Here is a 72089-nt window from a genome sequence, read left to right on the forward strand (position 1 = left end):
CTGTCACAAATAAATGGCCTCTTCAGCAACTTGATGTCAAGAATGCTTTCCTCAATGGCACCCTTACTGAACATGTTTATATGGAACAACCTCCTGGGTATATTGATTCTCGTTTCCCACTCATGTATGCCTGTTAAAGAAAGCCCTCTATGGTTTAAAGCAAGCTCCTCGTGCCTGGTTTCAACGTTTCAGCTCATTTCTTCTTACACTCGGTTTTTCTTCTAGCCGCGCTGACACCTCTCTTTTTGTCTTTCATCAACAGTCTAGCCTTATTTATTTACTTCTTTATGTTGATGACATTATTGTTACTGGCAACAACCCATCACTTCTTAACAGTTTTACTCGCAAGCTTCATTCTGAGTTTGCTACCAAGGATTTGGGCTCCCTCAGTTACTTTCTTGGTCTTGAAGCTTCGCCCACTCCTGATGGTTTCTTTATCAGTCAGTTAAAATATGCTCGAGATATTCTTACTCGTGCTCAGATGCTCGACAGCAAACCTGTTCACACCCCCATGGTTGTTTCCCAACACCTGACTGTTGCTGGTTCTCCTTTCTCTAATCCTACTCTCTATCGATCTCTTGTTGGCACCCTTCAGTACTTGACCATTACGCGTCCAGATATTGCCCATGCTGTCAATTCTGTCAGCCAATTTTTGCACGCCCCTACTACAGATCATTTTCTTGCTGTCAAGCGTATTCTTCGCTATGTTAAGGCACACTCCACTTTGGCCTTACCTTTCGTCCATCCACTATTCCTAGTGAGCTAGTGGCTTATTCGGATGCTGATTGGGCTGGTTGTCCCGATACTCGTCGTTCTACATCCGGCTACTCTATTTATCTTGGTAACAATCTAGTATCTTGGAGTGCAAAGAAGCAACCTACTATCTCATGCTCTAGCTGTGAATCTGAGTATCGTGCCCTTGCTATGACTGCTGCTGAACTTCTTTGGCTTACGCATCTTTTGCATGACCTCAAGGTCCCCATTCCACAGCAGCCCCTACTCTTATGTGACAACAAAAGTGCTATCTTTTTGAGTTCCAATCCTGTTTCTCACAAGCGGGCCAAGCATGTTGAATTAGATTACCACTTCCTTCAGGAACTCGTTGTCGCTGGCAAACTTCGCACCCAGTATGTGCCCTCCCACCTCCAGGTTGCTGACATATTCACCAAAAGTGTCTCTCGACCTCTCTTTGAATTTTTCCGATCCAAGCTTCACATTCGTTCCAATCCGACGCTCAGCTTGCGGGGGGGGGGGTGTTAAGGATACTTAGCTTTTCCATTACAATTTACCATATGTATCATATTTGACCCTTGATTACATGCTATTCCTTTGTAATCAGTTTGATATTATTTCCTACTTTCTATTTCTTTTGTAATCAATTTGATATTATTTGATTTGCAATATTCTGTAAATGATTATAAATAGAAAACTCTCACCACCTTCTAAAGTGTGGTGGTTTTGGCAAATATTCTTAATAAGGACAGTGATGATGGTCCAAAGAAGAATTCCCAAGCAGGCAGAGATGCACAACTGCAAGTAATTACACACAGAATGAAGGCGGCTGGCCAGATTTAACATGAGAAAGTCATGATTAATACATGATTCTTCACCAATAATTGAGTTGAATGAGTCTACTATTCAAATCACATTGTTAAAAAGAAAAACAGATAATGAAGATTCAAATCACATTATTAATGAGTGGGCCGGTCTCATTTAAGAACACGATTTGACATGCAAAATTAATGGATCCATCCATATACAACATCTACCACAACTCATGAGAAGAAATTCTGGTTATTCTAATAATTCACCATTTTTCTTCATGGAATTAGTTTTGAAATAGTCCCAATTTAGTACTATTAAGAGAGAGTATTAAGGAAAATATTTGGTAGGTGGGCGGTGAATCAAGTTAATCAGATGGTGAAGAAAAACTAATGAGGGATGAACTTAATCAACAAGGTGTACCTCTTTTTTCTGTTGTTACCTCATATGCTATGTATAATATGCTAGTTAATCCAACTGTGTTAGACATTGCTGCTACTTATAATTGCCGAACAAAAGGTAATAACTCTTGCTTGAAATCAAATTAATTCCTGATATTCCTTTATTTTTTATATGTACACAAAATGGCCTTCATCATAAGTGTTCTGCAAACGAACTGCTGCTCCCACGAAGTTTCCATACCACATTTTGAAGTATAGCTAGTTCTCGTTCTGATATTAATCCACACTAATGCTGGCAGCTTCCAACACTGGTATAATACCATGTTTTCCATCTTTTTTTTTTCCCTGTATATACTCATAATATAAAGTCCATGAAAATGAATGCTCATGCTTACAAGATGATTATTTTGATCTCTTCTATAAATATAATTAGTACAACTAGCAGTCTGCTTTGTCATGCTGTTGCATCCTCCTATTCTAGTATTTGTGTACTGGGGACAAATCGTTCTTTGTATTTGTGTACAAGGGACAAATCAAACCATAAGGATTACATGACAACACGGCACCATGCTCATCACAAATGTTGTTCATTTGCTCTTGAAGCATATGGTGCGGGAACCAGGACAAATCGACTAATCATTACATGCACGGCATTATGTTCATTATAATATTGGTGATGACATAATATATGCTAAATAGGGTGTAATAAATAAATAAATAAAATTAGAGAAAGAGTGTACGTAAGGGAAACAAAAAAGAAAAAAAAAAGAAAAAAAGGAAATTAAAAACATGTTGAAGATGACAAGAGGGTAAAAGAGATTTTTCACCAAACATTTGATTATTAACTATAGAAATGAGTTTGGTTTACATATTCCTTACAAGTTATTTTACTTTATTATTCATTGAAAACGATGTTGTATTACTTGGCCAACAAAGATGGTGGTAAGTTTAGAATAATGCAATATATGATTTGCATGCTTTATTCCTTGGTAATATTATGATTTTTTACTACAATATTCTTTAATTGACTTGGGCAGTGTCGGGTCCAGAAAGGCTGCATCAGTGCCTAGTGATTCTCATTCAGATGTATATCTGGACCATTAGGGAACCAAGATAATATTTTTGTGTTTGCGTCGCTGTTGTCCTTTAAAATTATTTATCCTTGCATCTAAATTAATAATTTGTTTTCTCATGCTTGTAGTTTTTGAAATAAAGTTAATTCAGGTAGACCAGTTTTTAATCAGACCTCAATGCAACATATCTTCTCATCCTACCCAAGAGAAGCTACTGAAAGCTCCCATGACTGAAGAGAGACAACAAGGATTCTGGATCGACCTAGCACTCTCTTTTAGATTCTATCCATCTATTTGTTCTCATCTTATTTCTGGGAAGTTCTGTGTGGACAACAAGGATTCTATCCTTCTGGATCGACCTAGCACTCTCTTCTAGATTCTATCCATCTATTTGTTCTCATCTTATTTCTGGGAAGTTCTGTGTTACCCTAATTATCATATATATATATACACATATATATATATATATATGTTTCAACCCATCTCAGTGTCTCTTGAGTTACAAGCTAGCTAGAGACAGACAAAGGAAAAGGTCATGATAGTTCTTATAGATTTGTAAAGGATAAGTATTATTTATCCTTGCATCTAAATAATTTGTTTTCTCATGCTTGTAGTTTTTGAGATAAAGTTAATTCAGGTAGACCGATTTTTAATTAGGCCTCAATGCAACGTATCTTCCCATCCTACCCAAGAGAAGCTACTGAAAGCTCCCATGACTGCAGAGAGACAACAAGGATTCTATCCTCCTGGATCGACCTATAACATAATGTGTTTATGCTGTGTTTAGGTTATATATATGTAAAAATATCTTTTTTGTTTTATGTTTTGAGTGGTTGTCATTAGTCTACGTGTAGATATTTAGTCAAGTTAAATATCTTTGCATCTGGTTTGAAATCTAGTGACTGTACAACAAAAACTGCAGAACTGAGAATACAAAGTGAAAAAAAGAAAAAGGGTCCTCTGTTTTTTGGTGGACTGTTTTAAGTCCTCTGTTCCCAGGTCTGTTCCCAGGTGTTACTCTTCCATTTTTTCTTTGTATAGCCATTCTCTGTTTCAGGTTGAAACTACAGCCAACATGACCTAGCGCTCTCTTTTAGATTCTATCCACCTATTCGTTCTCATCTTATTTCTGGGAAGTTCTGTGTTACCCTAATTATCATGTATCTTAAAAATATATCCATCTATATATATATATATATATATTATATTTTTCAACCCATCTCAGTGTCACTTGAGTTACAAGCTAGCTAGAGACAGACAAAGGAAAAGGTCGTGATATTTCCAGTCCATTCTAATTAATTGCCATTCCCATAATGTAGGTTGATACAAAATTAGAACTTATTCAAGAAAATAATGGAAATAATTCAATCTTGTCATTAAAATGTTGTGAGAAATAGAGGTCACACTAAATCACAAGGATTTTGACTTGCACAGTCCTATCAGAACCATAGAAGAAATTAAGTGGAATCTATGGACTTACAATACCTTAATACTAGAAACGCTTAAATTGGTTATTAAAATATCCCATTTGGGATTTATTTTTACAATAATAATAGTGAATTAAAAGGCAGACAATCAGAAACGGGACTCCAACTTAACTAGAAATTCATTACAACAGTAGGAATCATTCATATCAGACAACGACCAATCCTTTAGAAGCGGCAGCATGTCCATGGGGTGACCTAGTATCTCTACGTTGCTTCTCTTGGGAGAGTAGTCTTGTAAAACTGAAAAATTAGAAGGATTTTTTATTATTATATGATTAGTTAATTAACTAAGAAAACTCTAGAATAAAACTCTAAAAATAGTTAGATACCTTGTGAGAGCCTCCTCATTGGTCTCGTGATTTGAAGGCTCAAAGATACCTGTATCCAGGTTAACCCTTGAGACCCTTTTCTTTAACAACTCCTCACCAATTTTCACAAGATCATCCAAATTTTCCTTTGTGGCTATGTCGACTGATGATGTTATACCACTCAATGTATCATCCTGTATTTACCCTTTGTGTCAGTATCAGTGGTAGACAAGGAACAGAAGAAGCAATTGACTTTCAGATATTTTTAGGACTGAGGAAATTATGAAGAAGAACAAAATTTAAATAAGAAATTTGACTTTGTAAGTGACTGTAAATTTATGAAACCACAAGCAGCAAAGCTGTACCTGTATCCGAAGATAGCTTTTTTCAGAGTGAAGGGCTTGAAAAGCCTCTGAAAGGTGTAAGTCGACCATATCTGCGCTTGCTTGGGTAAACACTTGCACTAAGGGGGTGGAACCACCACTGCTCAACCATCCCAACACACCCCACTTGGCTGCTTCATCAGCATTGTATTTTTCCTCGGCTTTTGATGACCCAGTTCCCAAGGATATTACTAGAAACCGGCCATAGTCCATTGGCTTTATAGGAAAGAAATCAGGACTACCCCGGATGATCTCCTTGGTCACTTCCCCAATAGCAACCAAAGTCTGAAGCAAGAATCAATAATTAATTGAATTGTGAAAAGAAAAATGAAACTGGGAAGTCTAAGATGCAACTTCAAAGTTAATGAGTACCGGATTATTTGCAGCTACACCACCATCAATGAGGTTGAATTCTCTAACTCTCCCGGCAGGGTCTTTGGTTTCGAAATAATGAGCTGGAAGATAAGTGGGTGCTGCTGAGGTTCCAATACATATATCTGACAGTAAGGCATCTAAACTTGGTCTGCTCTTCACCTAGAGCATGGAAATCAAGCATATAGTATTAATATGGAAGTTATTATAGCTCCCTTCATTCATTACAATCTCTTAATTTTCATAGTTTGGATTAGAAGGAAATGAAATTGTGGAAAGAAGATGAACCTGATAAGTCGAAAATATTGTTGAATGAAGGCGCTTGATGTCAAATGTTGGGATAACAACATTAGCAAGGGTCTGGTGTAATCGTGTTTCTCCTAGTTTTTCTTTAACAAGGTTGTGCAGATACTTCCCATCATATTTTGGTCCTGATAAGGCTGTAACCACCTTTGTAACACGAGGAATTGGATCATGACTGCATTTAAAAGAAAGATCATGTTAATAACTACAAAAAATATTGAAGTCTAGTTAATTTTATATACATATATACTAGCATCCTGTCATCTTAATCAAGATTTTCATCATGATATATTTGTTACCTGTGCTGTGGGAAGATCTTAGGGCAGTGCTCAAGGTAGAAGTCCTTGATATCTTTGGCAGAAAACAAGGGTCGGCCAGTGTTTTCATTGGGAGTAGTTAGCATGGCAGTCACGAGGCCACCGGTGCTTGTTCCTGCAATCACATCAAAATAATCTGAAATTCTCGCGTCTTCACCATCCAGCTTCTGCACCATGGCCAAACAATCTAGTGTTAGTACGTATAAAATATATCCACTATAGGATATAAGTTTCAGATTAGGTATGTACTAATTTTAAAAGGCAAATGGAAAAGCCATATTTTGTTATTATCATGTAAAACCTTATATTTCCTACCTGAAGCTCAGACTCGAGGAAGCCAAGGACTGTTCCTGGGATAATCCCTCTTATTCCACCTCCATCGATGCTGAGAATGGTGATTAGGTTTCCATAAGTTGGAGGCTGTAGGGGTGATTTTGGTCCTTCTCCCATTAGGGATGGAGTGATGGAGGTATGAACTTGAGTGATAGAGGAGAGAAAATGAGAGACTTAGAATAGAATTGAAGTTTCTGCAGGAGACTTAGAAATGTACAGAGACTTGGAGTTCTCTTTGATAACTAGGCAGGTGTATTTATAGACTCCTTAGCATATATCCCTCATTTTTCTTGCTCATACTTTTCTAAATGGACCTGGTTCAAGTTGGACTCGGATTCATCATTCGGGATAAGTTGAAAAGACCAGAAGCAAACAGTATCTTCTTGCTTTATAGAAGCTAGCCAAATGGTCATAGACATGACTCCTGGCAACTGTAGGTAAGACCAAAGAGAATAGCTGGTAAGAAGGATTAGGTGACTCAATAAAGGTTGAGATAGGATGAATTTTCCTAACTAATGGAGTTTGTGAACAGGTCATGGAAACACTAAGTCTTATGAGATGATTCTAGTTTCTAGATATGTCTGGTGCAAAGAATCATGATGGAGACAAGCCTAAATGTGCATACCAAACAAAAATTTATTATTCAATGCGCACAAATTTGTGTTCGTAAATGGATGCGCTTGACTGGGGATGGCGATGATTTTGAAAGAACACCAACTAGGGCAACGAAAAGTACTGGCCAACGCGGCACTTGCACCGTGAATGACAAGGAACAGATAATTCAATGTCAAGCAGCAAGGTTTTACATAATTTCCTGTTAGACATGATTTTTTTTGACCTATTAACCTCATGCTTTTCATACTTAATATCTGTAAAATTGTACACACCATCATTGGCTTCTATAGTTTGTAGAAAACTACATGGTTATTCAATATTTTTTATAATTACAGTTCTAAGTCCTGTGAATTTTAGATGATGTGCCGTGCAAAGACTTGGTTGACTGTTAGTTACTGAGGTTTTCCCACATCTCCCAAATGTTAAAATGATGAAATTATTGCCTAAGAAGCACCTGTTGCAGAATTACATTTGAAGGCAAGATAGCAAAATAGATAACTAAAAATAGGTTGTATTATATTAAACTACAAAAAGTTTTCAGTACTTTTGTCTTTATCAATCTGTGTTAGGCACTTATTTAGCAAGGTTGGAAGTATGAAGGGTGGGAGCGTACTTAATGGACTTCACTTTATGTCGACTTCACATCCATGAATTCAAGTGTTTGTTTATCATCCATGAATGAAAAAATCATGTTTGTTTATCATGGTTAGGCAAAGATGCAACGCATCCCTGAAGTGAAAAAAAAAAAGGACTGGTCAACTGAGAAAATCTGTTGGTTGCCCTAGTGAATTTGTGAACAATTCACTGGATGGTTCAAATTTCGGACACAGCATGGCCTATTCACTTTCATCTTGAGCTTAATCTAGAACAAAAATAATACTACTACAGCCTAATTAGAACAGCTCTAAAGAGTTGGGAATTGATGCTGTAAATGCTTTGTTCCTTATGGTCTTTGCATGTTAATCTTAGCTGTTGGGCTTAGCTGGGCATTAATATTCAGAAATTCTGAGAAATCTATTGCCTGTATTTCAAATCCCAAATTTGATCTAAGCCATATATAACTTAATTGAAAACAGTATAGATTTGATCTTTTCAGTCAGTGCCCTTGACCATTCCACCGTTCCAAAGCCAGCCCTTTGTTTTTATTTCATGGAAGCTAGCTATCTATGCTGTAATGCCATCAATCCATTCCTGACTCTTTGTGATGCTTAATTTATAACCTCCGGAGTCCATTTGCTTACATTTATTACTTACATAGAATTGATATGATCATGGAAATAAATAACGGAAGGATTCTAGGCAAAAGGATTCTAGGCAATTTACTTCAAGATTAATGAACCTACGTCTACTAAAAAGTTTTGTTTTATTATATGTAGCTTTGATCTCAACTTATATATCTGCTGCAATTCATATATGAGATAGGGTTTTCTTGTCCTCATAGTCTGCACAACTTTCTACCAAAGTTCACAATGTGGAGTATGATTTAAAGGCTGGGATGAACTGAGAAAATGAGCGAATGTTGAAAATCTGAAGGTATTTATTAGAATAGCAGGGCATTTTTGTATTGGTAATAAATCCGTTGTATTTTCTGTTTTGTGATCTGGTGAGTCAGTTACGGGTATAGTTCTCTAGGCTCTATATATAGGCATGCTTTTGGGTATTCTGAATTGATCTTCAGAAAACATGAATGAATAGCAGATTTTCTTTGTAAACCCTCTCCCTTTTTCTTCAAAAACAACTAACATGGTATCAGAGCTTTTCCTTCTACTCGCCTCTGTTCGTATTCATCTTTCTGTCTGATGGCTTGAGGTAATCAATCCAACGTGCGTGCTGTGGTTAGATTTTTTGAGTTGTCACCAATGGAGGATTCTGGTAGCCCATTTTATCTCCACAATTCCACTGTTACTCTTCCAGATGGACATTCTGTTGCTGTCACTAGAGTAGAGTCTGTTGAATTGTTTGATCGTTTCATAATCGAAAATGTTTTATATGTCCCACAGTTTCATTTCAATCTTCTTTCTGTTAGTGCCCTTACTCAATATCATCATTGCTCAGTGCATTTTGTATCTGAATCTTGTTTTATCCAGGACCGTATGCAAGGGAAGATGATTGAGATCCATGTAGATGCAGTGGCAATCTCTATGTTTTGGATCCTACCAAACTTTTTCCTATACCTTCTAGTTTCACAACTATTTGTATGCCTCAAAGACGGAACACGAGCTTTGGCATTACTGTCTGGGTCATCCCTTTTATAATAGACTCAATTCATTGAAAGATGTATTAAATCTCAAACAATTTGTTGGCCACCCTTCTCATTGTTCAAATTTTCATTTAGCTAAACAAAAGCGTTTGTCATTTCCAATTTTAGATACAGTTTCATCGTCTCCTTTTGAATTACTACACCTTGATATATGGGGTTCTTTTCATCACCCCACACATGAAGGTTTTCGTTACTTCCTTACCATTGTTGATGCTTTTTCTCGATTTACTTGGATATACTTGCTGCATGCTAAATTTGATGTCCTTGATGTCTTTCCGACATTTTATAATCTTGTTCATACTCCATTTGGTATTAAAATAAAATCAGTGCATAGTGACAATGCTCCTAAGCTTTCTTTTTCAAATTTCTTTCGAGAAAATGGGATTTTATCTTTTCATTCTTGCGTTGACACGCCTCAACAAAATTCAGTAGTTGAGCGTAAGCACCAACATATTTTAAATGTTGCAAGAACACTATTGTTTCAATCCAATGTCCCATTAGGATACTGGGGTGATTGTGTATTAATTGCCACATACCTTATTAATAAGACTCTAACACCTATCTTATCTAACAAAACTCCATTTGAAGTTCTACACAATAAAGTTTCCTTCTATACTCACTTTCGGGCTTTTGGTTACTTGTGTTATGGTTCTAGCCTTACCATCACACAAAATTCTCTCCACGAGCCATTCCTTCAGTGTTTCTTGGTTACCCACCTAGTTATAAAGGTTACAAGTTGTTGAATCTCTCCACCAATGCCATATGCATTAGCCGTGATGTAGTTTTCCATGAATTTCTATTTCATTTTCAGTCCACTGATTCAAACTTTTCCTCTTGTGATTTTTTTTGATCGAGTTATTCCTTCTTCCATTCCCAATACTTTTCACATTTTTTTTTTTGTTTCTAATGATCCAAACCTTATCTCACCCCTATAGTCTTTACCAAACCTGCTATCCCTTTCACTTCTCGTCCTATTCGCTTCCCTAAACCACCGTTATATCTCCAAGATTATCATTGTTATTCCACAGTTTCATCCACATCTTCTGTAACATATCCTCTTTCTAGTGTTCTTGGCTATGGTAAGCTCTCCTATTCTCATCATGTTCTTGTTCATGCCATTTCTTCCCACATTGAACCAACTTCTTTCTCTCAAGCTGTTGTGATTCCAGAGTGGCAGCAAGCTATGTAGGCCGAACTTCAAGCTCTTGAACAAAATGGTACTCGGTCTTTGACATCTCTTCCTCCCTTCAAACATCTCGTGGGATGTAAATAGGTCTACAAGCTCAAATTTTGAGCTGATGGTTCTCTTGAGCGTCACTGCAAAAGGATATACTCAACAAGAGGGTGTAGATTATCTTGACACCTTCTCTCCCATAGAAAAATTAGTCATTGTCAAGCTTTTTTTTTTTTGGCTCTTGCTGAGATTCATGGTTGGTTTCTCACTCAACTTGACGTTGACAATGCATGCCTTCATGGTGATATGACCTAAGGAGTTTACATGTCCCTTCCTCCAAGGTATCACCGTGAGGGGGAGTCTTTACCTTCCAATGCTATTTGCAAGCTCCAAAAGTCAATTTATGGGTTGAAACAAGCTTCTAGATAGTGGTTTGCAAAATTTTCTAGTGTTCTGTTAGCTAAAGGTTTCACACAATCAGATGTGGATCATTCATTGTTTACCAAAGATGATGGTGACTCCCTTATTGCCTTATTGGTGTATGTTGATGACATTGTCATTGTGAGCAACAATTCCAACCATATTGAATATCTCAAAAGGTTTCTTGACAACCAATTTAAGCTCAAAGACCTTGGATAGCTTAAATATTTCCTTGGTCTCGAAGTTCCTAGGATAAGTAAGGGGATTTCAGTTAGCTCAAAGACCTGTTGGCTGTAGTTTTAGCCTGAAATAGAGAATGGCTATAGAAAGAAAAAATGGAAGAGTAACACCTGGGAACAGACCTGGGAACAAAGGAGTTTAAATAGTCCACCAAAAAACAGAGGACCCTTTTTTTTTTCACTTTGTATTCTCGGTTTTGCTGGTTTTGTTGTACAGTATCTAGATTTCAAACAAGATGCAAAGAGATTTAACTTGAGCAAATCTCTCCACGTGGAAGCATGACAACCACTCAAAACATAAAACAAAAAAGTTATTTTTACATATATAACCTAACACAGCATAGGCACATTATGTTATATTCTCCCCCTTAATGTGATGTTCCTATACACCCAAAAGCTTTTGGAAGTGAGCAAGCTTCTCCAAAGGCAATGCTTTAGTGAAGATATCAACAACATGTTCCTTTAATTTACAGTACATCAATTGAACCTCACCATCTGAAATAGTTTCTTTAATAAAATGATACTTCACTGCGATATGCCTTGTCCTACTATGAAAAAAATAGTTTTTTGCAATGGCTATAGTAGATTTGTTGTCACAAAGTAGATATGTTGCTTCATTTTGATTCTCCTTGATGTCTTCTAAAATTCTTCTCAACCATATGGCTTGAGAAGTTTCCAATGAAGCTGAAATGTACTCTTCTTCAGTAGAGGATTGAGCCACTGAACCTTGCTTTTTTGAGACCCAAGATATAACACTTGAACCAAGGGAGAATGCATAGCCTGATGTGATTTTCATGTCATCAATACAACCACCCCAATCACTATCACAATGACCAATTAGCTTCACTTCAATATTCTTGAAATATTTTATTCCAAGTTTAACCGTGCCTTGCAAATATCTCAAGACTCTTTTTGCTGCTCTAAGATGTAAATGACTAGGATAGTGCATGAATCTTGAAAGCAAGCTTGCTGCAAACATGATGTTAGGTCTAGTTGCAGTGAGATACAACAGATTTCCAACAAGACTTCTAAAGTGAGTTTCATCAACCATCTTCCCTCCATCTTCTTTTTTCAACTTTTCATTCACAACTAAAGGAGTAGATACAGGATTACAACTAGCCATGCCAAACTTTTTGAGGATATGTTCAACATACCTCTTTTGGCAAATAAACACACCATCTTCTTCTTGATAGACTAAAATTCCCAAAAAATAATGCAACAATCCCATATCACTCATTTCATATTTTTTCATCATTTCATTTCTAAATTTTTCAACCATCTTCTCATCATTTCCAGTAAAAATCAAATCATCAACATAAAGAGCAACAATAAGGATTTGGGAATTATCTTTGCTCTTCACATAGAGGGTAGGCTCACTTTTGCTTCTAATGAAACCATTTTCAATGAAGTAGTTGTCAATTTGAGTGTACCAGGCATGGGGATCTTGTTTCAAACCATATAAGGCTTTCTTCAATTTGTAAAATTTGTTTTCTTCCCTATCAACAACAAAGCCTTGAGGTTGTTCAATATAGATCTCTTCTTCCAGTTTTCCATTCAAAAATGCAGATTTTATGTCAAGTTGGTACAACAACCAACCTTTTTGAGCAGCCATTGCAATAATAGTTCTAATTGTATCAAGGCGAGCCACTGGAGCAAAAGTCTCATGGAAATCAACACCTGACTGTTGTGAATAGCCTTTTGCAACCAACCTAGCTTTAAGCCTTTGAACTCTACCATCAGAATGGTATTTCACCCTATAAATCCATTTTACCCCAATGATTTCTTTGTCTTTTGACTTTTCAACCATCTGCCATGTTTCATTTTTCTCAATAACATCAATTTCTTTTTCCATTGCTGTCCTCAAATCTTCATCTTTTATTGCCTCTTTGAAACTTTGAGGTTCAACAATGCACAAATTGCATCTCTCGTAAACATCACTCAAACTTCTCATTTTTCTTGGAGTTGAGGATGGTGATGACAAGCTTGAAGTTGGAGACTCAATTGAGGAAGATAATGGAACTGATCTTGGGAAGTCTTGAGGTGATGAAGTTGAAGTGTTGCCATTTCTAGTTTCAACAAGTGTTTTTGTTTGAAATTCATCAACAATAATTGTTTTCTTCTGAATTTTACCTTCTTCCCAATTCCAAGCAACTTTTTCATCAAAAATAACATCTCTACTTATGATCAACTTGTTGGTTTTCAAATTATACAGCCTATAACCCTTTGACTGTGAACTATAACCCATGAAGATGCCCTTTTCCCTTGTTTCATCCAGTTTACTCCAATTCTTTCCTTTGGTACTTGTGAATAACATAAGCACCCAAACACTTTGAAGTGTCTAACAGATGGATTTCTTCCACTCCATGCTTCAATCGAAGTTTTGTTCAATAATGCTTTTGTTGGGCATCTATTCAAAAGATATACAACAGTGTTAACTGCTTCAGCCCAAAAAATTTTAGACAAACCCTTCTCATATAACATAGCTTTAGCCATTTCCATAACTGTTTGATTCTTCCTTTCAACTACTCCATTTTGTTGAGGAGTATATGCAACAGTAAGCTGTCTCTCAACCCCTTCATCTTCACAAAAATTACCAAATTGGCTTGAAGTATATTCCATTCCTCTGTCACTTCTCAAGGTCTTTATGTAGCAGCCACTTTGCTTTTCAACAAAACTCTTGATTTTTTTGAAGATAGAAAACACTTCTGATTTTGCTTTATGAAGAACACCGAAGTCATTCTTGTAAAATCATCAATAAACAATACAAAGTACTTGTTGTTGCCTTGAGAAGGTGTAGACATAGGCCCACATATATCAGTGTGAATTAACTCCAATACCTTCTTTGCTCTCCAAGTGACTCCCTTTGGAAATGATTGTCTATGATGCTTCCCAAGAGCATAACCATCACATACTTCATTCTTTTCTTTGATGGTTTTAGGCAATCCTTGTACCATCTTCCTTTGACAAAGCATCTTCAAGCTATTGAAGTTCAAGTGCCCAAATTTCTTCTCTGGTCCTTATCATAAATGATGCACTCATTATCTTCAAAGTGAAGTTTATACCCATGCTCTACTAGCTGTCCCACACTCAACAAATTTTGCTCCAAGACTGATACAAGAAGAACATCTCTGATGTACTTGGTTCCCACTTTAGTTTGGATGCCAACTGTGTTTTTCCCTTTAACATTCACTAAATCACCATTACCCATTTTGACTTGTGAGTTGATGGTTGTATCCATGTCAAGGAAAATATTTTTGTTACCAGTCATGTGGCTTGTGCAGCCACTATCAAGGAACCACTCATTATTCTTTTGCTCAGCAGCACTTTGACAAGCATAAAGCATGTTTTCATCAACCTCTTTCTCCCCAGCATAGCTTGCTTGTTGATTGTTCTTAAATTTGCAATCTTTTTGAACATGCTCAAATTTTTACAATTGAAGCATTGAGGCTTCCCTTTGAACCAACAATCTTTTTCAACATGACTACTTCTTTTACAAATATTACACTTTGAGAATGATGAGCCTTCTTTGTTAGTGAACTTTCTTCCATAGTTGAATCTTCCTCTACCTCTTCCATCTCTTCCTCTTGCTATTCCTCATCCAATTCTGCCATCTCTAGATGAATCACTTCTATTTTCATTGCTTATAGGTTTCCTTTCAACATTTCTAGAGTTAAGGCTTATTTTTTATTGGAATGCACTTTCTACTTGTGAAACCAAGGTTTGGTTAATCTTGATTTTTGATGATAACAAAACAAGGTTTAGAACTAATGATTATATTTCAAGTGTGATTAGGCAAGATGATTTCCAAAGTGGAAATCACAAAGACAAATCAAGCCAAGGAGAAATCATGAAGAAGAAGACCACCTCAAAGAGAAGTGTTTTTCAAGATCCAAGCTTCATAAGATCTCTTTGTAAGGTTGTTGGTGCACTAGGATTTTCATGCATTACATTATTTACTTATGCACCAAAATCATCCAAGAGTTATTTTGTTTTAAATATCTTTAGAATTGGATGATTTCATGTTTTCAACTAAAACCTTGTGTTAAATGTTTTTTAAACTTGTTTTAAAAGGTTTTAAGTTGAAAAAGTTGGGTGTTGAGCCAAAAAATGGCTCAACCGGTTGAACCGGTTGAGGAACCGGTTGACCGGTTGTGCTCGTCCCGTCGAGGACCGGTCAAGGGATGCCAAAAAGTTTCTCTCTCTCCTAGTGGCCTTCTCTTCCTAGTCGAGGTGATTCTCTTCCCGGTCGAGGTTCGGTTGAGGCCCAACGGTCACCTGCCAAGCATTAAATGCTAACAGCTAGTCAACCGGTCGACTCCTAGCTTGACCGGTCGACCCCTAAGTCGATCGGTCGAACCCTAGCTCGACCGATCGAACCCCCAAATGGCTAGTTTGGCTTTTCTCTTCTATAAAAAGGCTCCAATCTTCATTGTTTAAAAAATCTTAACCTTCCCAAACCTTTCTTGAATATATTTGAGCCTTGGAAGAGTGTTTTTGAGTGCATCATTGTTATAAAACTTGCATATCTTTAGTGCACCATTCAATCCTAGTTTTCTTGTATCACTTGAGCTTAAAGTTTTTATACTAGGATTTTGTGAGATAATTTATTAGTAAATCTTTGAGAGAAATTTTTTCAAGTGTGGGATATCACTTGAGGGGTTGTTCAAGAGAGGGATATCTCTTGAGAAGTGTAAAGGGTGCTTGGAGCCAAAAGTCCAAGAAGGTGAATTGGAACCATAATTCAATTGCATTGCTTGAAGGATTGGTTTGGAAGCCTTGAATTAGTGGAGCCTCAAGCTTGGGATTGAAGCTAGAGGAGAGTGGATGTAGGCCGGGTTGCGCCGAACCACTATAAAATCTTGTGTTTGCATTCTCTCTTCCCTACTCTTTTAATTTATATGCAATTGTCTTTATATTATTTATTATATACTTGCATATAATTGTCTCTTACATTCACGTAGTTTAAATTTGCAAAAAGAGACCATCACTCTATTCACCCCCTTCTAGGGTGATTACCATAGGTTGGATTAGCCTAATTTTTCTAACACTACTGATTTTTCAGAATGCCTCAACAATCTTTGTTCATAAGTTTTTAAAGACCTAAATAGCTCTTGTACACTGAGCAGTGAGAGATATTTTGTTTCTTCAATCATGACCACAATTGGGTCAAATTTTTCAGGTAGACTGATCAAAAGTTTTTCAACAATTCTTTCATCACTAATTTCTTCACCATATGACTTCATCTGATTTACTAACTCTATAAATCTGGAAGAAAACTCATTTAGAGTTTCATTCTCCTTCATTTTCATATTTTCCAGCTCTCTTCTTAAAGCTTGAAGCTTTACTGTCTAGGTTCTTTTATCTCCTTGGAACTCCTGTTGAAGGATGTCCCATGCTTCTTTAGCTTTTGAAGCTCTCATAATTCTTGGAAAGATGCTGTTACCAACACCTTGTTGAATAAATAAGAGAGCTTTTGCATCCATTTTTTTCAATTCTTTCAACTGATCTTTTTCAACCGGAGTTAGTGTAATCACATTTTCAGGTTCATCAAAACCATTTTCAACCAAATCACAAACATCTTGAGACATAAATAATGTTTTCATTTTTACGCACCAAAATTCATAATTTTCTCCTTCAAATAATGGAATAGAAGAAGGTTGAGAACTCATACTTGTAACACTTGTGCTGGCCATTGATCTACCCTTGAAGTCCTTGGTCCATCTGCTTCAAGATGAGGGTTTCTAGCTACACAATCTGATTGCACAGCAACATCACCAATTCAGCTGCATTGTAGGTTCAGATTTGGGTCTTCGGATTAAAAGAAACCCTAGTATCCTTTCTTTCCAAAATAGAGGAAATTTCTTAAAATTCCACACACAAGAGGCATGTTGTATGAGATAAAAGGGCTTGAAAAGAAGTGGATTAGATTAGATTGGAAACAGCAAGGTGGATCGAAGATTAGATTGAGAGGTGGATTCGTGAAATGGGTTGCTCTGATATCAATTCTGTTGGCTGTAGTTTCAGCCTGAAACAGAGAATGGCTATAGAAAGAAAAAATGGAAGAGTAACACCTGGGAACATACCTGGGAACAGAGGAGTTAAAACACAACCAACTATATTATTCTGTGATAATGAGGCAGCACTTCACATTGCTGCCAATCCTGTGTTTCACGAACAGACCAAACACATCGAAATTGATTGCCATCTTGTTTGAGAGAAGATACAAACAGGTTGTCTCAAAACAATGCATGTATCTTCTCAACATCAAATTGCAGATCTCCTTACAAAGGCTCTCTTACCAACACAGTTTAAATTTCTTCTCAACAAGATGGGAATTCACAATATCCAATCTCCATCTTGAAGGGGAGTATTAGAATAGCAGGGTATTTTTGTATTGGTAATAAATCCGTTGAATTTTCTGTTTTGTAATCTAGTGAGTCAGTTATGGGTGTAGTTCTCTAGGCTCAATATATAGGCATGCTTTTGGGTATTTTGAACTGATCTTCAGAAAACATGAATGAATAACAGATTTTCGTTGTAAACCCTCTCCCTTTTACTTCAGAAACAACTAAGAATATTGAAATCCTCAATTAACTAGCATTTTTATTTACTCTGGATGAAAATGGGGCTGAAGGAAGAGTGCTTGAAGTTAATTTCCTTTGTAACCCATCCATTTTGCTTCAGCTAAGATGAAGGAAGAAGAGAAATCAGCCAATATAAGGTAGATTCAATTGGAGTTAGGGTTCTCTTACTTTAGCTTATTGAATCCCTAGACCCAGCTAATTAACCAGGAGCACCACCCACCAGCAGTTTATGTCCATTGATAAATACAATCCTACACTGCCACGACCTTAACCCCTGCCTTGAACACCAGACCTTGCTGTCCGGGAACGCTGGCCAGTAATGGTTAGTAGAGTCCTAGGGAAACCACAGAAAAATAAGACATTCATAGATTTTTACATACATTCATAGACTCTTGTATTAACATTTTTGACTCGTGTAACATTTGAGGAAAAAAGTGTAAAAAGAAAATAAAGAAGGAAATTAATAGAAGAAAAGAAAATATGAAGAAAAATAAATAAAAATTTTAAAATTAATTAATTATTTTTATATATTTCTTTAAAATTTTAACTAATTTTAAAAATATTTCAATTTTTTAGTATTTTTTATTATAATTTCAAATTAAAAAATTATATTAAACTTTTTTTTTGTTATAATTTCGAATAAAAAATTTCGGCACCCTAGTTTCTTCGGAGATTTCTCTCTTCAAATTCCTCTCTTCCCTTCAAATTATATTCTCTCCAGTTCCCATGGTTGGAACAGCAGCCAGTAGTTGGGTATGATATGCCATTTTGATGGTGGTGGCGTTTTGGTGAGTTGTTTGTCACAAGCGCTCTGAGGCTGGTGGATGTAGGTGGGTGGTGTAGTGGGGTTGGTGTGGGACTATTGTGTTGTAGGTGGGGATTGAAATGCTTAAATTCTGATTCAAGCTCTCTCTCATGTCTTTATTCTTGGACTTTTAGCGCCTATTTCTTCCGCCACAATGTGTTTATATCATTTGTTAATCTGAGACTACTATCATTTATATCTATGAAGTGTGGATTTTACCATTAGCTAGATACAAGCAACAGGGAAGTGCAAGATAATATGTGTTCGTGTGTGCACCAGAAAAGAATTTTAACCAGGGTGAAATTCAAACTATGGTTGTGGGATATATCTACCGTGCTTCAATTTTTTGATAGGAATATTTGATCAACAACTTTTGAAAAATTTATGAATTCAACAAAATATCTCTTCAATATTAACATTGCCTTGAAAATGATGAAGAAATACATCACATTGACAATCTTGTCAGGCTGTGCAGGAGATATAGTCCTGAAACTTTCACAATATTACCCACCATCAAACCTAAGATAATATTTCAACCAACTTGCCTGTTCTGTTTTTGATAAAGTATCACAATCCGTGATGGTGTGGGTGCCAACAAAGAGGAAAATAATTAATTACTATCGAGTTTTAGATTTAATAACTGTAACCAAAGAAACTGGTTCTGGGTTCTTGCATTAAATTGTGTTTAAGCATCATGTCTAATTTGTTTCATTTGTTTTGCAAGTGTCAAACATATACAACTTTTTTCATTTTTCGGATTGAACAAGTTGGTTTCTAGGGAGGATACTAGGTTTTGTGATAGTATGAAGTATGTATGGGCATTGAAGTCTTGTACGTTAAGCAAATAAAGAAGTTGTATATTGATATAATAATATATAACCTTATTGAGATCTTTCTGGTCCACTTAATTTCAATGATGTGTATTTGCTTTGAATTTGGATTCTTGGATATGGTCTCAGTTGGATATGGCCATCTTTGGAGGAATACAATAATGTATGATCTCAAATTTAACAGTATCCATTTTCTTTGGCAAGAAGATGATCTCATAGAGATAGTGTGGGAACTTTAGGTAAGAGGACTCTCAAAGAATTGTAGGTAAGAATAGTTAGGTGAAGTGATCAAGCTGAACATGAGATGGATTATCCTAATCAGTCAAAAACACTATGCAACAAAGGCCATACTTTGTTCATAAATAACTGTGGTTCAAGTGTCTAGCGACATGATAAGGGGGACATACCTGGTTGTTACGATCAAGAATTGGTAATTGACATTCTGAACATACTTTATTATCATTAATTTTTTGTGAGAGGTGGTGCCTTATCTGGTTGCGGAGGAGTCAATTGGTGCGGCGATTAGTAGGTAATGGCATTTCCATGTGCCAACAGCCAATAATACCAATGACCATGAAAGCGTCAATCAGGGCGGCGATTAGTAGAATGAATAGTACTAGAGAATTCAATAAATTAAGGTATACCATTTTGTTATGCTTCCATAAAACTTTCAACGCTGAATGGGAGAATAGGTTGGTTTTGACAACTTAAGACTGTAGAAGTCTAAGCTTCCATCTCGTTTTAGCCTAATTTTTTCCTTGTCCAATAGTTTATATTTTCTTTCTTATTTTCAGTAAATTTTTTGATGCTAAAAACATAGGCTTGTTCACACATTAATTCTAATTAAACAGCATGACAATAAAAGACCACTAGATGTTTTTCAGTTGCATCTCTTTCAGCATGTTTCATAATTTCGAAATTTAAAAGAAAATTCCTTTTTCCCCTTAATCACTGCACCATGCATTCGAAGTAGTAATTCTGTTTTGAGCAAGATTTGCATTTCATATGCATAACAACTTCCATATGCAGTTACTGCTCCTTGTGTGACAAATGGGGTTGAGAGTTGGGGTATGCTTATCATTTTACTGTCATGGTGAACTGAGAATGGTTAGTTGTCCATAAGCTCAAGGGCTTTGTTGGGAGGAAGAGGAAGAAGAGGTCCTTTTACTGTCATAGAAAACTGAGAATGGTTAGGTCGATGAGCTCTAGGTCTTTTCTGGGAAGAGGAAGGCTAAAAGGAAGAAAAAGAAGATACAACTGATGTACGAAGAAGAAGAAGAAGAAGAAGAAGAAGAATCGTTGAATGGGCACCTAGCCTTCACCGTATCTTATTTGATAATTGCAACTGGGACTATATATAACTTGAATATTAAGGCATACTACTCAAATTTTCCATACTTGCCCTAACAAATAAAATAAGATTATTGTGGAAGATGCTAACATATATATCCTAAACTACTTTAAATGTTAATTGAGGAATGCAACATCACTTAAATATTGTTGTCTTCAAACAAGGCACACAACACATCAAGTTATCACACTACATGGCATTTATTTAATAATATACTAATTAATTGAACTGGAACTGACGAACTTCAATTTAAGATTATTTCTGATTAATTTGCTGCACATCCATCTGGTTTGGCATCATGAAGGCGTTTCTCTTGTGACAGTACTTCTGCAAACCTGTGACATTGAGAGCAATTCGATCAGTATTAATGAATGATAGAAGAACAGGTGGCATATGTAGAGGGGCTTGTTTATTAATCCGGCGTATTGTTGTTTATGATCACATGCGTTCTCATCTGAAATGAAATTACTATGTAGTTTTGATTCAATAATTAGTGGACAGAATGTTATACAGTAAACAGATTTACAATGAGAACTGAATCTAAGACTAATTTGATACCTCATGAGAGCCTCTTCATTTGTCTGTTCACTTGAAGGCTCCAAATTTGATACCACAATCAGTTGGCTTTATAGAAAAGAAATGAGAATTTCCCCCACAAATCTCGTTAGTCACTTCACCACTGAAAATTAAAGCCTGAAAGGGATCAATAGCAGGTCACAATTATTATAACAATTCATCACTCATTTGTTTTTCAGTAATAGATATACAATACCGGATTATTGGAAGCTATTGTTATGTCCACGTTAAAATTAAGTGGGTTGCCCACTAACCTAGTGTTTTAATTTTTATCCACTTATAAAAGTTTTTAGCCAATTAAAGAATGCCCAAAATAGTTAATAACTATTGTAAGGATATTTACCCTTTGATGGAGTGGGTAAATAAGAATAAAACAGTTATTAGAATAACACATTCAGAACAGTTTTCTGAACAGTTTTCTGAACTGTTTGACCTAGATCACCATGAATATCAATAGTAAGTAAGTTTCTTTTCTGATAATGAGGACCATGAAAAAAAAATGGTGAAATAGTACATTCCAAAGATTTTTGTATGCATAACTAACTAAACCTTAATGTTGGAGAAGATGGTGATGAACTCTCAATTTTTCTAAAAGCTTAAGTTTGAAGGATTTGAGTTCAATATGCATATCATGCTCCTTAACACCTTCCCTCACATGCGGTCCCATCCCCACACGCGAAGGGATAAACAAAATTTGGATTCATATTTAGAAAAACAAACAGGAGATATGCAAATTAAGACCTCCAACCAAACTAAGCTTTAATACCATCTTGAACTACTAATTTTTCAAAAAGCTTAAACTTATAGTATTTGGGTTCAGTATGCATATCAAATGATGGTTATTCTTTTGTAATAGGATGTAATTATTCTTTTGTAATAGGATGCATATTAGGTCTCATAACCATTCTTTTACTCAAAGGGTGTCTTAAGTTGACCCTAAGTTAAATTATTCTTAAATTGTTAACTTAAAAACTTATTAGTTATTTTTTTAAAAAAATATTAAGGTTGTTTGGTAAAGCTAACTTAAAATCTATTTTAAATGATCAAATATTTGTTTTTGTAATATTTAGATTTTCTTATAAAATAAAGAAAGTTATTAAAAATATTTTCATAAATATTTTAACTCATGAGTGAAAAAGGTTATAAGATGTACATGAAGACTAATATGTGGTGAATAGCCATATAATAAAGAATGGTTGAGAATCAATAGTCATATCTAGTTTTTGGCCTCTAATACTTTCTATGACATAATGATTAAAATGGTAGACTGTTTTATTTTTATAAAGCTTTCGCTAGCATAACACTACTTCTAACCTAAAAAATGTAGAAAATTTTTCAAAATTATTTCAAAATATGCTTAAACAGTTTTAAGTACTTGGAATTATAAAAGATGAGAGGGATCAATTAATGTAATGAGTTATTTAAATGATATATTATGAATTCAAAAAAGAAGAAGAAAAAAAAAACTTTAGGAGTCAAGATACCTAAAACTTAGCTAAAGGGGACTGGTAGAGTATTTTATGGAAACAAGATTCTCAAGCCTCATACTCTTTTAAAAAAAATGAAAATATCTTCTCTTTTATTTCTCCTTATAATCTTTGGGAAAAAAAAACGGAATATAAAGAGATATTATATATATATATATATATATATATATATTCTCTATAATTTCTCTTAAAAACCCCTCTATATTCCTCTTTAATGTTGTGGAAAAGAAACTAAAATAAATACGTTAATGCATATGACAATGTTTCTACTTAAAGTGTATTTAATATAAATATTTTTTCTACTAGTATTTTTAGGAAAAATCATTTATCATTTATTAAATGTTTCGTTAAAAAGTGCTAGCTATAAGTTAATTTTTCATATTTTAAAAATATTTTCTTAATTTTATCAAATTCTATTTTTATTTTCAAAAATAATTTTTTAGATTAAAAATACTTTCCAAAATCATGACACCATCGAATAAATATTTATCATAGTTATTAGTTTAATCACCACATAAAAAGTTGATGTGGTCCAAAATGATGTAGTATGGTAGGTAGGTAGGTAGGTGAGCCGGATTGAATAAGCAATTGGGTTGTAAATTGTTCACTGTTTTTTAAAGTTGTGTAGTGATAATTTTTAAAGAAAAGTCGCTCCAAGAACCCTACTTTGACATGCAGTAGAATATAGAGATGAAATATGTGCAAATGATCATCCACATAATATTAAATAATTTATACCTGAAGTTGAGATTCCAGGCAAGCAAGGACAGTTGCAGGAATGATGCCCCTGATACCACCTCCATCAATACTAAGAATGGTGACTAGGTTACCATAAGTTGGGGGCTGGATTTGAGGTAAGAGTGATTTCTCCATCTGAAAAATGATAATTATAGGATTGTATGCACTAACTTACAACAAGAAACTAAGAAATCCTTGGATACAAGGAAGATGTGAAGAAAATGAAAAGAGCTTGAGGCACCAAGAAAGATGGCCTTGAGCAAGAAAAGGATGAGAAAAAAGAAACAATGCTCGAGTTGTCTTCCCTCTTGTGTTGGATTGCATTGTCCAGAATCTATTTATAGGCTAATCGAGAAGCAAGGCACAGAGCCCCTTTCCCAGATATTCTTTTAGTTTATGTGGACAGTGATGATGGTCCAGAGAAGAATTCCCAAGCATGGAGAGACGCACAACTGCAAGTAATTACACACAGAATGAAGGCGGCTGGCCAGATTTAACATGAGAAAATTGAGTTGAATGAGTCTAATATTAAAATCACATTGTTCAAAAATAAAAAACAGATGAAGTCTGCTCCCACGAAGTTTCCATACCACATTTTGAAGTATAGTTAGTTCTCGTTCTGATATTAATCCACACTAAGGCTGGCAGCTTCCAACACTGGTATAATAGCATGTTTTCCATCTTTTTTTCTCCCCTGTATATACACATATTATAAAGTCCATAGTCTGCACACTCTTCATTATTTTAAACATAGAGAACCTTGTTTCATCGTTAACAACTAAAGAAAGATAAATTAATGAACATGCAAATGAATGCTCATGCTTACGAGGATGATTATTTTGATATATTATTTTGATATAAGTACAACTAGCAGTCTGCTTTGTCATGCTGTTGCATCCTCCTATTCTTGTATTTGTGTGTAAGGGACAAATCAAACTTTGAGGATTGCATGACAGCACGACACCATGCTCATCACAGATGTTGTTCAATTGTTCAGTATATATAAACATGAAACATATATTTTTATTTATTTTTTTATTTTTTAATATATAAAACCATGATTTCGTTACAAATAGAAGTAAACATTTTATCAGTGTTTTCATTCACAAGTACACGCCCTATCTATATTAATCATTTTCCATCTCACCTGATGAGAATAAAAATGCATAATATACCATTGTGACTCCATGCATGAATGCATTCCATAGTGATACATGAGCTTAGTATCTCCAGCTGGAGTTGCTTACATGAAGCATCCTTCCAATTTTCAACTCTTTTTTACACCTTTCTCCATCTTTTTCTCTTTTCCAATTGAGTTCCTCCATTTTTTACCATCATTTGATTCTTTCTTGGCTTTTCTGAATTTCATGTACTTCTTGAATTTTTTAGCAAACTTAGTAAGCTCACCCTCCGACATTTTCTCATCATCCTCACTTTCGGAACTTAGGGACTCTTCTTTAATAGCTTTTAAAGCAATTCCCTTAGCTTTCCTAGGTGATACAAGAGTAATCTCAAAGGTTTGGAGGGAACCTACAAGTTCATCTATCTTCAAGGAATCCACATCCTTAGACTCTTCAATGGCGGTGACCTTAGCTCTAAATCTCTCCGGAAGAGATCTTAAAATTTTTCGAACCACCTTAGAATTAGAGATGGGTTCACCTAGATTGAAGCTAGAATTCACAATGTCCATCCGTTTTGCATGAAATTCTCCAAAAGTTCCATGATCATCCATTCTAGTGGTCTCAAACCTAGATGTCAACATTTGAAGCTTGGACTTTTTCACGGCATTAGTTCCTTCATGAGTCACTTGGAGGATATCCCAAGCCTCCTTAGCCGAAGTACATGTAGCAATCCTACGAAATTCATCCGTACTAATGGCATTGAAGATGGAGTACATGACTCTAGCATTATTCTCACTTGCTTAATTTTCACTTCTATCCCATTCCAATTTAGGCTTGATAACATTAGTTGGTCTACCTTCTCTATCCAACACCTTAGGTGGAGACTAACCAAATTCAACGGCGTTCCAAACTTTTTCACTTTGCATTTTGAGAAAATATTGCATTCTCACTTTCCAATGAGAATAATTTTCGCCAGTTAAAAATGGTGGTCTCCCAATGGAAACTCCCTCTTGATGAGGTTCCATGATTGAGATTCAAGGACTGAAAATGATTTTTTCTTTAAAAACTTGCTCTGATACCAATTGAAAAGGTGAATCTCAATAATGGACTACATTTAGAGGGGGGGTCAATAGGTGTTGTAGAACAATTTAAAAATTCTCCTAACAAAGATTACCTAACCTTAGACTTTCTTAATGTCAAGAAACTTCTCTTCCAACAACTATTCAACAAAGCATAACATCCACAAGCAAGAATGTATGCACCAACACTCTCCCAACAATTTATAAATGCAATACACATGCAAATGCTTCAACAATCCTAAAAAATAAATCAAAAGAACAAATATCTCCTCAACTCATATCAATTTACTTCATGATATCATTAACCAAAATGAGCAGAAAAATTATTAAGAATATTCCATGGACCATTACACTTATATCACCTCATATTTCTTCCATTCAACATGTTTGCCCAAGTAATCAATGATATCAAAAACATAAATTAAATCAAATGTAAAGTGAGAGAAAGAGACAATTAACACTGGATTTTAACGTGGAAAACCTCCGAAGAGATAAAAAACCACAGGCCTACCACCGATTGAAAAACTCCACTATGAAGAATAAAAACCGAGTACAAGGTTTTACTTAGCTTAAGCCAACCAATCCTTCCCGAACCACTCGACTAGTACCTTCACTTTCAGCTTCTCACCTTCATCTTTCGGAGCACACTTGGAATCCGCACCAAGCTCAATCTCGGCCTCTTCTTGAATCCACACAAGAAGAAAATGAGTTTTTGCACAAACCCAAATAGAATGAGAGATTGAGATATGAATGAAGGAATGAATCAACCCATTTATTGCTCAAGAAAATCCATTAAAAACTAGTTTGGAAAATGTTAAGAGAATTGGATTTTCTTTGCAACCAAAAACCCCCAAATTAGGCAAAAGATGAGAAAATGAAAAACACATGGAGTGGCTGCATCTCTCTCCACGTTTTCTGCAGTGTCTACCCAGAAAATGAGAGAAGAATGATTTTTAAAGTGTCAAAAGAAACCCTTAATCTAATGGTTGAGATTTGATCTTAAAAACAAGTTAGTTGGATCGATCTGCCCTTGCACCTGGATCGATCTAGAAACAGGGGAATAAAAGCCTTGCACTAAAAACCATTTCTCCCATCTTTCTAACACATTTAAAGATTAAAAACAAGGTTGATTCACATTCAATCATCACACACTTGGCTACATACCTCAGCCTCTTAGCAAAGTCTTTGTCTTCAAAGTCAAGTAGTCTGAAGAGGAATTGGAAAGTTGAGTTAGGGGACACTTAGGAATTTTGTCTAGAATTTCCAACCTAGCTAAACACTCACAGAAAGGGCTGCTGAACTATGGAAATCTAGTTGCCCTAGTGAATTAGTGAACAATTCACTGGAAGTTTCAAATTTCTTACACAACGTGGCCTATTCATTTTCAAGTTTAGCTAAACCTAGAGCAGAAATAATACTAATACAGGATAATCCCAACTTCTCTACAGAATTGGGATTATGGGTACAGATGCTGGAAATACTTTGTTCCTTATGGTCTTTGTAAAGCTTATGTTGATCTTTTTAATCAGTGGCCTTGACCATTCCACCATTCCAAATTAAGCTATCACTTCATTTCAATACCACAGTCCATGCATGAACTATTTTATTCTGAGATATTTTTTTTCACCATATATGATGATGCTAAATAAAAGGAACTAAATAAAAAATCAAAACACAGGACCCTGCATCACACCTCACTAGTTTACTTACAGACTCAATACTTCACATATATATGCAATGCCTTCTCTTGGTTAGATCTTTCATTTTCACAAACTGAACCTACAAACCCATATATAATAGGATGGGTAACTAACCATGGCAGAACTATTACTTTTCATGGAAGCTATATGATCTAATGTAATTAACAATGCATTCCTGATTCTTTGTGATGCTTTATAACCTGGGAAGTCCATTTGCTTAGCATTTATCGCATATATAGACTTGATCTGATCAAGGCAATAAATAATGGCAACCCTTTATAGCCCAGCTACTTTTGTTTAAGGGTTTTCTTTTACCATGCGTACCTTTGATATCTCAACTTATGTGCATCAATTAACATATATGAGATAGGGGTTCATGTCTTCCTAGTATGCACAGCTTAATTTCTACCAAAAAGTCTCGCATGTGGAGGTATGATTTAAGGTCCTGGATGAAATGAGAAAAATGAGCCTGCTTAGATGAAGATGGGGCTGAAGGAAAAGTGCTTGAAGTTTTCTTAGTAATCCATCCATTTTGCTTCACCCAATTAGATGAAGGGAGAAGCGCAAATATAGAAGGTAGATTCACTTGGAGTTTCTCTTATTTTACCTTATCGGATCCCTAGACCTAGCCAATTAATTGACCAGGACCAACACCCACCAGTGGTTTATGTCCATTTATAAATACAGTCAATTATATGCTGCCACGTCCTTCACTGTAACCCCTGCCTTGTAAACCGGTCCTTGCTGTCTGGAAACGCTGCCCAGCAATGGTTTAATATAGTATGAGAGAAACCACAGAAAAATCTATAGGACATTCATAAATTTTTACCCACCGCATATTGACCTGGTCTCTTGCATTCACTATTTTGGCTCTTAAAAGTAAGTGGACCAGGCCTAACATGGGCACTGAATTCAATACCTAGGTGCATAGAGGTCTTCTGTTGAAGAATATGCCTCGAAGACTTACAATGGTCAATAGTGACTACTCTGCCCATATGATTCTTCGTCTGTGCCACACACGGATCTTTTTAATTATTTCGTGTCAAACACACCCGACTTTATAGTTTCTGACTTCTTCAGGTTTTTGCTTGTTCCACATCCAGCAGGTTTTTAACTTTTATGGAGTCAACAATTTCAAGCAAGTGACATCTTAAACGTTGTTTTCTGAAAAAAAAAAAAAAAAAAAATCAGAAATCTAACTCACATGTATCCAATCGAAGATTGTAGCAAAATTGAATTGCAAACCAAACACACAAAAGAAGTCCAAAAGAATATTTCATTCTTTCACAGTTCATTAGCAATATTACAGTCTACCCGTGATTATTCACTCTCTAAACAATGGTTATGAATCTAAATTAAGGCCGATTGCAGCTAACCAAACCCAAGCTAAGGGGAAGTTTATTACAGCACAATCAATTATAGAAGAAAATAGCTAATTTTAAATTGATGATGCCCTACATGCTGCATGTCCATGAGGCGACTTAGCTATGAAGCTTCTTTTCTTGGGAGAGCAGGTTTGCAAACCTACAGGATTGAAAGCTACTTATTGTGATTGTGATATTGATTCAGAAAATAAAAAATAAAACATGTATTTCTACAAACCTTATGCGGGCCTCTTCATTGGTCTCTTGATTAGTAGGAACAAAGATACCCGACTCCTAATTAAATTCATCCTTGAAACTGGTTTCTTTAGCAGTCGTTCCCCAACTTTTACAAGATCTTGCGAATTTTCTTCTGTGGCAATATCAACTGAAGATACTGCTCCTTTTAGGGTATCATCCAACAGTTTAATTTTTATTTGAAGGTGTCAAAACTAGTGTTATGGTGGACCAGAAAACAAGGAAGAAAATCATTTTTCATCTCCAAGAATATAGAGGATTTTAACAACAATAGCTTTGATGTTGTATCAATGCTTGTATAAAGACGCGCATGAGCATGTATGCCTACCTGAATCCGAAGGTAATTCTTTCCAAAGAGAAGGGCTTGAAAAACCATGGAAATATGGAAGTCTACCATATCTGTGCTTGCTTGAGTAAACACATTCACTAATAGGGTGAAACCAATACTAGTTAACCATCCCAATATATATGGAAGTCAACCATATCCATAATTGTTCGTCTTTAAGTTTTTCCTTAACAAGGCTTTGCAAAAACTTTCCAACATATTTTGGAGTTAGTAAGGCTTTGAGTATCTTTATAATGAGGTAAAACATAACTGTCATTTAGGAAAAAAAAAGAAGAAGAAAAAATCATGTTAACAACTATAAAAATAGTAACTTTGTGACATTCAATTCAACATAATTATACTGGTTAATGAATTCTTTGGTTGTGGGCAAATTTTAGGAGACTGATTAAGGTAGAGATTCTCAATGCCTTTTGCGGCAAACATGGGGAAATTGTCTTACTAGGTCCAGTTAGCATGACAGTCACAAGACCACCTGTGCTTGTCCCAGCATCATATCAAAATAGTTTACAATTCTTCAATCCCCTCCATCCAACTTCTAAACCTAGTAGAAACCACTTAGAGTTAATACTTGCATTATAAGAACCACTGTTAACATCAACACAAATAAAGTGGTAATATAGAAAATTGTTGCAGCTTCAAAAACACCTTCATTTAAATATACACATAGGTGAAAAATGGCATAAATGCCAAAATTCTGGTTGAATTGATATGGCAGAGGTAGCTTGTAGATATGAATGTCATGATTAGTATCACTCCATATATGGAATAGAAGAGTGATGCTCCTGATGCTTGAGGAGCTTGTTGATATTTAGATCTTACCTGAAGTTCAGACTCTAGAAAGTTAAGGGTAGTTAATTCCTGGGATAATCCTTTTTATCCCACCTTCATCAATGTTTAGGATGGTAATTAATTAGATTCCCATAAGTTGGAGGTTGTTAGGGTGATTTTAATTTGCTCCTTCCATGATGCTATGAAGTAAAAGAGATAGATGTATAGACTTTTTTTAGAAAAAAATTATAAGATCTCAAAATAAATTTTCCTAGAAAAAGAAATTGTAAGACTGAAGTACTCTTTGGTAAAGCATGAGCTATTAAAGTTCTACCAAGTTAAGAGAAAGAATCTATGAATATGGAAGACTTACGTAAAATGGGCATCTATGTTTATAGCATGGTATGTATTTTAATTTTTCCCCTAGGTTTCATTATTGCACCGTCTATACTTATTGCTTTGACTTTGTCCCTACATGTACTTTCCTCGATGTGGCTTTGGTTGGATATGATGATCACTAACATGGTTATCATTCAAGTGAAAAACAACTGTTAAATCCATTTTATCATAATGGAAAGATGGCCCTTGTAGGCACTCAATATGGGAATTGTAGGTAGAGTACTACTCTAAGAGAATTTTAGGTAAGACTAATTAGGTAAAAGCATATAGCTAAAAATGGAATGCATCAATCCAACCAAACTATTACCCTAAGCAACAAAGGACACAATTTCTAAATAAATAACTTAATTTGAATTGTAGTACCTAGCATGTTTACATGAAAATATTCTTGCTTGCATATTGAGTTCAAGAAATTAGTTTGTATTCCAAATGTCGTTTTTTTTTTCGTAATAGGTGGCGCCTACATTCTAAACAACAACTTTTTTCACAATAGGTGGCGCCTACATTCTATATAAACAACAACTTTTTTTGGTAATAGGTGGCACCTACATTCTATATAAACATCTACTTTTTTTTCACAATATGCAGCACCTTATAAAGGTGCAAAAGAATCCATTGATGATATGACAATGATGAAAGCCTCCATCAAGTTGACGACGAAAGAGTCAAAGCCTCGATCAAGGAAGGTAGCTGAGTGTAGCATGCATGAACCAACAATGAACTCTGGTTTACCAATCAGTTATGAACAATAACAACAGTTTTCAACTTTGATTTACCTTTTTGCTATGAACAATTTCAAGAGTCGTCAACCCTGGTTTACTATTTTGTTATGTGGAGAAACCTCCTTAATATGTTTTCACTATTGTTTACACGAAGGGGCACAAGTAATTAACACTGTGTTTCTTTGGAAAATGCGAAGCCTGAGGGATACGATTGGGAGTAAATGAGTAAAACAAGGTCATATCATTTCTGCTTGTCCCATTCGGCCTGAAAAGAAGCGAGGTACTACTTATCATGCCTCCACCGGTGCCTCTAGTTCTGCTGCATTGCTTGCTGCCTCGTCAATTGTTCCTATTGCTGCTCCTACAATCTTAGCAAACTCGAATACACTCACTCCTGAAATGGTACAACAAATTATCATTTCTATTTTTTCTGCTTTTGGACTCTCAGGTAATCATACGATTTCTTCTAAGCCATGGTATTTTGACTTTGGAGCTTCTAACCATATGACAAATATTGTTCTTTCTCTTTCCAATGTTAGAAATTATGATGGAAATCTAAAAATTAACACTGTTGATGGCAGTTCTCTGCCTATCAGTGCTGTTGGTGATCTTTCCTTTTCCTTAACTGATGTTTTTGTGTCTCCTGACCTCTCCACAAATCTTATTTTTGTTGGTCAATTGGTTGATAATAATTGTAATGTCAATTTCTCCCGTTTTGGTTGTGTTGTGCAGGATCAAGTGTCTGGGAAGATGATCATGAAGGGGCCTAAAGTGGGACAACTCTTTCCTCTTCATGTTTCTCCTTCCACTATTATTCCTAGTTTTCCTTTACTTTCCTTTGCATGTAATGTTGTTGGTTCTGGACATAAGATGTGGCATAGACGTCTTGGCCACCCAAACTCTGATGTACTTCGTACTTTGTTTAATTCTGGATTATTGGGAAATAAAGCATGTTCTTCTCTTGATATTTCTTTCGATTGTACGTCATGAAAACTTGGTAAAAGTAAAGTTCTACTTTTTCCTCATTCCGCATCTCATGCCTCACAATGTTTTGATATTATACATAGTGATCTTTGGGGGATTTCACCTATTGTTTCTCATGCACATTATAAGTACTTTATTACTTTCATTGATAACTTTAGTTGTTTTATTTGGGTTTAATTCCTCTGGGCTAAGGCTGAAGTTTTTTCAATCTTTAAGCGCTTTCCTGCACTTATTGAGACTCAATTCACTGCCAGCATCAACGTCTTGTGCTCTGATTCTGGCAGAGAATACATGTCTAATGAGTTTCAAGACTTTCTTCAAGGCAAAGGGATCATCTCTCAGTGTTCTTGTCTTTCGACACCACAACAAAACGGTGTTGCTAAGAGGAAAAATTGCCACCTTCTTGATGTGGTAAAAACTCTTTTACTTGACTCATCGGTTCCTCCTCGTTTTTGGTGTGAAACACTTTCTACTGCAATTCATTTGATTAATCACTTACTCTCTCCTATGTTAAATCATGTTTCTCCTTTCTCTAAGTTGTTTGATCATTCTCCTTTATATTTTGATCTTCGTACATTTGGTTGTGTTTGTTTTGTGCATCTACCTACTCATGAACGACATAAGCTTACTACTCAGTCTGTTAAGTGTGTTTTTCTTGGTTATGTTATCCCTCACAAGGGTTATGTTTGTTATGATCCCCGTGCTCGTTGTATACGAGTTTCCTGGAATGTGATTTTATTTGAAAATCAATATTTCTTTCCATCTTATGTTGAGTTCCATCTACATCTGTATCTCTTCTACCTAGTTTTTCTGAATCCCCAACAATTGTGAAAAGGTTCAAACTTGGTTTTGTGTATGAAAGACGTAGTCGACATGAGTCCGGTTCCACTTCCTCTATGCCCCATTCCGATCTTGAACCGGCGCCTGATCCTGCTCCTGCTTCCACCACTCTTCGTCGGTCTACTTGTCTTTCTCAGCCCCCTGATTGGTATGGATTCTTCTCTCCTGTCTCTCTTATGGCTACTTTATCCACTATTTCTATTCCCTTTTGCTACAAACAGGCCATGGAACATGAGTGTTGGCAAAATGCAATGAAAGCAGAACTTCAAGCACTTGAGGAGAATCATACTTGGGATATAGTTCCTTGTCCTCCTACAGTCAAACCTATTGGGAGTAAATGGGTTTTCTCTGTAAAACTTCGTTCTGATGGCTCTTTGGACTAGTACAAAGCTTGTCTCATAGCTTTGGGTAACAAGTAGGAATATAGGGTTGATTACGAGGAGACATTTGCTTTGTTGCCAAAATGACCACGGTTCGAACCATCTTAGCTATTGTCGCTTCACAGTCATGGCAACTACATCAGATGGATGTAAAGAATGTTTTTCTTCATGGTGATCTCCAGGAAGAGATTGACATGAAGCTTCTCTCTGGTATGACTAATTCTTCTCTCATGATGTCTGTAAGCTAAAACGTTCTTTGTATGGGCTCAAGCAAGTGCCCCGAGCTTGGTTTGAGAAGTTTCGCAGTACAATTCTTTCCTTTAGTTTTACCCAAAGTCAATATGATTCTTCCATCTTCTTCCACACATCTGCGTTGGGTATAGTCCTTCTCTTGGTTTATGTGGATGATATTATCATTATTGGCACTGACTGTGGTTTGATTACTAAGCTTCAGCGGATTTTACATACAACTTTCCATATGAAAGATCTTGGACAACTCACATACTTCTTAGGATTGGAAGTTCATCATTGGGCTAGTGGTATTTTCGTGAACCAGCATAAGTATATTCAAGATCTTATCACTTTGGCTGGTTGGCGGACACTTCTTCTGTTGATACTCCTCTGGAGGTATATGTCAAATACAGGAAAGATGAAGGGAACCTTCTGGATGATCCTACTCTTTATCGGTGCTTGGTTGGGAGTCTTATCTACTTGACCACTACTCGACATGATATCTCCTATGTTGTTCTTCAAGTCAGTCAGTTTATGACTTCTCCTCGACATCTCCATCTTGTTGCAGTTCGGCGTATCATCCACTATCTTCGAGGTTCACCTACTCGTGGGTTATTCTTTCCTAACGGCTCCTCTCTTCAACTTGTTACCTATAGTGATGTTGATTGGGTTGGGTGTCGAGATACACGTCGATCTACTACGGGTTGGTGTATTTTTTAGGTGATGCCTTAATTTCTTGGAGATGTAAGAAACAAGATCGTGTTTCTAAATCCTCTATTGAGGTTGAGTATCGTGCCATGTCTATTGTTTGTTGTGAAATTGTATGGCTACGCAGTCTTCTTGAGGAGCTTGGGTTTCCTTAGACTACTCCTACACCTCTTCATGCTGATAACACTAGTGCTATTTAGATTGCCACCAATCCTCTTTTTCATGAATGTACCAAGCATAGTGAGGTTGATTGTCATTCTATTCGAGACACCTTGGAAAGTTGGGTGATATCTCTTCCTCACATCTCTTTTGATCTCCAAGTGGCTGATATCTTCACCAAAGCTTTGACTCAACAACGACATCAATTTCTTGTTGGCAAATTGTTGTTGGTTGACTTACCAGCATCAATTTGAGGGGGGATGTTAATGTTACCATATACAATTTAGGAATCATATTGGTTGTACATATAGGAATGTTAATGTTACCATATACAATTTAGGAATTATATTGGTTGTATATATAGGAAAAGATTGACTTATTGGCTTACCATGTATTTGTTAATGTTACCATATACAATTTAGGAATCAGTTAGACTCCGTGTATAGGATATATATCAGTATATAGATGGATGCAATGAAATATAAAAAAACTGATCAAAGTTATCGGTTTCTGTGGATTTTTTTTTCTTAGTATTTTGACATCTATATGAATCAATCTTTAAAAGAGAAGCAAGAACAATCAAGTATCAAATATTACCTTCTCTGTGGAAATATTTTAGGGCCATGCTCAAGATAAAAGGGCTTGATGTCTTTGGCTGCAAATAGAGGACGTCTCTAATCATTCGGAGCAGTTAGCATGGCAGTCACAAGACCACCTGTGCTTGTTCCAGCTATCACATCGAAGTAGTTTGTAATCCTTGCATCATCACCATCCAGCTCCTGATATATTCAATATTGTATTGTTTGTGGTTAGTGTTACCTAAATCCATTATTGTATCTTATATTTAAAGAAAAGTCACTCCAAGAACCCTACTTTGATATGTAGTAGAATAGATAGAGATGAAATATGTGCAAACGATCATCCACATGATATTAAATAATTTATACCTGAAGTTGTGATTCTAGGAAAGCAAGGATAGTTGCAGGAATGATGCCCCTGATACCACCTCCATCAATACTAAGAATGGTGACTAGGTTACCATAAGTTTGGGGCTGGATTTGAGGTAAGAGTGATTTCTCCATCTGAAAAATGATAATTGTAGGATTGTATGCACTAACTTACAAGAAACTAAGAAACCCTTGGATAAAAGGAAGATGTGAAGAAAAGGAAAAAAGCTCGAGGCACCAAGAAAGATGGCCTTGAGTAAGAAAAGGATGAGAAAAAGGACACAATGCTCGAGTTGTCTTCCTCTTGTGTTGGAATATTGCATTGTCCAAAATCTATTTATAGGCTAATCGAGTAGCAAGGCAAGTGCTATAGAATGCGGTTACTGACGAGAATTTGAAAATCAAGAAAATTCGACGAACATGAGATGGTCATGGAGTGCATGCATGGTCTTCTTTGACATTGTCCATGGTCCAGATTACGTTTCTGTGACCACACTTTCCTACATTTTTTGAAGACAGAATTTTCTCGCGTGAAGACTTTATGATTGACGAGTAGGTAATGTGATATGCTGATGAAGTCAGCTTCTAGCACAGAGCCCCATTAATACGATATTGTTGAATTGGAGAATGTTTCCACACACTCTTTTAGCATCAAGAAATTGTCATCTTCATTGGTTTATTGGAATTGTGATGTATGACTGATGACTTGTTAGGATTTATTTGAAAATAAAGTCCAAGCTTGCTGCTTCTTCGAGGGTAGCATACCATATAAAGCTCTGTCTCTCTCTTTCTCTCTCTCTCTTATAAGGACAGTGATGATCGTCCAAAGAAGAATTCCCAAGCAGGCAGAGATGCACAACTGCAAGTAATTACACGCAGAATGAAGGCGGCTGGCCAGATTTAACATGAGAAAATCATGATTAATACATGATTCTTCACCAATAATTGAGTTGAATGAGTCCGCTATTCAAATCACATTGTTCAAAAAAAAAAAAAAAAACACATAATTCAAATCACATTATTAATGAGTGGGCCGGTCTCATTTAAGAACACGATTTGACATGCAAAATTAATGGATCCATCCATATACAACATCTACCACAACTCATGAGAAGAAATTCTGGTTATTCTAATAATTCACCATTTTTCTTCATGGAATTAGTTTTGAAATAGTCCCAATTTAGTACTATTAAGAGATAGTATCAAGGAAAATATTTGGCAGGTGGGCGGTGAATCAAGTTAATCAGATGGTGAAGAAAAAGTAATGAGAGATGAACTTAATCAACAAGGTGTACCTCTTTTTTCTGTTGTTACCTCATATGCTATGTATAATATGCTAGTTAATCCAACTGTGTTAGACATTGCTGCTACTTATAATTGCCGAACAAAAGGTAATAACTCTTGCTTGAAATCAAATTAATTCCTGATATTCCTTTATTTTTTATATGTACACAAACGGCTTTAGGCTTACGTCATGCCCAATTTCCCATACGGTCCATACCCACATTCTCCAAATCTTGTTTGGACCACATCAAAATAAACAAAAGAAAATTCATTTTTATGACACGCAATGATATCGCGACGGAGTGGAGGCCCAATATTGCAAGACTTGAAATTCAACGTTAAAATCCAGGGGTTTCACACGTATTAGTGGGGTTGTTCTCCTCCAATCCTCTCGAAGCTCCGTGGACGCTTTCAGTGGAGCATTAAGGCATTGCATTGCTCACTAATTCTTCCGGTCTTTCTACCCATTATTAACGACCATCTACCATTCGTGGCCGTGGAAACGCAAAGCCCTTCTTTGGATGCCCTTCGCTCCTCATACATTTGGCGAGTAGGACGTGGTGAACATAACCTTTTGTCGTAATGAACATAACCTCAGAAGATACCTGTATCCAGGTTAACCCTTGAGACCCTTTTCTTTAACAACTCCTCACCAATTTTCACAAGATCATCCAAATTTTCCTTTGTGGCTATGTCGACTGATGATGTTATACCACTCAATGTATCATCCTGTATTTACCCTTTGTGTCAGTATCAGTGGTAGACAAGGAACAGAAGAAGCAATTGACTTTCAGATATTTTTAGGACTGAGGAAATTATGAAGAAGAACAAAATTTAAATAAGAAATTTGACTTTGTAAGTGACGGTAAATTTATGAAACCACGAGCAGCAAAGCTGTACCTGTATCCGAAGATAGCTTTTTTCCGAGTGAAGGGCTTGAAAAACCTCTGAAAGGTGTAAGTCGATCATATCTCCGCTTGCTTGGCTAAACACTTTCACTAAGGGGGTGGAACCACCACCGGTCAACCACCCCAACACACCCCACTTGGCTGCTTCACCAGCATTGTATTTTTCTTCGGCTTTTGATGACCCAGTTCCCAAGGATATTACTAGAAACCGGCCATAGTCCATTGGCTTTATAGGAAAGAAATCAGGACCACCCCGGATGATCTCCTTGGTCACTTCCCCAATAGCAATCAAAGTCTGAAACAAGAATCAATAATTAATTGATTTGTGAAAAGAAAAATAAAACTGGGAAGTCTAAGATGCAACTTCAAAGTTAATGAGTACCGGATTATTTGCAGCTACACCACCATCAATGAGGTTGAATTCTCTAACTCTCCCGGCAGGGTCTTTGGTTTCGAAATAATGAGCTGGAAGATAAGTGGGTGCTGCTGAGGTTCCAATACATATATCTGACAGTAAGGCATCTAAGCTTGGTCTGCTCTTCACCTAGAGCAGGGAAATCAAGCATATAGTATTAATATGAAAGTTATTATAGCTCCCTTCATTCATTACAATCTCTTAATTTTCATAGTTTGGATTAGAAGGAAATGAAATTGTGGAAAGAAGATGAACCTGATAAGTCGAAAATATTGTTGGCTGAAGGCGCTTGATGTCAAATGTTGGGATAACAACATTAGTAAGGGTCTGGTGTAATCGTGTTTCACCTAGTTTTTCTTTAACAAGGTTGTGCAGATACTTCCCATCATATTTTGGTCCTGATAAGGCTGTAACTACCTTTGTAACATGAGGAATTGGATCATGACTGCATTTAAAAGAAAGATCATGTTAATAACTACAAAAAATATTGTAGAGTCTAGTTAATTTTATATACATAAATACTAGCATCCTGTCATCTTAATCAAGATGTTCATCATGATATATTTGTTACCTGTGCTGGGGGAAAATCTTAGGGCAGTGATCAAGGTAGAAGTCCTTGATATCTTTGGCAGAAAACAAGGGTCGGCCAGTGTTTTCATTGGGAGTAGTTAGCATGGCAGTCACGAGGCCACCGGTGCTTGTTCCTGCAATCACATCAAAATAATCTGAAATTCTCGCGTCTTCACCATCCAGTTTGTGCACCATGGCCAAACAATCTAGTGTTAGTACGTATAAAATATATCCAATATAGGATATAAGTTTCAGATTAGGAATATGCTAATTTTTAAAGGCAAATGGAAAAGCCATATTTTGTTATTATCATGTAAAACCTTATATTTCCTACCTGAAGCTCAGACTCCAGGAAGCCAAGGACTGTTCCTGGGATAAGCCCTCTTATTCCACCTCCATCGATGCTGAGAATGGTGATTAGATTTCCATAAGTTGGAGGCTGTAGGGGTGATTTTGGACCTTCTCCCATTAGGGATGGAGTGATGGAGGTATCAACTTGAGTGATAGAGGAGAGAAAATGAGAGACTTGTTATTTCAAGAGACTTAGAATAGAATTGAAGTTTCGGCAGGAGACTTAGAAATGTAGAGAGACTTGGAGTTCTCTTTGAGAACTAGACAGGAGTATTTATAGACTCCTTAGCATATATCCCTCATTTTTCTTGCTCATACTTTTCTAAATGGACCTTGTTCAAGTTGGACCGCGGATTCATCATTCGGGATAAGTTGAAAAGTCCACAAGCAACCAGTATCTTCTTGTTTTATAGAAGCTAGCCAAATGGTCATAGACATGACTCCTGGCAACTGTAGGTAAGACCAAAGAGAATCGCTGGTAAGAAGGATTAGGTGACTCAATAAAGGTTGAGATAGGATTTTTTCCTAACTAATGAAGTTTGTGAACAGGTCATGGAAACACTTAAGTCTTGTGAAATGATTCTGGTTTCTAGCTATGTCTGGTGCAAAGAATCATGATGGAGACAAGGCTAAATGTGCAAACCAAAAAAAAAAATTATTATTAAATGCACACAATTTTGTGTTTGTAAATCGATGTGCTTGACTGGGGATGGCGATGATTTTGAAAGAACACCAACCAGGGCAATGAAAAGTACTGGCCAACACGGCACTGAATGACAAGGAATGATAATTCAATGTCAAGCAGCAAGGTTTTATATAATTTCCTGTTAGACATAATTTTTTTGACCTAATAAACTGATGCTTTTCATATTTAATATCTCTAAAATTGTACACACGATCATTGGCTTCTATAGTTTGTAGAAAACTACATGGTTATCCAATACTTTTTATAATTACAGTTCTGAGTCCTGTGAATTTTAGATTATGTGCAGTGCAAAGACTTAGTTGACTGGTAGTTATAGCTAACTAAAAATAGGTTGTATTATATTAAACTTCAAAAAGTTTTCAGTACTTTTATCTTTATCAATCTGTGTTAGGCACTTATTTAGCAAGGTTGGAAGTATGAAGGATGACAGCATCCCTTATGGACTTCACTTTACCTCGACCAAACGGTGGTCAATTGGTATTTAAAAGTTAACTTCACATCTATGAACGAAAAAATCATGTTTGTTTATCATGGTTAGGCAAAGATGCAACGCATCCGTGAAGTGAAAAAAAGAAAGGACTGGTCAACTAAGGAAATCTGTTGGTTGCCGTAGTGAATTTGTGAACCATTCACTGGAAACTTCAAATTTCGAACACAGCATGGCCTATTCACTTTCATGTTGAGCTCAATCTAGAACAAAAATAATAGTATTACAGCACTATTGGAACAGCTCTAAAGAATTGGGGATTGATGCTGGAAATACTTTGTTCCTCATGGTCTTTGCATGTTAATCTTAGCTGCTGGGCTTAGCTGGGCATTAATATTCAGAAATTCTGAGAACTCCATGCCAGCCCGTATTTCAAATCCCAAATTTGACCCCAACTTAATTGAAAGCAGTTTAGATTTGATCTTTTCAATCAGTGCCCTTGAGTTCTTGACCATTCCACCCTTCCAAAGCCATCCCTTCGTTTCTATTTCATGGAAGCTAGCTATTTATGCTGTAATGCCATCAATCCATTCCTAACTCTTTGCGATGCTTTATCACCCCCAAAGTCCATTTGATTACATTTATTACTTATATAGACTTGATCTGATCAAGGAAATAAACAATGGAAGCATTGTATGCGCAATTTATTTAATGAACCCTACTTCTACTAAAAATTTTTGTTTCGTTATATGTAGCTTTGATCTCAACTTAAATATCTGCTGCAATTCATATATGAGATAGGGTTTTCTTGTCCTCATAGTCTGCACAATTTTCTGCCAAAGAAGTTCACAATGTAGAGTATGATTTAAAGGCTGGGATGAACTGAGAAATGAGTCAATGTTGAAAATCTAAAGGTATTTATTAGAATAGTAGGGCATTTTTGTATTGGTAATAAATCTGTTGTATTTTCTGTTTTGTTCTGTTTTGTAATCTGGTGAGTCACTTACGAGTGTAGTTCTTTAGGCTCTATATATAGGCATGCTTTTGGTATTCTGAACTGATCTTCAGAAAACATGAATGAATAGAAGATTTTCTTTGTAAACCCTCTCATTTTTTCTTCAGAAACAACTAACATGGTATCAGAGCTTCTCCTTCTACTCGCCTATGTTCGTATTCATCTTTTTGTCTGATGGCTGGAGGTAATCAATCCAACGTGTGTGCTGTGGTTAGATCTTTCGAGTTGTCACCAATGGGGGATTCTGGTAGCCCATTTTATCTTCATAATGGAGACCATCCTGGGCTCATTCTTGTCTCACACCCTTTGACTGGGGACAATTACAACACCTGGAGTAGAGTCATGATGATGGATTTGACGGCAAAGAACAAAGTTGGTTTTGTCGATGACACCATTTCTTGCGCAACACCAGACGATCTTCTCTTCAATGTAATAGCATGGTCATTTCATGGCTCCTTAATTCCTTTCTAAAGAAATAGCGGATAGTTTGATGTACAGTGTGACAACTTGTGAGATTTGGAATGATCTGAGGGATCGTTTTCGCCAAAGCAACGCCCCTTGTATTTTTCAGTTGAAGAAACATTTGATTGCTTTGCAGCAAGGGGCGCTCGATGTCAACACATGTTATACTCATTTCAAGATACTTTGGGAAGAGCTCAAGAACTTTCAACCCTTACCTGCTTGTCACTATGGTGGAATGCAGGCGTGGCTGGAGTTTCAACAACAGGAGTATGTCATACAGTTTTTGATGGGTCTTAATGACTTTTATGCTCAGACACGTGGTCAGATTTTGATGATGGAACCCATTTCACCACTCACGAAAGTTTTTGCGTTAGTAGTCCAGGAGGAACGTCAAAGAACCATTAATAATGGAATTTCCCCGGTCTGATTTTGTTGTTTTAAGTGAATCAAATTTGGCTTCGGCTAATGCTAATACCGGTAATCTTGCCTCTGAAGGGAAGCATCAACATCCCTAGTGCACTCACTGTGGGCTCCAAGGTCATGCTATTGACAAGTGCTATAAGATGCATGGATATCCACCGGGATATAAACCCAAATTGCAGAATACACCAGGTCATGCTCACACTAATCAGGCTTTTGTTCTCTCTGATGACTCAGCTCCTTTTGAATCAATGTTGGGCAATCTCTCCTCCACTCAATGTCAACAACTTATAGCCCTATTGAGTTCCTAGCTACAATGGAGCTCAATTGCCTTGGTGGAATCACAACTGCAGGAAAGTCCTTCTGTGTCTTGTTTCAGTGGTAAAGTGATTCTTTCCTCTTCTATTTCTCATATTCCGGTTTCATCTTATTCTTGGGTATTAGATACTGGGGCAACGCACCATGTGTGTTGTTCCCTGAAATTGTTCAAAACCTCCTCTTCATCACATAATTCCACTGTTACTCTTCCAAATGGACATTCTGTTGTTATCACTAGAGTAGGGTCTGTTGAATTGTTTGATCGTTTCATTATTGAAAATGTTTTATACGTCCCACAGTTTCATTTCAATCTTCTTTCCGTTAGTACCCTCACCCAATATCATCATTGCTTAGTGAATTTTGTATCTGAATCTTGTTTTATCCTGGACCATATGCAAGGGAAGATGATTGGGATGGGTAGATGTAGTGACAATCTCTATGTTTTGGATCCTACCAACCTTTTTCCTATACCTTCTAGTGTCACAACTGTTTGTAATAATGCCTCAAAGACGAAACACGAGCTTTGGCATTACTGTCTGGGTCATTCCTCTTATAATAGGCTCAATTCATTAAAAGATGTATTAAATCTCAAACAATTTGTTGGCCACTCTTCTCATTGTTCAATTTGTCATGTAGCTAAACAAAAACGTTTGTCATTTCCAACTTCAGATACAGTTTCATCGTCTCGTTTTGAATTATTGCACCTTGATATATGGGGTTCTTTTCCTCACCCCACACATGAAGGTTTTCGTTATTTCCTTACCATTGTTGATGTTTTTTCTCGATTTACTTGGATATACTTGATGCATGCTAAATTTGATGTCCTTGATGTCTTTCCAACATTTTATAATCTTGTTCATACTCAATTTGGTATTAAAATAAAATCAATGCATAGTGACAATGCCTCTGAGCTTTCTTTTTCAAATTTCTTTTGAGAAAAGGGGATTTTATCTTTTCATTCTTGCGTTGACATGCTTCAACAAAATTCAGTAGTTGAGCATAAGCACCAACATCTTTTAAATGTTGCAAAAACACTATTGTTTCAATCCAATGTCCCATTAGGATACTGGCGTGATTGTATATTAATTGCCACATACCTTATTAACAGGACTCCAACACCTATCTTATCTAGCAAAACTTCATTTGAAGTTATGTACAATAAAGTTCCCTCTTATACTCACTTTCGAGCTTTTGGTTGCTTGTGTTATGGTTCTAGCCTACTCACTATCGCACAAAATTCTCTCCATGAGCCATCCCTTCAGTGTTTCTTGGTTACCCACTTGGTTATAAAGGTTACAAGTTGTTGAATCTTTCCACCAATGCCATATACATGAGCGGTGATGTAGTTTTCCATGAATCTCTATTTCCTTTTCGGTCCACTGATTCAAACTCTTCCTTTTGTGATTTAATTTTTGATCGAGTTCTTCCTTCTTCCATTCCTAATACTTTTCACAATCCCTCTTCTATTTCTAATGATCCAAACATTATCTCACCCCTATAGTCTTTACCAAACCTGTTGTCCTTTCCACTTCTCTTCTTGTTTGCCTCCCTAAACTACGATCATATCTCCAAGATTATCATTGTTATTCCACGGTTTCATCTACATCTTTTGTAACATATCCACTTCCTAGATTCTTTGGCTATGGTAAGCTCTCCTCTTCTCACTGTGCTCTTGTTCATGCCATTTCTTCGCACATTGAATCAACTTCTTTCTCTGAAGCTATTGTGATTCCAGAGTGGCAACAAGCTATGTAGGCCGAACTTCAAGCTCTTGAAAAAAATGGTACATGGTCTTTGACATCTCTTCCTCTCCACAAACATCCCGTGGGATGTAAATGGGTCTACAAGCTCAAATTTCGAGTTGATGGTTCTCTTGAGCGTCACAAAGCTCATCTTGTTGCAAAGGGATATACTCAATAAGAGGGTGTAGATTATCTTGACACCTTCTCTCCCATAGCAAAATTAGTCATTGTCAAGCTTTTTTTGGCTCCTGCTGCGATTCATGGCTGGTTTCTCACTCAACTTGACGTTGACAATGCATTCCTTCACAATGATATGACCTAAGGAGTTTACATGTCCCTTTCTCCAAGGTATCACCGTGAGGGGGAGTCCTTACCTTCCAATGTTGTTTGCAAGCTCCACAAGTCAATTTATGGGTTGAAACAAGCTTCTAGACAATGGTTTGCAAAATTTTCTGGTGTTCTGTTAGCTAAAGGTTTCACACAATCAGCTATGAATCATTCCTTGTTGACCAAATATGATGGTGACTCCCTTATTACCTTATTGGTGTATGTTGATGACATTGTCATTGCAAGCAACAATTCTAACCATATTGAAGATCTCAAAAGGTTTCTTGACAGTCAATTTAAGCTCAAAGACCTTGGACAACTTAAATATTTCCTTGGTCTCGAAGTTGCCAAGTCAAGTAAGGGGATTTCAGTTAGCCAAAGACATTATGCTCTTCAATTACTATATGATACAGGTTTTTTGGGTTGTAAGCCCACAAGTACACCTATGGAATCTAATATCCAACTTTCTCAAGATGATGGGAAGATTCTTGAAGATGCTGGACTGTATAGGTGATTGATTGGCAAACTCCTATATCTCACAATCACGCATCCTGATCTATCTTACTCAGTTAATCGACTTAGTCAGTATCTTGCCAACCCAAGATCTACTCACTTGCAAGCTGTTCATCGAATTTTACAATATATTAAAGGTACGGTTGGCCAAGGTCTGTACTTTTCTTCTTCTTCAACAACCCAACTCAAAGCCTTTACTAACTTAGATTGGGGTGCTTGTAAAGATACAAGAAGATCCATTAGTAGGTTTTGCTTTTTTCTTGGAGAATCATTGATTTCATGGAAGTCTAAGAAACAAAGTATAGTTTCACGCTTGTCAGCTGAGGCAAAATATCGAGCAATGGCAAATGCCACTTGTGAACTAGTCTGGTTGATGTCTCTCCTTCGTGATTTTCACATTGAACACAAACAACCAGCTATATTATTTTGTGATAATGAAGCAACACTTCACATTGCTGCCAATCTTGTGTTTAACGAACGGACCAAACATATAGAAATTGATTGTCATCTTGTTTGCGAGAAGATACAAACAGGTTGTCTCAAAACAATGCATGTATCTTCTGAACATCAAATTGCAGATCTCCTTACAAAGGCTCTCTTACCAACACAGTTTAAATTTCTTCTCAACAAGATGGGAATTTACAATATTCATTCTCCATCTTGAGGGGGAGTATTAGAATAGCAGGGTATTTTTGTATTGGTAATAAATCCGTTGAATTTTCTGTTTTGTAATCTAGTGAGTCAGTTATGGGTGTAGTTTTCTAGGCTCTATATATAGGCATGCTTTTGGGTATTTTGAACTGATCTGCAGAAAACATGAATGAATAACAGATTTTCGTTGTAAACCCTTTCCCTTTTTCTTCAGAAACAACTAACAATATTGAAACCCTTAATTAACTAGCATTTTTATTTACTCTGGATGAAGATGGGGCTGAAGGAAGAGCGCTTGAAGTTAATTTCCTTTGTAACCCATCCATTTTGCTTCAGCTAAGATGAAGGAAGAAGAGAAATCAGCCAATATAAGGTAGATTCAATTGGAGTTAGGGTTCTCTTACTTTAGCTTATTGAATCCCTAGACCCAGCTAATTAACCAGGAGCACCACCCACCAGCAGTTTATGTCCATTGATAAATACAATCCTAGTCAGTTCTACACTGCCACGACCTTGCCTTGAACACCGGACCTTGCTGTCCGGGAACGCTGGCCAGTAATAGTTAATAGAGTCCTAGGGAAACCACAGAAAAATAAGACATTCATAGATTTTTACATACGTTCATAGAGTCTTGTATTAACATTTTTGACTCGTGTAACATTTGAGGAAAAAAGTGTAAAAAGAAAATAAAGAAGGAAATTAATAGAAGAAAATAAAATATGAAGAAAAATAAATAAAATTTTAAAATTAATTAATTATTTTTATATATATATATTTAAAATTTTAACTAATTTTAAAAATATTCAAATTTTTAGTATTTTTTATTATAATTTCAAATTAAAAAATTATATTAAACTTTTTATATATATATTTTTATTATAATTTAGAATAAAAAATTTCGGCACCCCAGTTTCTTCGGAGATTTCTCTCTTCAAATTACTCTCTTCCCTTCAAATTATATTCTCTCCAGTTCCCATGGTTGGAACAGCAGTCAGTACTTGGGTATGCTATGTCATTTTGATGTTGGTGGCGTTTTGGTGAGTTGTTTGTCACAAGCGCTCTGAGGCTGGTGGAGTAGTGGGGTTGGTGTGGCACTATTGTTTTGTAGGTGGGGATTGAAATGCTTAAATTCTGTTTCAAGCTCTCTCTCATGTCTTTATTCTTGGACTTTCAGCGCCTATTTCTTCTGCCACAAAAGAGCACTATAGTCCTTCTGAAACTTTCACAATATTACCCACCATCAAACCTAAGATAATATTTCACCCAACTTGCCTCTTCTGTTTTTGATAAAGTATCACAATCCGTGATGGTGTGGGTGCCAACAAAGAGGAAAATAATTAATTACTATCGAGTTTTAGATTTAATAACTGTAACCAAAGAAACTGGTTCTGGGTTCTTGCATTAAATTGTGTTTAAGCATCTTGTCTAATTTGTTTCATTTGTTTTGCAAGTGTCAAACATATACAACTTTTTTCATTTTTCGGATTGAACAAGTTGGTTTCTAGGGAGGATACCAACTTATGGAGATCTTTCTGGTCCACTTAATTTCAATGATGTGTATTTGCTTTGAATTTGGATTCTTGGATATGGCCATCTTTGGAGGAATACAATACTGTATGATCTAAAATTTAACAGTATCCATTTTCTTTGGCAAGAAGATAATCCCATAGAGATAGTGTGGGAACTTTAGGTAAGAGGACTCTCAAAGAATTGTAGGTAAGAATAGTTAGGTGAAGTGGTCAAGCTGAACATGAGATGGATTATACTAACCAGTCAAAAACACTTATGTAACAAAGGCGATACTTTATTCATAAATAACTGTGGTTCAAGTGTCTAGCGACATGATAAGGGGGACATACCTGGTTGTTACGATCAAGAATTGGTAATTGACATTCTGAACATACTTTATTATCATTAATTTTTTGTGAGAGGTGGTGCCTTATCTGGTTGCGGAGGAGTCAATTGGTGCGGCGATTAATAGGTAATGGAATTTCCATGTGCCAACAGCCAATAATACTAATGGCCATGAAAGCGTCAATCAGGGTGGCGCTGATTGCAGGGCAACCTTGTGCATCAAGAATGAATAGTACTAGAGAATTCAACAAATTAAGGTATACCATTCTGTTATGCTTCCATAAAACTTTCAACGCTGAATGGGAGAATAGGTTGGTTTTAGCCTAACTTTTTCCTTGTCCAATAGTTCATACTTTCTTTCTTATTTTCAGTAAATTTTTCGATGCTAAAAACATAGGCTTGTTCACACATTACTTCTAATTAAACAGCATGACAATAAAAGACCACTAGATGTTTTTCAGTTGTATCTCTTTCAGCAGGTTTCATAATTTCGAAATATAAAAGCAAAATCCTATTCCTTTTTCCCCTTAATCACTGCACCATGTATTCTAAGTAGTAATTCTGTTTTGAGCAAGGTTTGCATTTCATATGCATAACAACTTCCATATGCAGTTACTGCTCCTTGTGTGACAAATGGGTTTGAGAGTTGGGGTATGCTAGCTTATCCTTTTACTGTCATGGTGAACTGAGAATGGTTAGTTGTCCATAAGCTCTGGGGCTTTGTTGGGAGGAAGAGGAAGAAGAAGTCCTTTTACTGTCATAGAAAACTGAGAATGGTTAGGTCCATGAGCTCTAGGTCTTTTCTGGGAAGAGGAAGGCTAAAAGGAAGAAAAAGAAGATACAACTGATGTACGAAGAAGAAGAAGAAGAAGAAGAAGAATCGTTGAATGGGCACCTAGCCTTCACCGTATCTTATTTGATAACTGCAACTGGGACTATATATAACTTGAATATTAAGGCATACTACTCATATTTTCCACACTTGCCCTAACAAATAAAATAAGATTATTGTGGAAGATGCTAACATATATATCCTAAACTACTTTAAATGTTAATTGAGGAATGCAACATCACTTAAATATTGTTGTCTATTTAAGTTATCACACTACATGGCATTTATTTAATAATATACTAATTAATTGAACTGGAACTGATAAACTTCAATTTAAGATTATTTCTGATTAATTTGCTGCACATCCATCTGGGATTAGGCATCATGAAGGCGTTTCTCTTGTGACAGTACTTCTGCAAACCTGTGACATTGAGAGCAATTCGATCAGTATTAATGAATGATAGAAGAACAGGTGGCATATGTAGAGGGGCTTGTTTATTAATCCGGCGTATTGTTGTTTATGATCACATGCGTTCTCATCTGAAATGAAATTACTATGTAGTTTTGATTCAATAATTAGTGGACAGAATTTTATACAGTAAACAGATTTACAATGAGAACTGAATCTAAGACTAATTTGATACCTCATGAGAGCCTCTTCATTTGTTTGTTCACTTGAAGGCTCCAAATTTGATACCACAATCAGTTGGCTTTATAGTAAAGAAATGAGGATTTCCCCCACAAATCTCGTTAGTCACTTCGCCACTGGAAATTAAAGCCTGAAAGGGATCAATAGTAGGTCACAATTATTATAACAATTCATCACTCATTTGTTTTTCAGTAATAGATATACAACACCGGATTATTGGAAGCTACTCCATCAATAAGATTGAAAATTTCTAACTCTCCCTGTGACATAATCTTTGAGAGATAAGTTGGAGCAGCTAGCTGAAGTTCCTATGCATATCACCAAGAGTAAGGCATCTATGCTTGGGTGCTGTTTGACCTAGATCACCATGAATATCAATAGTAAGTAAGTTTCTTTTCTGATAATGAGGACCATGAAAAAAAAATGGTGAAATAGTACATTCCAAAGATTTTTGTATCCATAACTAACTAAACCTTAATGTTAGAGAAGATGGTGATGAACTTCCAATTTTCCTAAAAGCTTAAGTTTGAAGGATTTGAGTTCAATATACATATCATGCTCCTTAACACCCTCATGTGATCCTTAACACCTTCCCTCACATGAGGTCCCATCCCCGCACGTGAAGAGATAAACAAAATTTGGATTCATATCTAGAAAAACAAACAAGAGATATGCAAATTAAGACCTCCAACCAAACTAAGCTTTAATACCATCTTGACCTACTAATTTTCCAAAAGGCTTAAACTTATAGTATTTGGGTTCAGTATGCATATCAAATGATGGTTATTCTTTTGTAATAGGATGTAATTATTCTTTTGTAATAGGATGCATATTAGGTCTCATAACCATTCTTTTACTCAAAGGGTGTCTTAAGTTGACCCTAAGTTTAATTATTCTTAAATTGTTAACTTAAAAACTTATTAGTTATTTTTTTTTATAAAAATATTAAGGTTGTTTGGTAAAGCTAACTTAAAATCTATTTTAAATTATCAAATATTTGTTTTTGTAATATTTAGATTTTCTTATAAAATAAAGAAAGTCATTAAAAATATTTTAACTCGTGAGTGAAAAAGGTTATAAGATATACATGAAGACTAATATGTGGTGAATAGCCATATAATAAAGAATGGTTGGGAATCAATAGTCATATCTAGTTTTTGGCCCCTAATACTTTCTATGACATAATGATTAAAATGGTAGACTGTTTTATTTTTATAAAGTTTTCACTAGCATAACACTACTTCTAACCTAAAAAATGTAGAAAATTTTTCAAAATTATTTCAAAATATGCTTAAACAGTTTTAAGTACTTGGAATTATAAAAGATGAGAGGGATCGATTGTAATGAATTATTTAAATGATATATTATAAATTCAAAAAAGAAGAAAAAAAAAAAAAACTTTAGGAGTCAAGATACCTAAAACTTAGCTAAAGGGGACTGGTAGAGTATTTTATGGAAGCAAGATTCTCAAGCCTCATACTCTTTTTAAAAAAATGAAAATATCTTCTCTTTTATTTCTCCTTATAATCTTTGGGAAAAAAAAAACGGAATATAAAGAGATATTATAAATATATATATATATTCTCTATAATTTCTCTTAAAAACCCCTCCATATTCCTCTTTAATGTTGTGGAAAAGAAACTAAAATAAATACGTTAATGCATATGACAATGTTTCTACTTAAAGTGTATTTAATATAAATATTTTTTCTACTAGTATTTTTAAGAAAATCATTTATCATTTATTAAATGTTTCTTTAAAAAGTGCTAGCTATAAGTTAATTTTTCATATTTTTAAATTATTTTCTTAATTTTATCAAATTCTATTTTTATTTTCAAAAATAATTTTTTAAATTAAAAATACTTTCCAAAATCATGACACCATCGAATAAATATTTATCATAGTTATCAGTTTAATCACCACATAAAAAGTTGATGTGGTCCAAAATGATGTAGTATGGTAGGTAGGTAGGTAGGTGAGCGGGATTGAATAGGCATTTGGATTGCAAATTGTTCACTGTTTTTTAAAGTTGTGTAGTGATAATTCTTAAAGAAAAGTCGCTCCAAGAACCCTACTTTGACATGCAGTAGAATATAGAGATGAAATATGTGCAAATGATCATCCACATAATATTAAATAATTTATACCTGAAGTTGAGATTCCAGGCAAGCAAGGATAGTTGCAGGAATGATGCCCCTGATACCACCTCCATCAATACTAAGAATGGTTACCAGGTTACCATAAGTTGGGGGCTGGATTTGAGGTAAGAGTGATTTCTCCATCTGAAAAATGATAATTATAGGATTGTATGCACTAACTTACAACAAGAAACTAAGAAATCCTTGGATAAAAGAAAGATGTGAAGAAAAAGAAAAGAACTTGAGGCACCAAGAAAGATGGCCTTGAACAAGAAAAGGATGAGAAAAAAGAAACAATGCTTGAGTTGTCTTCCCTCTTGTGTTGGATTGCATTGTCCAGAATCTATTTATAGGCTAATCGAGCAGCAAGGCACGTGCTATAGAATGCGGTTACTGACGAGTAGGTAATGTGATATGAAGATGAAGTCTGCTTCTAGCACAGAGCCCCTTTCCCAGATATTCTTTTAGTTTATGTGGTCAACACACTCCATTAATAGGATATTGTTGAATTGGAGAATGTTTCCACACGCTCAAAATGGGGCGTTCTTTTAGCATCAAGAAATTTCCATCTTCATTTGCTTGTTGGAATTGTGATGTATGACTGATGACTTGTTAAGATTTATCTGAAAATAAAGTCTAAGCTTGCTGCTTCTTCTAGGGTAGCATACCATATAAAGCTCTCTCTCTCTCTCTCTCATAAGGACAGTGATGATGGTCCAAAGAAGAATTTCCAAGCATGGAGAGATGCACAACTGCAAGTAATTACACACAGAATGAAGGCGGCTGGCCAGATTTAACATGAGAAAATTGAGTTGAATGAGTCTAATATTAAAATCACATTGTTCAAAAATAAAAAACAGATGAAGTCTGCTTCCACGAAGTTTCCATACCACATTTTGAAGTATAGTTAGTTCTCGTTCTGATATTAATCCACACTAAGGCTGGCAGCTTCCAACACTGGTATAATAGCATGCTTTCCATCTTTTTTTTCTCCCCTGTATATACACATATTATAAAGTCCATAGTCTGCACACTCTTCATTATTTTAAACATAGAGAACCTTGTTTCATCGTTAACAACTAAAGAAAGATAAATTAATGAACATGCAAATGAATGCTCATCCTCCTATTCTTGTATCGTGTGTAAGGGACAAATCAAACTTTGAGGATTGCATGACAGCACGACACCATGCTCATCACAGATGTTGTTCAATTGTTCAGTATATATAAACATGAAACATATATTTTTATTTATTTTTTTATTTTTTAATATATAAAACCATGATTTCGTTACAAATAGAAGTAAACATTTTATCAGTGTTTTCATTCACAAGTACACGCCCTATCTATATTAATCATTTTCCATCTCACCTGATGAGAATAAAAATGCATAATATACCATTGTGACTCCATGCATGAATGCATTCCATAGTGATACATGAGCTTAGTATCTCCAGCTGGAGTTGCTTACATGAAGCATCCTTCCAATTTTCAACTCTTTTTTTACACCTTTCTCCATCTTTTTCTCTTTTCCAATTGAGTTCCTCCATTTTTTACCATCATTTGATTCTTTCTTGGTTTTTCTGAATTTCATGTACTTCTTGAATTTTTTAGCAAACTTAGTAAGCTCACCCTCCGACATTTTCCCATCATCCTCACTTTCGGAACTTAGGGACTCTTCTTTAATAGCTTTTAAAGCAATTCCCTTAGCTTTCCTAGGTGATACAAGAGTAATCTCAAAGGTTTGGAGGGAACCTACAAGTTCATCTATCTTCAAGGAATCCACATCCTTAGACTCTTCAATGGCGGTGACCTTAGCTCTAAATCTCTTCGGAAGAGATCTTAAAATTTTTCGAACCACCTTAGAGTTAGAGATGGGTTCACCTAGATTGAAGCTAGAATTCACAATGTCCATCAGTTTTGCATGAAATTCTCCAAAAGTTCCATGATCATCCATTCTAGTGGTCTCAAACCTAGATGTCAACATTTGAAGCTTGGACACTTTCACGGCATTAGTTCCTTCATGAGTCACTTGGAGGATATCCCAAGCCTCCTTAGCCGAAGTACATGTAGCAATCCTACGAAATTCATCCGTACTAATGGCATTGAAGATGGAGTACATGGCTCTAGCATTATTCTCACTTGCTTCATTTTCACTTCTATCCCATTCCAATTTAGGCTTGATAACATTAGTTGGTCTACCTTCTCTATCCAACACCTTAGGTGGAGACCAACCAAATTCAACGGCGTTCCAAGCTTTTTCACTTTGCATTTTGAGAAAATATTGCATTCTCACTTTCCAATGAGAATAATTTTTGCCAGTTAAAAATGGTGGTCTCCCAATGGAAACTCCCTCTTGATGAGGATCCATGATTGAGATTCAAGGACCGAAAATGATTTTTTTCTTTAAAAACCTGCTCTGATACCAATTGAAAAGGTGAATCTCAATAATGGACTACATTTAGAGGGGGGGTGAATAGGTGTTGTAGAACAATTTAAAAATTCTCCCAACAAAGATTACCTAACCTTAGACTTTCTCAATGTCAAGAAACTTCTCTTCCAACAACTATTCAACAAAGCATAACATCCACAAGCAAGAATGTATGCACCAAAATGCAATACACATGCAAATGCTTCAACAATCCTAAAAAATAAATCAAAAGAACAAATATCTCCTCAACTCATATCAATTTACTTCATGATATCATTAACCAAAATGAGCAGAAAAATTATTAAGGATATTCCATGGATCATTACACTTATATCACCTCATATTTTTTCCATTCAACATGTTTGCCCAAGTAATCAATGATATCAAAAACATAAATTAAATCAAAGTGTAAAGTGAGAGAAAGAGATAATTAACACTGAATTTAAACGTGGAAAACCTTTGAAGAGATAAAAAACCACGGGCCTACCATCGATTGAAAAACTCCACTATGAAGAATAAACACTGAGTACAAGGTTTTACCTAGCTTAAGCCAACCAATCATTCCCGGACCACTTGACTAGTACCTTCACTTTCAGCTTCTCACCTTCATCTTTCGGAGCACACTTGGAATCCGCACCAAGCTCAATCTCGGCCTCTTCTTGAATCCACACAAGAAGAAAATGAGTTTTTGCACAAACCCAAATAGAATGAGAGACTGAGATATGAATGAAGGAATGAATCAACCCATTTATTGCTCAAGAAAATCCATTAAAAACTAGTTTGGAAAATGTTAAGAGAATTGGATTTTCTTTGCAACCAAAAACCCCCAAATTAGGCAAAAGATGAGAAAATGAAAAACACATGGAGTAGCTGCATCTCTCTCCACGTTTTCTGTAGTGTCTACCCAGAAAATGAGAGAAGAATGATTTTTAAAGTGTCAAAAGAAACCCTTAATCTAATGGCTGAGATTTGATCTTAAAAACAAGTTAGTTGGATCGATCTAGAAACAGGGGAATAAAAGCCTTGCACTCAAAACCATTTCTCCCATCTTTCTAACACATTTAAAGATTAAAAACAAGGTTGATTCACATTCAATCATCACACACTTGGCTACATACCTTAGCCTCTTAGCAAAGTCTTAGTCTTCAAAGTCAAGTAGTCTGAAGAGGAATTGGAAAGCCGAGTTAGGGGACACTTAGGAATTTTGTCTAGAATTGCTAACCTAGCTAAACACTCACAGAAAGGGCTGCTCAACTATGGAAATCTGGTTGCCCTAGTGAATTAGTGAACAATTCACTGGAAGTTTCAAATTTCTTACATAGCGTGGCCTATTCATTTTCAAGTTTAGCTAAACCTAGAGCAGAAATAATACTAATACAGGATAATTCCAACTTCTCTACAGAATTGGGAATATGGGTACATATGCTGGAAATACTTTGTTCCTTATAGTGTTTGTAAAGCTTATGTTGATCTTTTTAATAAGTGGCCTTGACCATTCCACCATTCCAAATTAAGCTATCACTTCATTTCAATACCACAGTCCATGCATGAACTATTTTATTCTGAGATATTTTTTTTCACCATATATAATGATGCTAAATAAAAGGAACTAAATAAAAAATCAAAACACACGACCCTGCATCACACCTCACTAGTTTACTTACAGACTCAATACTTCACATACATATGCAATGCCTTCTCCTGGTTAGATCTTTCATTTTCACAAACTGAACCTACAAACCCATATATAATAGGATGGGTAACTAACCATGGCAGAACTATTACTTTTCATGGAAGCTAGCTAGATATGATCTAATGTAATTAACAATGCATTCCTGATTCTTTGTGATGCTTTATAACCTGGGAAGTCCATTTGCTTACCATTTATCACATATATAGACTTGATCTGATCAACGCAATAAATAATGGCAATCCTTTATAGCCCAGCTACTTTTGTTTAAGGGTTTTCTTTTACCATGCGTACTTTTGATATCTCAACTTATGTGCATCAATTAACATATATGAGATAGGGGTTCATGTCTTCCTAGTATGCACAACTTTCTACCAAAAAGTCTCGCGTGTGGAGGTATGATTTAAGGTCTTGGATGAAAAGAGAAAAATGAGATAATGGAAAAATTCTGAAGTTGTTAAAACACTGACTTAACTCGCATTTTCATTTACTTTGGATGAAGATGGGGCTGAAGGAAAAGTGCTTGAGGTTTTCTTAGTAATCCATCCATTTTGCTTCACCCAATTAGATGAAGGGAGAAACGCAAATATAGTTTTTTCTTGTTCCACATCCAGCAGGTTTTTAACTTTTATGGAGTCAAAAATTTCAAGCAAGTGACATCTTAAACGTTGTTTTCTGCAAAAAAAAAAAAAAAAAAAAAAAAAAAAAAAAACCAGAAATGTAACTCACTTCTATCCAATCGAAGATTGTAGCAAAATTGAATTGCAAACCAAACACACAAAAGAAGTCCAAAAGAATATTTCATTCTTTCACAGTTCATTAGCAATATTACAGTCTACCCGTGATTATTCACTCTCAAAACAATGGTTATGAATCTAAATTAAGGCTGATTGCAGCTAACCAAACCCAAGCTAAGGGGAAGTTTATTACAGCACAATCAATTATAGAAGAAAATAGCTAATTTTAAATTGATGATGCCCTACATGCTGCATGTCCATGAGGCGACTTAGCTATGAAGCTTCTTTTCTTGGGAGAGCAGGTTTGCAAACCTGTAGGATTGAAAGCTACTTATTGTGATTGTGATATTGATTTAGAAAATAAAAAATATAACATGTATTTATACAAACCTTATGCGGGCCTCTTCATTGGTCTCTTGATTAGTAGGAACAAAGATACCCAACTCCTAATTAAATTCATCCTTGAAACTGGTTTCTCTAGCAGTCGTTCCCCAACTTTTACAAGATCTTGCGAATTTTCTTCTGTGGCAATATCAACTGAAGATACTGCTCCTTTTACGGTATCATCCAACAATTTAATTTTTATTTGAAGGTGTCAAAACTAGTGTTATGGTGGACCAGAAAACAAGGAAGAAAATCATTTTTCATCTCTAAGAATATAGAGGATTTTAACAACAATAGCTTTGATGTTATATCAATGCTTGTATAAAGACTGCATGAGAATGTATGCCTACCTGAATCCTGTTAAAATCTGGAGAGAAATAAGGAACTAAAAACTTGAAGAAAATATTAGAGTATTGAGTTGGAGAAAGGCACACTATATTTCACCAATGAGAATGCCTATTTATAGGCTTACAACCAAACTGAAAATGCTAAAATCTCTCAGCTGCTATGACTACTTCTACTAACAGAAAAACTGAAAATTAAGGAGCAAAAACAGAGACTGAGTCTTACAGAGACTGAGTCTAACTAAGACATTTTCAAAGGCAAACTCTCATGAATTCTAACACTCCTCCTTGAGATTTGCCTTGGACATACCAAGCTTCAACCTTAGGAACTCCAGCCTTGATTTAGGAAGTCCTTTAGTCATTATGTCAGCAAGTTGCTCATCAGTTGAGCAATAATGCAGCTTAACAAGTGAATTCTTTTCAGCTTCCCTTATGGAGTGGAATTTTACATTTATGTGCTTGGTTCTGCCATGTTGGACAGGATTTTGAGTAATGGAAATGGCTGACTTATTGTCACAGTAAAGCTCAGTTGGTGAGCTTTGTTCCTGGCCTAAATCAGCAAGCAATTTTCTCAACCATATTGCTTGATTTGCAGCAGCTGCTAAGGAGATATACTCAACTTCTGTAGTTGATTGTGCCACTACTTCTTGCTTTCTTGAATTCCAGCATATGACACCTGAACCAATTGTAAATACATAACCTGAAGTGCTCTTCATATCATCAACACTTCCTGCCCAATCACTATCAGCATAACCATCTAGCTTAACTCCTCCTGTCTTTAAATACCAAATGCCAAGATTTGTTGTACCTTTAATATACTTTAGCACCCTCTTTGCAACTCCCATGTGAACATTTCTAGGTGAACTCAAGAACCTTGAAAGCAAACTAGCTGGAAACATCAAGTCAGGTCTGGTTACTGTCAAGTATAGTAGGCTGCCCACCAAGCTTCTATATGCAGAGGGTTCCTTAAGTTTCTCACCATCATTCTTTGAAATTTTCTCATTTTGTGCCAGCGGAGTTGCTACTTCTTTGCATGATTCTAGCTTGAATTTCTTGAGAATATCCATAGCATATTTTCTTTGTGAAATGAAGATACCCCAGCTGCATTGGTATATTTCCATTCCAAGGAAGTAGTTCATGATGCCAAGGTCAGACATCTCAAATACATCCTGCATTTCCATTTTGAAATCAGTTAGCAATTTTACATTGCTTCCAGTCACTAGCATGTCATCAACATAAAGTGATACTACCAGTTGCAAACCATCATCATTTTGTTTCAAATACAAAGTAGCTTCATTTTCACTCCTCCTAAATCCAAGTTGGATCAGATGAGAATCAATTCTGCTATACCAGACCCTTGGTGCTTGCTTTAAACCATAGAGAGCCTTATGTAGCTTGTACACTTTATGTTCATGGCCAATAACCTCAAAGCCTTCTGGTTGTTGAACATAAATTTCTTCAAGAAGTATACCATTTAGAAAAGCTGACTTGACATCTAAATGGTACACTTTCCATCCCATTTGACCAGCAAGTGCAAGTAGTAGCCTTATAGTGTCATGTCTGGCTACTGGTGCAAATGTATCACCATAGTCCACTCCAGCAACTTGAGCAAAACCCTTCACAACCAATCTAGCCTTATGCCTGAAGATTGAACTATCTGAATTAAATTTGGTTCTGAAAACCCATTTTACACCAATTGCATTCTTAGCTTCAGGTAGTTCTGTCAACTTCCAGGTTCCATCTCTTTCAATAGCATCAATTTCAGCTTTCATGGCCTCAATCCATTCTAGAAATCTTGCAGCTTCCGAGTAACATGTAGGCTCAGCATGTACAAGATTGCACCTCTCATACACATCAGATAATGGCCTTATCTTAAGCACGGGTGTGTCTGAAGTTGCTTCAACATCAAGTGGACCTTCAATGATTGTACTTTCTATTGCTGGTTCAAGAATAGATGGAGTGGTTTGATCACATTTATGAACTTTCTTCAAGTCCCAATTCCAGTAGGAGTTTTCATCAAAGTGCACATCTCTACTTATCACGATTTTCATTCTACTCAAGCTATAAATTCTGTAACCTTTTGATTCAGCTGCATACCCAACAAAAACACCTTTCTCAGCTCTTTCATCAAGCTTCCCTCTCTTGACAGATGGCACATGAAGATAACAAAATGAGCCAAAAACTTTCAGGTGCTTCACAGAAGGTTTTACACCAGACCATGCCTCTATTGGTGTTTTGCTTTGAACAGACTTAGTTGGTAGTCTATTAAGCAAATATACTGAGGTGTTGACTGCTTCAGCCCATAGAAGTTTTGGTAGCCTCTTCTCGAATAGCATGCACCTTGCCATCTCCATCACGGTTCTGTTCTTCCTCTCAGAGACTCCATTCTGCTGTGGTGAGTATGGAGCTGTTAGCTGGTGTACAATTCCAGCTTCTTGACAAAAGACATTGAAATCTTTTGAGATATACTCACCTCCATTATCAGTTCTGAGCACCTTAACGTTCTGGCCACTTTGAGTTTCAACCATTTTCTTGAAGCTTTTGAACACAGAGAGCACTTGTGACTTGGTTTTTAGAAAATAAACCCAAGTCATTCTACTGAGATCATCAATAAATAATGCAAAATACACATTGTTGCTCAATGAGGCTGTGCTCATTGGTCCACAAATATCTGAATGAATTAATTCCAGCTTGTGAGTAGCTCTCTTGGACATATTTTGAGGGAATGGTTGTCGTTGTTGCTTCCCTAGCTCACAACTTTCACAAGTTTGAGCATTAACTGAGATTTCAGGCATGTCTTCAACCATACCAGCTTCTTGCATGAACCTCAGTGACTTCAAGTTGAAATGACCATATCTTTTGTGCCAAACAACACTCTCATCAATCTTGGCACTAAAGACATGACCTTCAACTAAATCAAGCTTCAAATAAAAGCTATTTCCATTCATTTTAATTTTTTCTATCTCTTTTCCGTGTACATTAGTGATAAAACAAAAATTTTCTTTGAAAGAGACTGCATATCCATTTCTTAGCATTTGTGCAACACTAAGAAGATTCTGATCTAAATCTGGAATGTAAAGAACATTAGTGACAATTTTTGTACCTCTCTTGGTGCTGATAGCAATTGTCCCTTTTCCTTTGGCCTGCACAACTTCACCATTTCCTAACTTGACCTTTGGTTGAATTGATCTATCAATGGAGGTAAATATTGACAGATATTTGGTCATGTGACTCGTGCAGCCACTGTCAATGAGCCAAGTATTCAGTTCATGAGAACTGAGTGCTTATGATGCCATAAATAAATGTTCATCATCATTTTTGTCTTCTTCAGTCACACTTGCATTTTGTTCTGGTTGCTGTTGAGATTGTTTTTTCTTGGCTCTGCAATACTTCTCACTGTGGCCAAGTTTATTGCAGAAATTACAATTAAAGAGAGGTTTACCTTTGTGCCAACAATCTTTCTCAGCATGGTTGGTTCTTCTACAATGAGAGCAAGATGGAAAATTTCCTTTTCTTGAAGACCCTTCAGCTTTCCCTTTGTTGTTCTTGAAGAACTTCTTTCCTTGCAAGTTTCCAGAATTCTTTCCTTTGTGATTTGCTTGAAAAGCACCTTCAGTAGCTTCATCACCTCTCATTAAGACCCTTTGCTCCTGTGCATGAAGCTTGCTGGTTAACTCTACAATTGTGAGAGTTTGCAAGTCACAAGACTCTTCAATTGCAGAAATCTTGGCTTCAAACTTTTGAGGCACTGAAACCATGATCTTTTCTACCACCTTTTGATCTGTAAATGCCTCACCAAGAAGCCGCATTTGGTTTACAACATCCATTAACCTGCCAGAATAATCTTTGACAGATTCGTTGTCTTTCATCTTCATCAACTCAAACTCTCTCTTCAATGTGAGGAGTCTAACAGTTTTGACTCTTTCACTGCCCTCAAATTCACCTTGGAGCTTGTCCCATACCAGTTTAGGTGTTTCCAAGTTCATGATTTTGGTGAAGATGTGGTCTGCAAGTCCTGAATGTAGGCAGGTGATGGCTTTGTCTTTCTTGAGTTTTTCTTCCTCATATGCTTTCATCTGAGCAACTGTAGGATTTGCTCCCAATGGTGGTGGATCAGCTTCAGACATCACAACATTCCACAAACCTTGAGACCTTAAATAAAACCTCATCTTTACAGCCCAAATGTGATAGTGTTCACCATTAAACACTGGAATTACAGAGGAAGTATTGGTAGAAGGAGACATGTTTGCACCACAGTTGCTTAAAAAAAAATAGATCACTCAACCTCACTAGTGTTTGCACTCAACCTCACTGTGTTTAATACTAAAAACACTCAAAAAACTTTGCCTCACAGCCCGTAGGAATAACGCTCTGATACCACTGTTAAAATCTGGAGAGAAATAAGGAACTAAAAACTTGAAGAAAATATTAGAGTATTGAGTTGGAGAAAGGCACACTATATTTCACCAATGAGAATGCCTATTTATAGGCTTACAACCAAACTGAAAATGCTAAAATCTCTCAGCTGCTATGACTACTTCTACTAACAGAAAAACTGAAAATTAAGGAGCAAAAACAGAGACTGAGTCTTACAGAGACTGAGTCTAACTAAGACATTTTCAAAGGCAAACTCTCATGAATTCTAACAAATCCGAAGGTAATTCTTTCCCGAGAGAAGGGCTTGAAAAACCATGGAAATATGGAAGTCTACCATATCTGTGCTTGCTTGAGTAAACACATTCACTAATAGGGTGAAACCAATACTAGTTAACCATCCCAATATATATGGAAGTCAACCATATCCATAATTGTTCGTCTTTAAGTTTTTCCTTAACAAGGCTTTGCAAAAACTTTCCAACATATTTTGGAGTTAGTAAGGCTTTGGTGGCAAACTTGGGGAAATTGTCTTACTAGGTCCAGTTAGCATGACAGTCACAAGACCACCTGTGCTTGTCCCAGCATCATATCAAAATAGTTTACAATTCTTCAATCCCCTCCATCCAACTTCTAAACCTAGTGCAAACCACTTAGAGTTAATACTTGCATTATAAGAACCACTGTTAACATCAACACAAATAAAGTGGTAATATAGAAAATTGTTGCAGCTTCAAAAACACCTTCATTTAAATATACACATAGGTGAAAAATGGCATAAATGCCAAAATTCGGGTTGAATTGATATGGCAGAGGTAGCTTGTAGATATGAATGTCATGATTAGTATCACTCCATATATGGAATAGAAGAGTGAAGCTCCTGATGCTTGAGGAGCTTGTTGATATTTAGATCTTACCTGAAGTTCAGACTCTAGAAAGTTAAGGGTAGTTAATTCCTAGGATAATCCTTTTTATCCCACCTTCATCAATGTTTAGGATGGTAATTAATTAGATTCCCATAAGTTGGAGGTTGTTAGAGTGATTTTAATTTGCTCCTTCCATGATGCTATGAAGTAAAAGAGATAGATGTATAGACTTTTTTTGGAAAAAAATTATAAGATCTCAAAATAAATTTTCCTAGAAAAAGAAATTGTAAGACTGAAGTGCTCTTTGGTAAAGCATGAGCTATTAAAGTTCTACCAAGTTAAGAGAAAGAATTGATGAATATGGAAGACTTACGTAAAATGGGCATCTATGTTTATAGCATGGTATGTATTTTAATTTTTCCCCTAAGTTTCATTAGTGCACCGTCTATACTTATTGCTTTGACTTTGTCCCTACATGTACTTTCCTCAATGTGGCTTTGGTTGGATATGATGATCACTAACATGGTTATCATTCAAGTGAAAAATAACTGTTAAATCCATTTTATCATAATGGAAAGATGGCCCTTGTAGGCACTCAGTATGGGAATTGTAGGTAGAGTACTACTCTAAGAGAATTTTACGTAAGACTAATTAGGTAAAAGCATATAGCTAAAAATGGAATGCATCAATCCAACCAAACTATTACCCTAAGCAACAAAGGCCACAATTTCTAAATAAATAACTTAATTTGAATTGTAGTACCTAGCATGTTTACATGAAAATATTCTTGCTTGCATGTTGAATTCAAGAAATTAGTTTGTATTCCAAATGTCGTTTTTTTTTTTGTAATAGGTGGCGCCTACATTCTAAACAACAACTTTTTTCACAATAGGTGGCGCCTAAATTCTATATAAACAACAACTTTTTTTGGTAATATGTGGCACCTACATTCTATATAAACATCTACTTTTTTTCACAATATGTGGCACCTTATCAAGGTGTAAAAGAATCAATTGATGCGAAAAAATTTTAATTCAATAAAATCAATTCCATGGGCCTCACAAAAGGAGAAATAATATTGATGATATGACAATGATGAAAGCCTCCATCAAGTTGACGACGAAAGAGTCAAAGCCTCGATCAAGGAAGGTAGCTGAGTGTAGCATGCATGAACCAACAATGAACTTTGGTTTACCATTCAGTTATGAACAATAACAAGAGTTTTCAACTTTGATTTACCTTTTTGCTATGAACAATTTCAAGAGTTGTCAACCCTGGTTTACTATTTTGTTATGTGGAGAAACCTCCTTAATATGTTTTCACTGTTGTTTACACGGAGGGGCACAAGTAATTAACACTGCATTTCTTTGGAAAATGCGAAGCCTGAGGGATACGATTGGGAGTAGATGAGTAAAACAAGGTCATATCATCTTTGCTTGTCCCATTCGGCCTGAAAGGAAGCAAGGTATTGCTTATCATGCCTCCACCGGTGCCTCTAGTTCTGCTGCATTGCTTGCTGCCTCGTCAATTGTTCTTATTCCTGCTCCTACAGTCTTAGCAAACTCGAATACACTCACTCCTGAAATGGTACAACAAATTATCATTTCTGTTTTTTCTGCTTTTGGGCTCTCAGGTAATCATATGATTTCTTCTAAGCCATGTTATTTTGACTCTAGAGCTTCTAACCATATGACGAATACTGTTTTTTCTCTTTCCAATGTTAGAAATTATGATGGAAAACTGAAAATTAACACTGTTGATGGCAATTCTCTGCCTATCAGTGCTGTTGGTGATCTTTCCTCTTCCTTAACTGATGTTTTTGTGTCTCCTGACCTCTTGACAAATCTTATTTTTGTTGGTCAATTGGTTGATAATAATTGTAATGTCAATTTCTCCCGTTCTGGTTGTGTTGTGCAGGATCAAGTGTCTGGGAAGATGATCATGAAGGGGCCTAAAGTGGAACAACTCTTTCCTCTTCATGTTTCTCCTTCCACTATTATTCCTAGTTTTCCTTTACTTTCCTTTGCATGTAATGTTGTTGGTTCTGGACATAAGATGTGGCATAGACGTCTTGGCCACCCAAACTCTGATGTACTTCGTACTTTGTTTAATTCTGGATTATTGGGAAATAAAGCATGTTCTTCTCTTGATATTTCTTTCAATTGTACGTCATGAAAACTTGGTAAAAGTAAAGTTCTACCTTTTCCTCATTCCGCATCTCATGCCTCACAATGTTTTGATATTATACATAGTGATCTTGTGGGGATTTCACCTATTGTTTCTCATGCACATTATAAGTACTTTATTACTTTCATTGATAACTTTAGTTGTTTTACTTGGGTTTAATTCCTCCGGACTAAGGTTGAAGTTTTTTCAGTCTTTAAGCGCTTTCTTGCACTTATTCAGACTTAATTCTCTGCCAGCATCAAGGTCTTGTGCTCTGATTCTGGTAGAGAATACATGTCTAATGAGTTTCAAGACTTTCTTCAAGGCAAAGGGATCATCTCTCAGGGTTCTTGTCTTTCGACACCACAACAAAACGGTGTTGCTGAGAGGAAAAATTGCCACCTTCTTGATGTGGTAAGAACTCTTTTACTTGACTCATCGGTTCCTCCTCGTTTTTGGTGTGAAACACTTTCTATTGCAATTCATTTGATCAATCGCTTATTCTCTCCTATGTTAAATCATGTTTCTCCTTTCTCTAAGTTGTTTGATCATTCTCCTTTATATTATGATCTTCGTACATTTGGTTGTGTTTGTTTTGTGCATCTACCTACTCATGAATGACATAAGCTTACTACTCAGTCTGTTAAGTGTGTTTTTCTTGGTTATGTTATCCCTCACAAGGGTTATGTTTGTTATGATCCCTGTGCTTGTTGTACACGAGTTTCCTGGAATGTGATTTTCTTTGAAAATCAATATTTCTTTCCATCTCTTGTTGAGCTCCATCTACATCTGTATCTCTTCTACCTAGTTTTTCTGAATCCCCAACAATTGTGGAAAGGTTCAAACTTGGTTTTGTGTATGAAAGGTAGTCGACATGAGTCTAGTTCCACTTCCTCTGTGCCCCATTTCGATCTTGACATAACGCCTGATCCTGCTCCTGCTTCCACCACTGTTCGTCGGTCTACTCTTCTTTCTCGACCCCCTGATTGGTATGGATTCTTCTCTCCTATCTCTCTTATTGCTATTTTATGCACTATTTCTATTCCCTTTTGCTACAAACAGGCCATTCAACATGAGTGTTGGCAAAATGCAATGCAAGCAGAACTTCAAGCACTTGAGGAGAATCATACTTGGGATATTGTTCCTTGTCCTCCTACAGTCAAACCTATTGGGAGTAAATGGGTTTTCTCTGTAAAACTTCGTTCTGATGGCTCTTTGGACTAGTACAAAGCTCGTCTCGTAGCTTTGGGTAACAAGTAGGAATATAGGGTTGATTATGAGGAGACATTCGCTTCTGTTGCTAAAATGACCACGGTTCGAACCATCTTAGCTATTGTCGCTTCAAAGTCATGGCAACTACATCAGATGGATGTAAAGAATGTTTTTCTTCATGGTGATCTCCAGGAAGAGATTGACATGAAGCTTCCCTCTGGTATGACTAATTCTTCTCTCATGATGTCTGTAAGCTAAAATGTTTTTTGTATGGGCTCAAGCAAGCGCCCCGAGCTTGGTTTGAGAAGTTTCGCAGTACAATTCTTTCCTTTAGTTTTACCCAAAGTCAGTATGATTTTTCCATCTTCTTCCACACATTTGTGTTGGGTATAGTCATTCTCTTGGTTTATGTGGATGATATTATCATTACTGGCACTGACTGTGGTTTGATTACTAAGCTTCAGCGGATGTTATATACAACTTTCCATATGAAAGATCTTGGACAACTCACATACTTCTTAGGATAGGAAGTTCATCACTGGGCTAGTGGTATTTTTGTGAACCAGCATAAGCATATTCAAGATCTTATCACTTTGGCTGGTTTGGCAAACACTTCTTCTGTTGATACTCCTATGGAGGTAAATGTTAAATACAGGAAAGATGAAGGGAACCTTCTGGATGATCTTACTCTTTATTAGCGCCTGGTTAGGAGTCTTATCTACTTGACCACTACTCGACATGATATCTCCTATGTTGTTCATCAGGTCAGTCAGTTTATGACTTCTCCTTGACATCTCCATCTTGTTTCAGTTCGGCGTATCATCCGCTATCTTCGAGGTTCACCTACTCGTGGGTTATTCTTTCCTATCGGCTTCTCTCTTTAACTTGTTGCCTATAGTGATGCTGATTGGGTTGGGTGTCTAGATACACGTCGATCTACTATGGGTTGGTGTATGTTTTAGGTGATGCCTTAATTTCTTGGAGATGTAAGAAACAAGATATTGTTTCTAAATCCTCTACTGAGGCCGAGAATCATGCCATGTCTACTGCTTGTTCTGAAATTGTATGGCTACGCAGTCTTCTTGAGGAGCTTGGGTTTCCTTAGACTACTTCTACACCTCTTCATGCTGATAACACTAGTGCTATTCAGATTGCCACCAATCCTCTTTTTCATGAACGTACCAAGCACATTGAGGTTGATTGTCATTCTATTCGAGACACCTTGGAAAGTTGGGTGATATCTCTTCCTCACATCTCTTTTGATCTCCAAGTGGCTGATATCTTCACCAAAGCTTTGACTCGACAACGACATCAATTTCTTGTTGGCAAATTGTTGCTAGTTGACTTACTAGCATCAATTTGAGGGGGGATGTTACTGTTACCATATACAATTTAGGAATCATATTGGTTGTACATATAGGAATGTTAATGTTACCATATACAATTTAGGAATTATATTGGTTGTACATATAGGAAAAGATTGACTTATTGGCTTACCATGTATTTGTTAATGTTACCATATACAATTTAGGAATCAGTTAAACTCCGTGTATAGGATATATATCAGTATATAGATGGATGCAATGAAATATAAAAAAACTGATCAAAGTTATCGGTTTCTGTGGATTTTTTTTTTTTAGTATTTTGACATCTATATGAATCAATCTTTAAAAGAGAAGCAAGAACAATCGAGTATCAAATATTACCTTCTTTGTGGAAATATTTTAGGGCCATGCTCAAGATAAAAGGGCTTGATGTCTTTGGCTGCAAATAGAGGACGTCTCTAATCATTCGGAGCAGTTAGCATGGCAGTCACAAGACCACCTGTGCTTGTTCCAGCTATCACATCGAAGTAGTTTGTAATCCTTGCATCATCACCATCCAGCTCCTGATATATTCAATATTGTATTGTTTGTGGTTAGTGTTACCTAAATCCATTATTTTATCTTATATTTAAAGAAAAGTCACTCCAAGAACCCTACTTTGATATGTAGTAGAATAGATAGAGATGAAATATGTGCAAACGATCATCCACATGATATTAAATAATTTATACCTGAAGTTGTGATTCCAGGAAAGCAAGGATAGTTGCAGGAATGATGCCCCTGATACCACCTCCATCAATACTAAGAATGGTGACTATGTTACCATAAGTTTGGGGCTGGATTTGAGGTAAGAGTGATTTCTCCATCTGAAAAATGATAATTGTAGGATTCTATGCACTAACTTACAAGAAACTAAGAAACCCTTGGATAGAAGGAAGATGTGAAGAAAAGGAAAAAAGCTTGAGGCACCAAGAAAGATGGCCTTGAGTAAGAAAAGGATGAGAAAAAGGACACAATGCTCGAGTTGTCTTCCTCTTGTGTTGGAATATTGCATTGTCCAAAATCTATTTATAGGCTAATCGAGCAGCAAGGCAAGTGCTATAGAATGCGGTTACTGATGAGAATTTGAAAATCAAGAAAATTTGACGAACATGAGATGGTCATGGAGTGCATGCATGGTCTTCTTTGACATTGTCCATGGTCCAGATTTCGTTTCTGTGACCACACTTTCCTACATTTTTTGAAGACAGAATTTTCTCGCGTGAAGACTTTATGATTGACGAGTAGGTAATGTGATATGCTGATGAAGTCAGCTTCTAGCACAGAGCCCCATTAATAGGATATTGTTGAATTGGAGAATGTTTCCACACACTCAAAATGGGGCGTTGTTTAGTCCCAATTTAGTACTATTAGAGAGAGTATCAAGGAAAATATTGGTAGGTGGGCGGTGAATCAAGTTAATTAGATGGTGAAGAAAAACTAATGAGAGATGAACTTAATCAACAAGGCGTACCTCTTAGACATTGCTGCTACTTATAATTGCCGAACAAACGGTATTAACTCTTGCTTGAAATCCAATTAATTCCTGATATTCCTTTATTTTTTATATGTACACAAAGTGGCCTTCATCATAAGTGTTCTGCAAACGAACTGCGTGCTTCTTGAATGTGGAGATATGGCTGCTCCCACGAAGTTTCCATACCACATTTTGAAGTATAGCTAGTTCTCGTTCTGATATTAATCCACACTAATGCTGGAAGATTCCAACACTGGTATAATACCATGTTTTTTCCATCTTTTTTTTTTTTTCCTGTATGTTACATGGCTAATAACCAAAGAAAGATAAATTAATGAACATGCAAATGAATGCTCATGCTTACAAGATGATTATTTTGATCTTCTATGATAGTGAAACGACGTTGATCTCTTCTATATATATAATTAGTACAACTAGCAGTCTGCTTTGCATCCTTCTATTCTTGTGTGTACTGGGGACAAATCGTTCTTTGTATTTGTGTAGAAGGGACAAATCAAACCATGAGGATCACATGACAACACGACACTATTAATGAACATTTGTTCATGAAATGAATGCTCATCACAAATGTTGTTCATTTGTTCATGAAACATATGCTAAATATTTGATTATTAACTATATTAGAGAAAGAGTGTACGTAAGGGAAACAAAAAAAAAAATTAAAAACATGATGAAGATGACAAGATGGTGAAAGAGATTTTTCACCAAACATTTGATTATTAACTATAGAAACATTTGACTATGTAACACTGCTACCTTTTTTTAATATTGGGGTAGGTACTGTCGTTTCATTGAAAATGATGTTGTATTACTTGGCAAACAAAGATGGTGGTAAGTTTGGAATAATGCAATAAATGATTTGCATGCTTTATTCCTTGGTAATATTATGATTTTTTACAAAAATATTCTTTAATCGACTTGGGCAGTGTCGGGTCCAGAAAGGCTGCATCAGTGCCTAGTGATTCTCAATCAGATGTATATCTGGACCATTAGGGAACCAAGATAATATTTTTGTGTTTGTGTCGCTGTTGTCCTTTAAAACTATTTATCCTTGCATCTAAATTAATAATTTGTTTTCTCATGCTTGTAGTTTTGAAATAAAGTTAATTCAGGTAGACCAGTTTTTAATCAGACCTCAATGCAACATATCTTCCCATCCTACCCAAGAGAAGCTACTGAAAGCTCCTATGACTGAAGAGAGACAACAAGGATTCTCTTTTAGATTCTATCCATCTATTTGTTCTCATCTTATTTCTGGGAAGTTCTGTGTTACCCTAATTATCATATATATATATATATATATATGTTTCAACCCATCTCAGTGTCTCTTGTAGATTTATAAAGGATAAGTATTATTTCTAGTCCATTCTAATTAATTGCCATTCCCATAATTTAGGTTGATACAAAAATAGAACTTATTCAAGAAAATAATAGAAATCATTCAATCTTGTCCTTAAAATGTTGTGAGAAATAGAGGTCGCACTAAATCACAATGAATTTGAATTGCATAGACGCACGCACAAAATCAGAACCATAGAAGAAATTCAGTGGAATCTATGGACTTTCAATATCTTAATACTAGAAATATCCCATTTGGGATTTATTTTTACAATAAGAATAGTGAATTAAAAGGCAGACATTCAGAAACGGGACTCCAACTTAACTAGAAATTCATTACAACAGTAGGAATTATTCATATCAGACAACGACCAATCCTTTAGAAGCGGCAGCATGTCCATGTGGTGACCTAGTATCTCTACGTTGCTTCTCTTGGGAGAGTAGTCTTGCAAAACTGAAAAATTAGAAGGATTTTTTATTATTATATGATTAGTTAATTAACTAAGAAAGCTCTAGAATAAAACTCTTAAAATAGTTAGATACCTTGTGAGAGCCTCCTCATTGGTCTCGTGATTTGAAGGCTCAAAGATACCTGTATCCAGGTTAACCCTTGAGACCCTTTTCTTTAACAACTCCTCACCAATTTTCACAAGATCATCCAAATTTTCCTTTGTGGCTATGTCGACTGATGATGTTATACCACTCAATGTATCATCCTGTATTTACCCTTTGTGTCAGTATCAGTGGTAGACAAGGAACAGAAGAAGCAATTGACTTTCAGATATTTTTAGGACTGAGGAAATTATGAAGAAGACCAAATTTAAATAAGAAATTTGACTTTGTAAGCGACGGTAAGTTTATGAAACCACAAGCAGCAAAGCTGTACCTGTATCCGAAGATAGCTTTTTTCCGAGTGAAGGGCTTGAAAAACCTCTGAAAGGTGTAAGTCGATCATATCTCCGCTTGCTTGGGTAAACACTTTCACTAAGGGGGTGGAACCACCACTGCTCAACCATCCCAACACACCCCACTTGGCTGCTTCATCAGCATTGTATTTTTCTTCGGCTTTTGATGACCCAGTTCCCAAGGATATTACTAGAAACCGGCCATAGTCCATTGGCTTTATAGGAAAGAAATCAGGACTACCCCGGATGATCTCCTTGGTCACTTCCCCAATAGCAACCAAAGTCTGAAACAAGAATCAATAATTAATTGAATTGTGAAAAGAAAAATAAAACTGGGAAGTCTAAGATGCAATTTCAAAGTTAATGAGTACCGGATTATTTGCAGCTACACCACCATCAATGAGGTTGAATTCTCTAACTCTCCCGGCAGGGTCTTTGGTTTCGAAATAATGAGCTGGAAGATAAGTGGGTGCTGCTGAGGTTCCAATACATATATCTGACAGTAAGGCATCTAAGCTTGGTCTGCTCTTCGCCTAGAGCAGGGAAATCAAGCATATAGTATTAATATGAAAGTTATTATAGCTCCCTTCATTCATTACAATCTCTTAATTTTCGTAGTTAGGATTAGAAGGAAATGAAATTGTGGAAAGAAGATGAACCTGATAAGTGGAAAATATTGTTGGCTGAAGGCGCTTGATGTCAAATGTTGGGATAACAACATTAGTAAGGGTCTGGTGTAATCGTGTTTCACCTAGTTTTTCTTTAACAAGGTTGTGCAGATACTTCCCATCATATTTTGGTCCTGATAAGGCTGTAACTACCTTTGTAACATGAGGAATTGGATCATGACTGCATTTAAAAGAAAGATCATGTTAATAACTACAAAAGATATTGAAGTCTAGTTAATTTTATATACATAAATACTAGCATCCTGTCATCTTAATCAAGATGTTCATCATGATATATTTGTTACCTGTGCTGTGGGAAGATCTTAGGGCAGTGATCAAGGTAGAAGTCCTTGATATCTTTGGCAGAAAACAAGGGTCGGCCAGTGTTTTCATTGGGAGTAGTTAGCATGGCAGTCACGAGGCCACCGGTGCTTGTTCCTGCAATCACATCAAAATAATCTGAAATTCTCGCGTCTTCACCATCCAGCTTCTGCACCATGGCCAAACAATCTAGTGTTAGTACGTATAAAATATATCCAATATAGGATATAGGTTTCAGATTAGGAATATGCTAATTTTAAAAGGCAAATGGAAAAGCCATATTTTGTTATTATCATGTAAAACCTTATATTTCCTACCTGAAGCTCCGACTCGAGGAAGCCAAGGACTGTTCCTGGGATAAGCCCTCTTATTCCACCTCCATCGATGCTGAGAATGGTGATTAGGTTTCCATAAGTTGGAGGCTGTAGGGGTGATTTTGGTCCTTCTCCCATTAGGGATGGAGTGATGGAGGTATGAACTTGAGTGATAGAGGAGAGAAAATGAGAGACTTAGAATAGAATTGAAGTTTCTGCAGGAGACTTAGAAATGTAGAGAGACTTGGAGTTCTCTTTGATAACTAGGCAGGAGTATTTATAGACTCCTTAGCAT

General features: G+C 36.1%; 2 protein-coding genes across 3 annotated transcripts; both read right to left on the bottom strand.

Moving 5' to 3' along the window:
* Nucleotides 1-4372: 4372 nt before the first annotated feature.
* LOC117907118 (patatin-like protein 2) lies at nt 4373-39260 on the bottom strand. Of its 2 annotated transcripts, none has more exons than XM_034820508.1 (7): nt 39113-39260; nt 6169-6353; nt 5855-6044; nt 5567-5728; nt 5177-5479; nt 4833-5005; nt 4373-4743 (listed from the first exon to the last, which is right to left on the bottom strand). In XM_034820508.1, exons 1-7 carry the CDS (start codon nt 39245-39247, stop codon nt 4650-4652), a joined length of 1242 nt encoding a protein of 413 aa, XP_034676399.1. In that variant the 5' UTR covers nt 39248-39260; the 3' UTR covers nt 4373-4649. The 2 variants fall into 2 exon arrangements, with proteins under 2 accessions (XP_034676399.1, XP_034676398.1); XM_034820507.1 differs by lacking the exon at nt 39113-39260 and adding an exon at nt 6502-6716.
* Nucleotides 39261-69791: 30531 nt separating this feature from the next.
* Nucleotides 69792-72007, bottom strand: LOC117906165 (patatin-like protein 2). The gene is made up of 7 exons (XM_034819126.1): nt 71798-72007; nt 71465-71649; nt 71151-71340; nt 70863-71024; nt 70473-70775; nt 70130-70302; nt 69792-70040 (listed from the first exon to the last, which is right to left on the bottom strand). The coding sequence occupies exons 1-7, from the start codon at nt 71930-71932 to the stop codon at nt 69947-69949; spliced, it is 1242 nt and encodes a 413-aa protein (XP_034675017.1). The 5' UTR covers nt 71933-72007; the 3' UTR covers nt 69792-69946.
* Nucleotides 72008-72089: the final 82 nt, after the last annotated feature.

The sequence above is a fragment of the Vitis riparia genome, chromosome 18, assembly GCF_004353265.1.
Source record: "Vitis riparia cultivar Riparia Gloire de Montpellier isolate 1030 chromosome 18, EGFV_Vit.rip_1.0, whole genome shotgun sequence".
Taxonomy (NCBI): domain Eukaryota; kingdom Viridiplantae; phylum Streptophyta; class Magnoliopsida; order Vitales; family Vitaceae; genus Vitis; species Vitis riparia.

Bases quoted from the DNA above. Each gene is read 5' to 3' on its own strand.
- LOC117907118 (XM_034820508.1), bottom strand. From the start codon at position 39,247: ATGGGAGAAGGTCCAAAATCACCCCTACAGCCTCCAACTTATGGAAAT. The intron at 5,480-5,566 runs GTACTCATTAAC...TTCTTGCTTCAG, and splicing joins GTGTAGCTGCAAATAATCCG to ACTTTGGTTGCTATTGGGGA. The intron at 5,006-5,176 runs GTACAGCTTTGC...GGGTAAATACAG, and splicing joins AAAGCTATCTTCGGATACAG to GATGATACATTGAGTGGTAT.
- LOC117906165 (XM_034819126.1), bottom strand. From the start codon at position 71,932: ATGGGAGAAGGACCAAAATCACCCCTACAGCCTCCAACTTATGGAAAC. The intron at 71,341-71,464 runs GTAACAAATATA...TTTTAAATGCAG, and splicing joins AAGATCTTCCCACAGCACAG to TCATGATCCAATTCCTCATG. The intron at 70,776-70,862 runs GTACTCATTAAC...TTCTTGTTTCAG, and splicing joins GTGTAGCTGCAAATAATCCG to ACTTTGGTTGCTATTGGGGA.